The 72,089-nt window shown below is 40.5% G+C and overlaps 2 protein-coding genes across 2 annotated transcripts in view; both read right to left on the bottom strand.

The window, feature by feature from the left end:
* Positions 1-14,526: 14,526 nt before the first annotated feature.
* Positions 14,527-32,181, bottom strand: LOC145876888 (uncharacterized). Its single transcript, XM_082972227.1, has 2 exons — positions 31,651-32,181; positions 14,527-19,575 (listed from the first exon to the last, which is right to left on the bottom strand). Exons 1-2 carry the CDS (start codon positions 31,952-31,954, stop codon positions 19,547-19,549), a joined length of 333 nt encoding a protein of 110 aa, XP_082828353.1. The 5' UTR covers positions 31,955-32,181; the 3' UTR covers positions 14,527-19,546.
* Positions 32,182-70,778: 38,597 nt separating this feature from the next.
* The window catches only part of LOC123733395 (uncharacterized), a 15,325-nt gene continuing 14,014 nt past the window's right edge, over positions 70,779-72,089 (bottom strand). Inside the window, exon 2 of the mRNA XM_082972223.1 lies at positions 70,779-72,089. This exon is cut by the window's right edge and continues 696 nt beyond it. Coding sequence (XP_082828349.1) covers positions 71,890-72,089 — 200 coding nt within the window. The 3' untranslated portion in view covers positions 70,779-71,889.

The raw sequence follows: 72,089 nt of genomic DNA on the forward strand, positions 1-72,089 counted from the left end.
GGAACTAACCATTAGATAAATGTGAAAATATTCCTGCAGGTTAAAATATTGTTGAAAAACAACTAATTGATTAGGTATGTTTGGGAATAGCATTGTGTGACTGTGATATGAGAGTTGTGTGACTGTGGTATGAGCGTTGTGTGACTGTGATATGAGAGTTGTGTGACTGTGGTATGAGAGTTGTGTGACTGTGGTATGAGAGTTGTGTGACTGTGATATGAGCGTTGTGTGACTGTGATATGAGAGTTGTGTGACTGTGATATGAGAGTTGTGGAAATGAGTCTTAATCTGATGTTTGGATAGTAACATAGAAATATGCTGAATCAGATGATTGAAATGTGGATAATAAGCGGGATGATATTTTAGAAAGCAGCGGAAGGTCTATAGTTCCTGGGAGGCTTGATTTTGCCGTGGTCTCTGGGAGGTTAGAGAACCGTTGAGGATCCCATGGTCATTGTCTGGGAAACAAAAGTTTATTTTTTGTTCTGCTGGGAGGATGTTTGGAGAGATGCTTCGTTGCTATGGAGAGTCCCTGAAAAAGCAAATGGAATGGTTGTCGTGACTACCTGAGAATTTCTTACGTTTTATATGGATTCTGTGAATATATGAAAATATGATGAATTGTATGTGTGTATAATCGATTACTAGAGGTTTGATGAAGTAATACTGGGAATATAATTAGATACAATTTAAACAACCCATATGTAGACGAACGTAGGTTTTGAGTTGGTATCTTTAATCGATTATTTGATAAAGATGAGGTTTAAGCATTATTAAACAGTCTACAAAGTCTGGGCAGTTGTCTCAGAAACTGATGGGAGTGTGTCCACTTTAGGGTAAGTTGCCCTAAGGATGAAACTATAAAACGTCCGGGTACCTTAATTGAAATAAAACTGCCCTTAAGGCGTAGGGTTCTTCCCAGTATGAGAGGAGTTGCTAGATTTATTGAATAAACCTTTTTCCATAAAGTTAGAGTGAACCAAGGTGTCTGACTAGCTGTTGATGTTGAAGAAGCGTCCCGTAAAGGTTCCTGGAGTTTAGGGGTTCTTCAAATTGAACATTGAAACTGTGGGGGAACCCCTATAAGTTCCTCAAAGAACATTTTGGGGTTCATTTTTTTAACTCTCGGTCCACCCTCCCTGCATTATAAAAAACATATTTTAATAACAACAATATTGACAATATTGATTTAAATAATTCATTGTTTATTTAGTGGCACCACAAATGTGAATTAATATTTACAAAACACATAAAAAAATGCAACATTTCTGCAGACCTGTCAGACCCTAATAAATAATACATTTACTTTGTATAGTGATTTTCATGACATTTAAAATATATAAATAATAATGATGTACAATAAAAATAACATTAAAAATGAATCATAGGTAAACTAACAATATTGTAGACTTGATGCTAAAAACAGATTTTTCAGCTTTAGTGTGTATATTGTATCCACTTAGTTATGTTAGGAAGTTTTCCATCTTTATGACCGGCCCTGTTAACTTCACCCCAACTTCTCTTATCCCCAGAACACAGTAACTTAACAACATAAGTGTTCTTCTGACATTTTGGGGAAATTTAACATAAAATAAAACATCCAGCCGTAGCAGAGCTCCAAGTCCCATGGGGACGTCCTCGAGGGCCTGGATGTTCTCCCCATCAAAGGCCAGCGGGATTTCACTCTCATGGTGAAATGGATTTCCACCGATGTGCAGTAAAGGAGTGAAGAGCGGTGAAATCTGTGTCAACAAAAGTAAGAAAAGATTAATACACATACAATTAACAAAGAACAGAACAAATGTTCAGCTGTAGTTTTATATAAGCATGCACACCTATGTTTATGAAGAAACAGATGATTGGTGCATAGGCATACCTTGTCACGGACATAAAGGCCACTCGGGTCCTCATTGAAGAGGTAGGGCAAGAGCAGAATCGCTGCTGTGGTCTCCAGTCCTAGTAAAGTAAAGCAATGATCTTACTACACTTGCTAATTTTACTAGAAAATTCATTAGAGAAAGGGAAGGAATAAGAGCAAATCCCTCTTCTGTATTGTCCTTCAGGGACTGTCAAAATAGCAGGATGATGTCCTCACCCCTGCCTCGCCTCTCTACCTCTAATAGTCCTTGAATTATCTTTTTGTCTATATCCATTCCATGGACTTGATTAATTTCTGAGAAGATCTGAAAAGATCATTTGCACACATTTGTATGCTAATAGATGTCAGTTTGTATTGACTGCTATGTAGGTTAAATGTACACTTCAAATACAGCTGTCCTACAACATATCTGTACCTTCTTCTTGATCCCAATTGCATTGTGTCCATGTTCTGTCCTATAAGAGTTTCAAAGGAAGAGAAAATGTGTCAAAGAATAGTCTTACAAGCATTAATATATATATATATATATATATATATATATATATATATATATATATATACTTTGTAATTTGTAAGTCGCTCTGGATAAGATCGTCTGCTAAATTACGTAATTGTAAATGTACTACATCAATATTTAAAGATAAATGTCATCAACATACAATGTAATGTAAAATAGAAGAACATATTGGAGAAAGCACTAGCCAATACAGTACTGCCATACAGTAACAGTACTGCCATACAGCCCTAATATCACATTTCAAGATATCTTTGTACACAAATTGTTCAATATTTTATCAGGCTGACTTGAAAGATCATACGCAACATTTTGCTGCGTGGCAATACTGTGTTTGGATTCTGAAGGGCATTCATACAAAAGAGGTAGTCTAGACACTGTATTAATACCATTATGCATTTGAATCCCATCTACAGCTACCATCTAAGATATTAATTTCCCTCCACAAGGGGGCGAACATGTAACGTTTCCAAAATGGGATAGTATTGTACATGTAACGTCTCCAAAATGGGATAGTATTGTACATGTAACGTTTCCAAAATGGGATAGTATTGTACATGTAACGTTTCAAAATGGGATAGTATTGTCCATGTATCGTTTCCAAAATGGGATAGTATTGTCCATGAAACGTTTCAAAAAATGGGATAGTATTTTACATGTAACGTTTCCAAAAATGGGATTGTATTGTACATGTAACGTTTCCAAAATGGGATAGTATTGTACATGTAACGTTTCCTAAATGGGATAGCATTGTACATGTAACGTTTCCTAAATGGGATAGTATTGTACATGTAACGTTTCCTAAATGGGATAGTATTGTACATGTAACGTCTCCAAAATGGGATAGTATTGTACATGTAACGTTTCCAAAATGGGATAGTATTGTACAATAACGTTTCCAAAATGGGATAGTATTGTACATGTAACGTTTCCTAAATGGGATAGTATTGTACATGTAACATTTCCAAAATGGGATAGTATTGTACATGTAACGTCTCCAAAATGGGATAGTATTGTACATGTAACGTTTCCAAAATGGGATAGTATTGTACAATAACGTTTCCAAAATGGGATAGTATTGTCCATGTAACGTTTCCAAAATGGGATAGTATTGTACATGTAACGTTTCCAAAATGGGATAGTATTGTACATGTAACGTTTCCAAAATGGGATAGTATTGTACATGTAACGTTTCCTGAATGGGATAGTATTGTACATGTAACGTTTCCTAAATGGGATAGTATTGTACATGTAACGTTAAGCCCCCTTGTGAGTTAATAGTATTGCATGCTGTAGCAGCCTATATAAAGAGGAAGACCTCCATTGACGATTCAGTTCGTTGTAACATCTCGTCTGGACAGGTCACCGTCCTTACTTAGTTAGTTAGTTAGTTAACGAAGCTAACGTTAGCTAGTTTATTAACACAAAAGTGAGAACTGCTTTAGATTGGAAACTTACGTTAATGAGTGTAAAGCCATGTTGGCTTTATGGAAACGATATACAATATATGGGAAAGAATATAGTTGAGGAAATAATCCAAACCTAGTTGTGCCTAGTTAGGACATAACGTTAGCTAGCTAGCTAACGGTACTGTACTGTAGCTCATACAACGCCGACGGTCAAACCCGGCTTTCTAATATTTACGTTCATTAACTATAGTAACGTTATGGAAGATATTCACAGAAAACCGTCATTGTCTTCGTTATTCATTATTAGTGTGTTATATTATTATAATAAATGATTTCGAGACATATTCAGAGCCAAACATCAACCCAACTTAACCTTTTTAACTGTTGTCGCATCCAAACTTGTCACCATCGTTTTTAGTTGTAATTGCGAAGTTCCCGGAAGAAGTCCAGCAACAACGGAGGTTCCTCGATGAACCCACCTTCTAACAAGTTCTTTGAAGAACCTTTTGGGGCTGTTTTTCATTGACCAAGAACCCTACGGTTCTTAGGGGATCTGAGAACAACTCCAGTTGAACCCTTCATTTTTAGAGTGTAGTCGGCTCTATTTACTCTCAGATTCAAACATGATGATTAGCATCAACGATCAAGTCAGCTGCTGCTGCTCCAATACAGTATGAGGTGAGATGGTGAACTGATGTTGAACTGGGCAGTCAGCTGCTGCTGCTCCAATACAGTTTGAGGTGAGACGGTGAACTGATGTTGAACCGGGCAGTCAGCTGCTGCTGCTCCAATACAGTATGAGGTGAGACGGTGAACTGATGTTGAACTGGGCAGTCAGCTGCTGCTGCTCCAACACAGTATGAGGTGAGACGGTGAACTGATGTTGAACTGGGCAGTCAGCTGCTGCTGCTCCAATACAGTATGAGGTGAGACGGTGAACTGATGTTGAACCGGGCAGTCAGCTGCTGCTGCTCCAATACAGTATGAGGTGAGACGGTGAACTGATGTTGAACCGGGCAGTCAGCTGCTGCTGCTCCAATACAGTATGAGGTGAGACGGTGAACTGATGTTGAACCGGGCAGTCAGCTGCTGCTGCTCCAATACAGTATGAGGTGAGACGGTGAACTGATGTTGAACCGGGCAGTCAGCTGCTGCTGCTCCAATACAGTATGAGGTGAGACGGTGAACTGATGTTGAACCGGGCAGTCAGCTGCTGCTGCTCCAATACAGTATGAGGTGAGACGGTGAACTGATGTTGAACCGGGCAGTCAGCTGCTGCTGCTCCAATACAGTATGAGGTGAGACGGTGAACTGATGTTGAATCATAATGATTAAGTTAATTAAAATGAATTAGTGAAACTGTTAAAAAAAAATTATATGGCATATTAAATATTTTACGCTATTGTTATCATATTGGAATATTGTACATCATATTAAATATATTAGGCTATTGTTATCATATAGAAACATCATGGAATATTGTACATCATATTAGCATCAAGAAACATTATTGTTTCAATTCAATTTCACATAATAAGGATATTTAATATTTTCAAGTTCAGAAGTCAGAACCCATCACCTGCTATGTAAAAGAGACAGAAGAATGCACAATGGTCAATGCTATCTGGGATCCTTGGGACATCCCTACCCTTAACCCTAACCTTAACCTCTACCTTAACTATTATAAATGTCAACTTCAACGGGCTAGGGACGTCCCAAGGATGTATCTCTACCTGAAAATACATGATCTAAGTGATTGATAGTTGGTATTCAGCAGTCATAAAGCCTTATTTACTTTAATGAACTACTAAAATTGTGATTTTGTCAGACAGCAGCTCTACACTTTATTGACTGACTGATCCATTCATCCTTCCATCCCTCCTCAGCCTTCCTCTCCTCTGAAGACCCAGTGAGGGTGGAGCTCAGTCAGAGAGCTGTTGAGGGACTGGTTAGGAAGAACACTTCTACAGCCAGAGAGCTGAGAGGTCACACATGGTTTAGATGGTAAATATTTATGTCCCCTTAGCGGTTCATCACGTCAGCAAAAGGGAATATGTTCCATCATCCATGTTTATTTACATTAGTGCAAATTGTCCACTGATATTGGTGTAATTTCTCACCCCTTTTGGCTCTATGAAAGTTAAATTCCTCTCAGGCACAAACATTTGTTCTTTGATATTATGAAGGTAATTTGTGTCAAATGTACTTTTCCCCACTCATTCACCCCATCTCTTTACATTGCTTATGCATATTCAGTGGCCTGACTGCGTCCAGACTATGTCAAAGGCCCATCCTGGTAGATCTGAACCTAATGCAGCTTGGAGTGATCGGATGACAGAAGTCACATTTAGGTGCCAGGTGTAACTGAGGCCATAGATGCTCCATATCCATTACTTTGAGTGTTTTATATAATATGACTAAATGTGTTTCTGTGTTGCAGGGACAGTCAGAAATGGAACAGTAAGGCCACAGAACATGACATAATCAGAGCTGTGGGAGACCACCTCAAGCCCCTGGTAGAGCCGGGGGTGGTGTTTACCACTCCACCACGCCTTCAGCAGGCTGGAAAAGTGGGATTGATCCATTTGTTTGTTTCGGTTTGAAGTAGTTGAATCCTTTGACGTATTGTTGAATTAAACATTTATCTTCAACAAATGCACTGGGTTGGTTGAAAAGTGATACTAAACGTACAGACCAGCACTATTTTGACATAGTGGGAAATATACTGAATTTATACTTTTTTCATAATAAGATGGACCAAGATACGTATTGGTTTTGCAAGAGTCTGTTGATTGTCAGTCATTGGGTTAATTTCTTTTGCAATATGTTCAAATCAAGCTTTATTTATACAGCACATTTCAGACATGGATGCTTCACAGGAAAAAAAATAAAACAATGAAAATAAACAGAAATATTTACCACAACAAACATAAGATTAACAACTGAAAGACGAATTAGCATTCTAAGGAAAATCCATTGATTAAAATATTAATTGGATGCAACATCCAACCCATAATATACGCATGTTTTTAGGAGGGGCTCTGAAAGACACTATGGGGGTGTCCACTGGAAGTTGACTAGTAACAACAACTGGGACCTAAAAGACACCCACCATGAGACCCACTAAATCTGCCCAAGAAGAGGCAAACTAAAGAAAAACCCACACCAAACTTAAAGACAGGAAGTAAACCAAAAAGGTGGAGCAACTAAAGGTGTTGACTCTCCACATGTATCAAGACAACTGGAGCACTGGGCCAGACACTCTTAAATAGAACCTGGACCAGCTCAGGTGAAACACCTTCCCATATATTCCTTCCCTATATACACAATATACACAAACATCTCCCACAATAATCATATTACTTGTAATTTTTTTAACAAGCTCCTTAAACTGCACAAGCAGCAATAAATCACTGATATCGATTAGGGGGGAAATCAGGTTGTACGTGATGTTGAAACTAACACAACTTAAAAAACACATGGAAATGGGAGATATCTGTCACCTCACTGGTTAGAGGACAACCTGCAGAAGACAGTCAGCTACATTTTGGAATGATACATTTAAATTTAGGGGTCGCTAAACAAAGGAACACAACATTTATGTCATCACTCATCGATATCATGTTGAAATCAATTGTGTGAGAGGAGGGAGATGAGGTTGCACGTCCTGTTAAACTAACAGCTCAAAATCCACATGGAATCTGGGAGTAATGTGTACATCCCTGGTTAGAGGACAATTTGTAGAAAACAGCTAGCTACATTTTGAAGTGTTGCATTTTGATTCCAGTGGGTCACCAACATGGTAAGTGTAACAGCTCTTTTTGTGTTAGTCACTTTTTGTTAAATCACATAAATAGTAACTCTTCCATTTCAGAGCCTGGATTTTCCCCCTGAGGTTAATATCCATATCATGTTGAAATCAATAGAACAGGGGACAAACATTTAGGGTTCTACATTGTGACATCATTAAAATACTCCTTCTACAATGTTAAAACATTGTACATTGTGAGATTATATCATTGATATCATGAAACAACTCATTCATGAATTTTCTGATGTTTGATCAGATGTCTTTTATCAGAGTATCTCTTGTTACATTGATCACAGCTATAAGGTTTTTCTCCCGTGTGTGTTCTTTGGTGTATCTTCAGTTTGCCAGATTGAACAAAACTCTTGCCACATCGAGTACAGCTATAAGGTTTCTCTCCTGTGTGTCTTCTCTGGTGCATCTTCAGTTCTCCAGATTGAACAAAACTCTTCCCACATTGAGTACAGCTATAGGGTTTCTCTCCTGTGTGTCTTCTTTGGTGTATCGTCAGATGGTTAGATTTTTAAAAAAACTTCCCACATCGAGTACAGCTATAGGGTTTCTCTCCTGTGTGTGTTCTCTGGTGAAGAGTCAGATTGCGCAAGCAAGTAAAACTCTTCCCACATTCATCACAGCTAAAAGATTTCTCTCCTGTGTGTGTTCTCTGGTGTAATTTCAGGCTGGTTGAACGAGTAAAACTCTTCCCACATTCATCACAGCTATACGATTTCTCTCCTGTGTGTGTTCTTTGGTGTACAATAAGATGGCTAGATGTATCAAAACTCTTCCCACATTGAGTACAGCAATAAGCTTTCTCTACTGTGTGGCTTCTCCGATGAATTTTAATGCCTGATGAGGTGAATCTCTTCCCACAGTCAGAGAGGTTAATTATCTTCCCTGTGGGTCTCTGCTGGTGTTTCTTGAGGAGTTCTGATCTGGAGAGACTCTTCTCTGCCTCATCAGCATCATGAGGTTGTTGAGGCTCCCCAGCAGTTAGTAAAACAAACGAAGGGAGGAGGCTTCTGATGTTAACATGCATGAAACCAAGGCTTTTACGGTTACAGAAGTCAACAAATGAGAGCGCCTGGGGACACACAGGGCCTGGGATAACGTCTACATCACCAGAGGAGTAGGATGAGGGCACGGCTAAAGGCTTTCAGAACTGGTCGACTCCCTCCAGTCAGGTCATGTTGACGACTGGCTCCCTCCAGTCAGGTCATGTTGACGACTGGCTCCCTCCAGTCAGGTCATGTTGAAGACTGGCTCCCTCCAGTCAGGTCATGTTGAAGACTGGCTCCCTCCAGTCAGGTCATGTTGACGACTGGCTCCCTCCAGTCAGGTCATGTTGACGACTGGCTCCCTCCAGTCAGGTCATGTTGACGACTGGCTCCCTCCAGTCAGGTCATGTTGACGACTGGCTCCCTCCAGTCAGGTCATGTTGACGACTGGCTCCCTCGTCATTTGTGTGTCTTATTTATTTAATCAAACAGCGTGCTTAAAGCATCAGACAAGTTCAGTACATACAGATTTTATTAAAACACATGGGGTGATTGGTAGAAAGAACAGATGACTCTTGGTTGACCAAGATGTATTTTAGGTGGGGACAGCACTAGAACATGATTTTGGGGCTCCCGAGTGGCACAGCGGACACTGCATCTCAGTGCTTGAGGCTTCACTACGGACACCCTGGTTCAAATCCAGGCTGTATCACAACCGGCCGTGATTTGGAGTCCCATAGGGCGGCGCACAATTGGCCCAGCGTTGTCCAGGGTAGGCAGTCATTGTAAATAAGAATTTGTTCTTAACTGACTTGCCTAGTTAAATAAAGGTTACATTTAAATACATTTAAAAAATAGAGTTTCATGACAAACCATTTTTTACAAATCCGGCAAGGCACCAATTTTGAGACGGGTTTAAAACAAAGGTTTCAAACCAATTCATGAATGTAATTGAATCTAGGTATGTCTTGCCTTTAATGTAATGGCATGAAAAACAATTGGCTGAATATTATACAATGACTTATCAACAGCTCTAATAATTTGCCTCCACAGGAAATCTACACTGGCAATTCTAGAATATACTATATAGCCTAGAAACCTGGTTAAACTATCATTATGACATCATGGATGAATTCTAGAATATACTATATAGCCTAGAAACCTGGTTAAACTATCATTATGACATCATGGATGGATTCTAGAATATACTATATATCCTAGAAACCTGGTTAAACTATCATTATGACATCATGGATGAATTCTAGAATATACTATATATCCTAGAAACCTGATTAAACTATCATTATGACATCCTGGATCAATATATTTTTTCTGTGACTTTTTTTTTCGTCAACCGTTCCATCGCATCTTAAACTTCTAGTCCCTGGGCAGGTTATTAAAAACAATTACAATATAGACAATCATTGAACAGTGAGCACACGCAGAGTAACATAGGACAAGCAAGACATAGCATAAAGACAGAGCAACATAGGACAAGCAAGATGTAGCATAAAGACAGAGCAACATAGGACAAGCAAGACATAGCATAAAGACAGAGCAACATAGGACAAGCAAGACATAGCATAAAGACAGAGCAACATAGGACAAGCAAGATGTAGCATACAGACAGAGCAACATAGGACAAGCAAGATGTAGCATAAAGACAGAGCAACATAGGACAAGCAAGATGTAGCATACAGACAGAGCAACATAGGACAAGCAAGATGTAGCATACAGACAGAGCAACATAGGACAAGCAAGACACAGCATACAGACAGAGCAACATAGAACAAGCAAGATGTAGCATACAGACAGAGCAACATAAAACAAAAAGCAACAAGACAAAATCTATAAAAGCAACAAAGTGTTTCCACACCTCACAAGCTACAGACAACAGACAACATGGAAAGTGGTAATACACAGCTAGTGATTATGTTCACAAATCTGATTGACCTTTAGCCATGTCTTCATGCAATTTGTGAAAGTGTGATATGTGGTGCAGTTATGTGTGTCTGATGGCAGTGTATTCCAGACATGCGACGCTCTCACAGAGAAAGCAGATTTACTAAAGGTGCTTTTCCTTAAGGGAACTATACAGTCACCTCTCATGGCAGACCTTGTGGATCTGCTGCCATAGGTTTGGGTTTTCTGTTTTACAAAAATACTGAGTGGAGGGGGAGCCAGGCCATTTAGGATCTTGAATACAAGACATGCGTCGGTGTATTGCACAAGATCTTCCCAACTCAGGAGCTCATGCTTTCTGAGGATGTAACAGGTATGATTTCATCCATCTCAAGGCATCGGGGGAAAAGTTGAACTTGGACAATTTTGTGATGAGAATCTCATGGTTAACAGTATCGAAAGCCTTCCTTAGGTCCAGAAACACAGCCCCGACAACGCCCCCTTTGTCCATCTTGGACTTGACATTTTCCAGAAGAAAGCAGAAGAAAGCAGTTATGTTATAAATACAAGTTCAATCTGTACTTCAATGCACATCTGTTGTGCATTATAAAAACAGAGGAAGAAAGAGGAGGTGGTGAGAGAGGTGTAAAAGACAGAAAGGGAAAGAGGTAAGCACATAGGAGCAGGGAAGGCAGCACATGATTAATGAATCACAGTGCTACATAAATATTCTCTCAGTTCATCACAATTACATAATAGTGTCTCTCGTCGACCCAAAGGTTCTTAAAAGCAGGTGAGGTGGCGATGATGGGACTGGGGGTTGGCATCCTCTCACATCAAAACATACCTGCAGACGAGAGACAGATGGAGAGAGAGAGCATGTTTAAACCTTGTGTTTTTATTTTTTATTCTAACATTGTTAGTCATCAATCAGGAGGTGAAATGTAAAACTGACCTTGGATCATTAACTCTGGGACTATTGCATCTCTGTCTGTATTTCAATGTAAAGCATCTCTTTAATAATACTTCCTGTATAATATAAACTGACCTGGGATCATTAACTCTGGGACTACTGCATCTCTATCTGTATTTCAATGTAAAGCATCTCTTTAATAATACTTCCTGTTGACCTGACCAAGTGACCTCTCACCTCTGATCATGCTGTGCCCTCTATGTAGCCAGTTCAGATGCAGGAGGGGTTCCCTGACACAGCTGATATAACCTAGAGGATTTAGGGAGAAGAGGAGAGAGCGATAAAGTGAAGGAGAGAGACTGTTATTGAGAAAATAAGGTAGTTAAAGCGACAGTGTTCAACAGGAATCTGTGTGTGGCCTCACCTGGTGTCCACACCACACTAAGTGGCTGCAGAGTACTTTATGCTGAAAAACATGAACGGACCCACAAGGACAAACAATATAGCGTAGTTATAGAAATAATGAAGTGTCTCACTATTCTCCATGGTTGGCCCTCTTGCCTATTCTTTGAAGGTGGAAGGAGCCACAGTTATACACCTGAGCCTGTTTACTGCACAACACAATCCATCAATCAGATTGATACATGAGTGTGTAGGTGTGGGTTATAGGGTGTCTAATTGTTCTACATTTTTTCAATATGGGTGATTTAAAATAGCCTGTTTTGTTTTTGTACAGACATCACACCCTTACCTACACAGCACCCTCACCTGAGAAGTAGAAATCAAAGGGAGAGAAACCGTGAATTGAATAACTGCAGTTGACATAGCTCAGTAAATGGAAGAATACTCTTATTGCAATGTGAATGGCTCTTAAAAGAGCTTTTGGTTGTGCATAGTGACGTCTATGGTGTTGTCAGGGAACAGCACCCTCTTTGAAGAAGTAGGAGGTGAAGATCTCCTGCACACGGATTGCCTCTCTTGCTGCGTTGTTGGACCCCATCCTTGAAACATCCTGCAGAGCAGCAGACTCCTCCTCTGGCACACGGCGACGAGCTGCAGATCCCCTCCTGGTCCTCGTGTCCATCCTCATGAAGTCACGCAGGACAAAGGGAGCCTTCACACACCTGAATTCCTCCAGGAGGCAGTCCTAGATGACCCTGGTCACCCAACCTTGCAGTGCCCTACACGGTAACTGTAGGCAATCGTTTTGAAGGAATCTCCAGTTACAAGGTATCTGTAGGAATATGGAAGACAATGTAATTATTAGACTGTTACATCACCAGGTCATTGTGGATTACTAAAGTATAATATCCCTGATAACAAATCATGATAACATTGGATTGATAGATGCATGGGCACACATATGTACATGTGTAGCATGTGACAATAACAGAATCATATCAAGGATGGCATCACAAATGAATACATAAATACCACTTGAAGCTTGATGATGAGTTTGAATCATTTGAATCAGCTGTGCAGTGTGAAGGCAAAAACAACAATGTGCCCCTCTTTGAGTCCCCAGGACTGAGAACCACTGCTCTTCATTGGGACCTCTTCATATGTAGACTGGCTTTCATAGAGCTCTTTATCTGAGGACAGAAAACCTCACAAGAAACAGACTTCATTATAGTCAGATTACACCACACTGAATATTATGTTACTATTATCTCCGTCCTCACTTCTAGGGACAGGAACTACACAAAAGTACCTGCCCTATCCAGAATAGCCTCCTCTCTCACTGACAGTTGGGGCTGCTATCCTTTCACCCTCCTCCATGGCTGTTAGCTAGCTACCTACAAATGCATTTGGAGTTTGTTTTTTACAGTGATAAATACATCAAGATAGCTAGCTAATATGTAGTTAGGTAGATGGTGATATTTCATTCACTTAGCTATCTATCTATACAGTATGTGTAGTTGTCTAGATAGATAGCTAGCTCATTTAGCAGCTCATCTGAGTTAGCCTGCACTGTAGCTAGTTAGCTAATAATACATTGTTGTTTTTTTTACATTTTCATAATCTATTTACTTACTTACTTGAATAGGTTCTCCCAGCCATGTGGACAATTGGAAACAGGGCAGCAAAGTTTGTTTGTCATCAGATAGTTTTAGAGGATATTACTATTGAACTACAGAAAAACAACTGTCTTTTGTGGCTCTCTCCAGGTAACCAGGACAATAAATCAGAGGAGTGACTGGGGGAGAGGTCTCCACACTCACACAATCCCCCACAGGTCTACTGTGAAACCTCACACCTTCACAATAGTGTTTGAGTCTATTACTCCAGAAAGTACACATGATTGGTCGCCCCCAGGTCCAGACAGTACCACCTGGAAAACTATCCATGTCCAATTTGAATACATGTGAGGCAGCTCCCAATGGGACCAATCAGATTATACTCAGTCCTATACCGTGTATCCACCTATAACCTACACTGATAAACTACAATTACATAGCTGTTACTGTGTAACTGCAATGTTGTTTTGACAGCTAAGCTAAAGTTATGTAATAACATAGTAACAAATGTACACTAAATGTAAAATGTTAACATTATGACTTTATATTCTCAAAATAAATATATTACATTTTGTAATTGGAGGAATGTAATCGTAAAGCCACATAGCACTATTGGAGTGTACTCCACCTCCTGTTTTATAGATGTCATGCTGGCCTGACGAGGTACACATTGTGACACCTGATTGAAGGAGGAAAAATATTAGGACTGATTGAGCTATAGTTTTCAGAAGTGTTTCAATAGTTCTCAATAGCAAATTGCCAACTATTAAAACAAACACAAAAACATTTGCATATTTTTTCACAAGAAGTATCAGAATAGAATAGCCAGTTTAATTTAGATAAGAGGACGTTAGATTTATAATTACCCATTTGTCTATGTCAGCCCTGGCCAATAAAATCTTTTTGAGATTGCATCTCTAGTTTTTTGCTTGCATGGAACACAACAAAGATGTTGTTGGCCTCCTCAGCAGCACAGACGACCTTTGTCCAGAAGGCACGGGAGGTGTCTTTGTACCTGCTGTACTATAGCTGTAACGGGTCCTATGTGTAGCTGGTGTAGAGAGTCAGGCGCAGGACAGCAGATATGAGTAATCAACGTACTTTTACTCAAAATGTCAAAAATACAAAGTAAAAAATACACGCACACCATGACAGACCGAAAAAACAATAAACAATCACTCACAAAACCCCATGGGGAAACAGAGGGTTAAATAATGAACCAGTAATTGTGGGAGATGAAATCAGGTGTGTAAAACAAAGACAAAACAAATGGAAAATGAAAAGTGGATCGGCGGTGGCTAGACGGCCGGTGACGTCTGTATATATTTTGATAAAGGTTAGAATCTATGAAACTATGACATTTAGATAAATCTCTCAGCCGTTTGGATTTGATAGTCAGCTATTTAGTCATATGCACAGGTGAGCGTAAACGATGCGTTATTAATCCCAATGTTAAATTAAATGATGTTTTAGGTTGAACACTAGTAGATCTGACGTCACAAAAACGTTTTGCCAACTACAAATTAACACAACAACATTGAATTGACACGAGATTTGCTATTAAAAGGCTGATCTCTGAGGAAGATTGGGTGTAAACGACTCAACTCGGCCTTGTGTCATAACAGTTTCAAATTGCTATAAGACGATATAATAAATATTATAGTCATGGCGGTAGATAAGACAACGGGTTGATAGTTTTAGACCAATTAATAATGGAACAATCCACAGATAAAGTGTACTTGTAAATCTCGCCTTCAACAACAAAATCAATGGCCTTTTTCAGATTTTTTTTTTTTTTTCCCCCTCCTTGGTCAAGCCCACGGGACAGCCACCATTGCTTTTGTAATTGACAAAGTTACTATCGGTTGCAGGATCCATTCTTCTGAAAACATCCGTTTTCCAAATGAAATCAATCAACTGTGTTGTAATAATCTGCGACGTTGTGACATTTCTGCCAGTTGTGTAATTTGGATAACCTTGCCTAATGTCAGTCATCAATGAAGCTTCTTGTTGTTGCTTTACTGAAAGGTCAAATGAGAAGTATGGCGTAGTGTAGGTAGGCCTGACGTCTTCCATGATATGTTGTGACACTTCAAAAAATAAAAATACTCTACAGTATAAAAGCCATTAACAGTAAAACGAAGCACTCTTTCACAAAAAAGAGGCTTCAGCAACCCACAGAAAGACGCCCACGTTTATATATTGTTTTGGAAAACACATGGTGACGTGTAAATACAAACTTATCATTACAATCTTTATCATCTGTGATGCTGATAATATACAGTGTGTTTTCCGTAGCAGTGGAGCCATATCACCTTATAGTCAGAAGAACAATGAGTGTGTCTGGATGTGGAATACGTTGGATCTTGGACAAGCCACAGTGATGGAAAATAAATCACTTCATTCTGTCTTTATTGTATATCATGATATCTGTGAGGCAAGACAATACCATATGTTATGATTAAAAAGACAAACCAAAACTGTTGTGTCATTTGAGGTTAACTAAATGTAGAAATAAGGACAGGGGAGAATAAAGAGGATCAGGGGAGAATAAAGAGGATCAGGGGAGAATAAAGAGGACAGGGGAGAATAATGAGGACCAGGGGAGAATAAAGAGGATCAGGGGAGAATAAAGAGGATCAGGGGAGAATAAAGAGGATCAGGGGAGAATAAAGAGGACAGGGGAGAATAAAGAGGATCAGGGGAGAATAAAGAGGATCAGGGGAGAATAAAGAGGATCAGGGGAGAATAAAGAGGATCAGGGGAGAATAAAGAGGATCAGGGGAGAATAAAGAGGATCAGGGGAGAATAAAGAGGACAGGGGAGAATAAAGAGGATCAGGGGAGAATAAAGAGGATCAGGGGAGAATAAAGAGGATCAGGGGAGAATAAAGAGGACAGGGGAGAATAAAGAGGACAGGGGAGAATAAAGAGGATCAGGGGAGAATAAAGAGGATCAGGGGAGAATAAAGAGGACAGGGGAGAATAAAGAGGACAGGGGAGAATAAAGAGGATCAGGGGAGAATAAAGAGGACAGGGGAGAATAAAGAGGATCAGGGGAGAATAAAGAGGATCAGGGGAGAATAGAGGGACAGGGGAGAATAAAGAGGACAGGGGAGAATAAAGAGGATCAGGGGAGAATAAAGAGGATCAGGGGAGAATAAAGAGGACAGGGGAGAATAAAGAGGACCAGGGGAGAATAAAGAGGATCAGGGGAGAATAAAGAGGGTCAGGGGAGAATAAAGAGGATCAGGGGAGAATAAAGAGGACAGGGGAGAATAAAGAGGACAGGGGAGAATAAAGAGGCTCAGGGGAGAATAAAGAGGACCAGGGGAGAATAAAGAGGATCAGGGGAGAATAAAGAGGATCACGGGAGAATAAAGAGGATCAGGGGAGAATAAAGAGGATCAGGGGAGAATAAAGAGGACAGGGGAGAATAAAGAGGATCAGGGGAGAATAAAGAGGATCAGGGGAGAATAAAGAGGATCAGGGGAGAATAAAGAGGATCACGGGAGAATAAAGAGGATCAGGGGAGAATAAAGAGGATCAGGGGAGAATAAAGAGGGTCAGGGGATAATAAAGAGGATCACGGGAGAATAAAGAGGATCAGGGGAGAATAAAGAGGACAGGGGAGAATAAAGAGGATCAGGGGAGAATAAAGAGGATCAGGGGAGAATAAAGAGGATCAGGGGAGAATAAAGAGGACAGGGGAGAATAAAGAGGACAGGGGAGAATAAAGAGGTTCAGGGGAGAATAAAGAGGATCAGGGGAGAATAAAGAGGATCAGGGGAGAATAAAGAGGACAGGGGAGAATAAAGAGGATCAGGGGAGAATAAAGAGGACAGGGGAGAATAAAGAGGATCAGGGGAGAATAAAGAGGATCAGGGGAGAATAGAGGGACAGGGGAGAATAAAGAGGACAGGGGAGAATAAAGAGGATCAGGGGAGAATAAAGAGGATCAGGGGAGAATAAAGAGGATCAGGGGAGAATAAAGAGGATCAGGGGAGAATAAAGAGGATCAGGGGAGAATAAAGAGGACAGGGGAGAATAAAGAGGACCAGGGGAGAATAAAGAGGATCAGGGGAGAATAAAGAGGGTCAGGGGAGAATAAAGAGGATCAGGGGAGAATAAAGAGGACAGGGGAGAATAAAGAGGACAGGGGAGAATAAAGAGGATCAGGGGAGAATAAAGAGGACCAGGGGAGAATAAAGAGGATCAGGGGAGAATAAAGAGGATCACGGGAGAATAAAGAGGATCAGGGGAGAATAAAGAGGATCAGGGGAGAATAAAGAGGATCAGGGGAGAATAAAGAGGACAGGGGAGAATAAAGAGGATCAGGGGAGAATAAAGAGGATCAGGGGAGAATAAAGAGGATCAGGGGAGAATAAAGAGGATCAGGGGAGAATAAAGAGGATCAGGGGAGAATAAAGAGGACAGGGGAGAATAAAGAGGACAGGGGAGAATAAAGAGGATCAGGGGAGAATAAAGAGGATCAGGGGAGAATAAAGAGGATCGGGGGAGAATAAAGAGGATCGGGGGAGAATAAAGAGGATCGGGGGAGAATAAAGAGGATCGGGGGAGAATAAAGAGGATCAGGGGAGAATAAAGAGGATCAGGGGAGAATAAAGAGGATCAGGGGAGAATAAAGAGGATCAGGGGAGAATAAAGAGGGTCAGGGGAGAATAAAGAGGATCAGGGGAGAATAAAGAGGATCAGGGGAGAATAAAGAGGATCAGGGGAGAATAAAGAGGATCAGGGGAGAATAAAGAGGATCAGGGGAGAATAAAGAGGATCAGGGGAGAATAAAGAGGATCAGGGGAGAATAAAGAGGATCAGGGGAGAATAAAGAGGATCAGGGGAGAATAGAGGGACAGGGGAGAATAAAGAGGATCAGGGGAGAATAAAGAGGATCAGGGGAGAATAAAGAGGATCAGGGGAGAATAAAGAGGATCAGGGGAGAATAAAGAGGATCAGGGGAGAATAAAGAGGATCAGGGGAGAATAAAGAGGACAGGGGAGAATAAAGAGGATCAGGGGAGAATCAATGTACCTTTAGCAAATCAGATTTATTTTAAAGTTATCAATTTGTACAGTATATGCTGAAACCATAAATACATGTTATGGTAGATGTCGTATTACATGATGGAATCTTCCATATTCTAAAATGTAACATATACAGTATATTATATGCAGTATGATCAGTAGAAAACTGCTACCTAACCTGTTCACTGCGAGAGTAAAAGCACAACAACATGTTTGTATTATAAACATAGAGCAACAGGGAGAAGTGTATTCCTAGTACAAAAGTAAATCAGTATCAAAGTGCTTTTTGAATAGGTGGTTATATAATCAGCATTTACAAACAACAAGGGACTTTGCAGTTATGATGTCTGCAGCTCAACTCATTCAACCAATTAGGCAACAGCACACAGCCAAGTCTTGGTGGTTGTCCACTGAATCCTGAAAGAGAAGACGACTTCAAGAATGACTCAACTGTAGATCACAGAGAAAGAACAACAGTACAGCACTTTATCCAGGCCGAGAGGTATGAAGGGGCTGGTCATTTTCTGGCCCTGTAGGCTAGAATTAGAATCCTGAACATAATGTGAGGTGCAGTAGGGAGCCTGTCCAGGGTGCTAATCAGTGGACGGGAATCTGAGAATGCAGGGATTCCAGCAGGGTGAGAGTTGAAATAGTCAAATCTGGAGCTGACAAGGGCTGGAATGTAAATGACATGTGATCATCTGGGATGATGTAACAATGAGAATGGGCAGGTATTCCTTAGGGCTGGAATGTAAATGATGTAACAATGAGAATGAGCAGGTATTCCTTAGGGCTGGAATGTAAATGATGTAACAATGAGAATGAGCAGGTATTCTTTAGGGCTGGTATGTAAATGATGTAACAATGAGAATGAGCAGGTATTCCTTAGGGCTGGAATGTAAATGATGTAACAATGAGAATGAGCAGGTATTCCTTAGGGCTGGAATGTAAATGATGTAACAATGAGAATGAGCAGGTATTCCTTAGGGCTGGAATGTAAATGATGTAACAATGCAGGCATTCCCTCGGATGAAGAGCATCTCCGTGTTGCTGATTATGTGATGTCATCCAGGTGGAAATGTCAGCTGCATATCTGATGGAGGAAAAGAGATAAGAGATAAGTTGAGTGTCCTGTCAATATGTTGATCTATATGTAGTGTACATGTTGAGTGTCCTGTCAATATGTTGATCTATATGTACTGTACATGTGTGTATGTATATATATATATCTTGGTCTATATGTAACCAATGTGAAATGGCTAGTTAGTTAGCGGTGATGCGCGCAAATAGCGTTTCAAGCGGGTGACGTCACTCACTCTGAGACCTGAAGTGGTTGTTCCCCTTCCTCTGCAAGGGCCGTGGCTTTTGTGGTGCGATGGGTAACGATGCTTCATGGGGTGTCAGTTGTTGATGTGTGCAGAGGGTCCCTGGTTCAAGCCCAGGTTTGGGCGAGGAGAGGGACGGAAACTATACTGTTACATATATTTTTTTGTATTTTAATTTCTATTATTATTGTCATTATAGTGTTTTGTGGTTGAGGGGTGGGGGGAGGTTGATGGGGATGATGGAGGTGCTGGGGGTGTCCTATTGAGGGTTGATGGGGAGGGTGGAGGTGCTGGGGGTCTCCTATTGAGGGTTGATGGGGAGGGTGGAGGTGCTGGGGGTGTCCTATTGAGGGTTGATGGGGAGGGTGGAGGTGCTGGGGGTGTCCTATTGATGGTTGATGGGGAGGGTGGATGGTGTTTGCTACGCCAGCATGGTGTGTGCAAAGCCTGGGTTGTGGGTTTGATTCCCACGGGGGGCCAGTACGAAAAAAATAAAATTACAAAAAATGCATGAAATGAAATGTCTGCATTCACTACTGTAGGTCGCTCTGGATAAGAGTGTCTGCTAAATGACTAAGATGTAAAATAGCCTTGCTGAAATCCCCCCCCCCCCCCCCTTTTTATTTTGTGGCTAGAGTCAAATACTTTCTATAGCACAAACTTCACATCAGGATAGGCAACCGAAATGAATCATTAATAGACTAATACACTTGAAACACATAGCCAAACCGAAAACTGCAGACATTACTAGTGCCTCCCCACGATCAAACCGTCATGAAAAATAAAATGAAACGCAGCCTGACGTGATCAGAAACTTCAACTAGCAAGCAAGTCGCAGCAATGAAGAATTCGGCACAACACCGAAGCCAAAATAAAAAATACATTTTACTCAACTGCGTTACCCACTCCAGTCAGCAGATGACGGAAGAAGAATTGAGTGCGTGCGCGTTCACGCGAAAGGGGGCCAAAAAGGCTTCTCAACAGCTTTTACCCCCAAGCCATAAGACTCCCGAACAGGTAATCAAATGGCTACCCGGAGTATTTGCATTGTGCCGCCCCCCCAACCCCTATTTTACGCTGCTGCTACTCTCTGTTTATCATATATGTATGTCACTTTAACTACACATTCATGTATATACTACCTCAATTAGCCCGACTAACCGGTGCGTGTATATAGCCTCCCTACTGAAAATAAAATATACATTTTACTCAACTGCGTTACCCACTCCAGTTAGCAGATGGCGGTCTGGGAATTTAAGGTAATGCTGTTGGTGTGACGTATAATGTAGTGGACGGAACTCTTCTTTCAACAGTAGCTAAAGTTACTCAGCCACCTCGGTAGCTCGCTAGACAAAATAGCCGAACCAATAAAGCTCTTTAGACGCTTTAGTGTATATTAGCCACTGTGTTTTAAACCCTCTTCTGTCGTCTAGTTAGGTATCCGATTTAATTTCATATTTACGGTGTTGTTATAATTATTCAGCTAGCGGGCTGGTTACGTTAGCATTAGCCTAGCTAGCTAACATCTCCGACCATGCGGTCACTGAGCTACTCTCCTCCTGTTAAAGAGGAGGTCTGCTGGACGGAGAAAGAAACTCTCGTCAAAGAGGAGGGGGAAGAGAAAGATGTTACAATACAAAAACAAGTAGAGGGTGAGGCTGTTACAGTGAAAGAAGAAGAGAAAGACGTTTCAGTAAAAGAAGAGGAAGACGCGTTCAGAGTGAAAGAGGAGGAGGATGTTACAGTAAAAGAAGAGGAGGAAGATGCAGTTTTTGGAGTGGAAGAGGAGGGGGAGATGACTGTCACATCGAAAAAGGAAGAAGAGGAGGAAACTGTATATCTGGGCCCGGTTTCCCAAAGGCATGTTAAGGCATCCAATGGTTTTAACAATGAACGGGCCCTGATTAACACTAGTAAGTACTGTCTTAAATACAGAGGCACAAACTCTGCAGTTGTTGAACTGATGTGTGGTGTTAAAGCGGAAATATGCAATAGCTACATCCATATTGTGACTTTTAAATAATTTATTTATAGCCATTGATTCTTGAAGAATATAACACATGCCTCATGAGTTTAGTTCAACTGTTGTACCCCATCAGAACCCCAAATAAGATTTTTTTTACTCCAATGTTTAGAAATAATGTAAATCAACACTGTATAGCCTCAACATGGTTAAAACTATAATGTTGATATCATGGATGGTCAGTCCTTGCATCCATAGGTCTGTCTATGAATTTGAGAGTAGTTACATTTCTCCAACCCCATAATCATCTTATTACCAAAACAGTGGTGGAATTACAGCTTTGTTATTGGTTGAACTGCAGATTGGTTGATTGATTGTGTGGCTTTTTTAAAGGGACAACCTAGTTTTAAAACAGAAACAAAATGGCTGCCCAGAGACTTGGTTTGGTAAACAGCTGAGGGATGGGGGAAGGAGAAGTGTAACCACTCTCAAATTCATAGGGACCTCATCAAGAAGTTCAGATAATCATGGCGTAACAGTTATAAGGTGTTGGCTTGACAGTCACTGGACCCAGGTTTGAGTTCAGCTCAGGGCCTCCCCCTGAATGGACTACACTATAAATACAAAGACTGGCCATCCATGATGTCATAATGATAGTTTAACCAGGTTTCTAGGCTATATAGTATATTCTAGAATTCATCCATTATGTCATAATGATAGTTTAACCAGGTTTCTAGGCTATATAGTATATTCTAGAATTCATCCATGATGTTATAATGATAGTTTACCTTGTTTGGGATAGGGGGCAGTATTTTCACGTCCGGATAAAAAACGTACCCGATTTAATCTGGTTACTACTCCTGCCCAGAAACTAGAATATGCATATAATTAGTAGATTTGGATAGAAAACACTCTAAAGTTTCTAAAACTGTTTGAATGGTGTCTGTGAGTATAACAGAACTCATATGGCAGGCAAAAACCTGAGAAGATTCCATACAGGAAGGCCCTGTCTGATAATTTGTTGTCCTTCTGCATCTCTATCGACATTACAGCATCTGTGCTGTAACGTGACACTTTCTAAGGCTTCCATTTGCTCTCTAAAGCCACCAGAAAGTGGAATGGGGTGTCTGCTGTCTCTGGGCAAAGTACAGCAGCTCTGTTTGTGATCAGTCAGCCTGGGGACAGTGAGACTGAGATGCGCGTTCACGAGAATTCAATTTTTTTTTCTTTCAGCCTTTGAATGAATACAACGTTGCCCGGTTGTAATATTATCGCTATTTTACGAGAAAAGTAGCATAAAAATTGATTTTAAACAGCGTTTGATATGTCACAAAAACCAAAACCACAGCTAAATGCAGCACTAACCTTTGATAATCTTCATCAGATGACACTCCTAGGACATTATGTTATACAATACATGCATGTTTTGTTCAATCAAGTTCATATTTATATAAAAAACCAGCTTTTTACATTAGCATGTAAAAAGCCCATAGAGGTTAACCTCTATGGGCTAGGTGGGACGCTTGCGTAACAGCCACTGGCAGCCTGTGGCGCGATTTTCAAAACGTTAAAAATCCTATTAATTCAATTTCTCAAACATATGACTATTTTACAGCTATTTAAAGACAAGACTCTCGTTAATCTAACCACACTGTCCGATTTCAAAAAGGCTTTACAACGAAAGCAAAACATTAGATTATGTCAGCAGAGTACCAAGCCAGAAATAATCAGACACCCATTTTTCAAGCCAGCATATAATGTCACCAAAACCCAGAAGACAGCTAAATGCAGCACTCACCTTTGATGATCTTCATCAGATGACAACCCTAGGACAATATGTTATACAATACATGCATGTTTTGTTCAATCAAGTTCATATTTATCTCAAAAACCAGCTTTTTACATTAGCATGTGACGTTCAGAACTAGCATACCCCCCGCAAACTTCCGGGGAATTCGCTAACATTTTACTAAATTACTCACGATAAACGTTCACAAAAAGCATAACAATTATTTTAAGAATTATAGATACAGACCTCCTCTATGCACTCGATATGTCCGATTTTAAAATAGCTTTTTGGTGAAAGCACATTTTGCAATATTCTAAGTACATAGCCCAGGCATCACGGGCTCGCTATTTAGACACCCGGCAAGTTTAGCACTCACCATAATCATATTTACTATTATAAAAGTTTGATTACCTTTTGTTGTCTTCGTCAGAATGCACACCCAGGACTGCTACTTCAATAACAAATGTTGGTTTGGTCCAAAATAATCCATCGTTATATCCGAATAGCGCCGTTTTGTTCGTGCGTCCCAGACACTATCCGAAATAGTAAAGAAGTGTCGCGCGCATGGCGCAATTCGTGACAATAAAATTCTAAATATTCCATTACCGTACTTCGAAGCATGTCAACCGCTGTTTAAAATCAATTTTTACGACATTTTTCTCGTAGAAAAGCGATAATATTCCGACAGGGAATCTCCTTTTCGGCAAACAGAGGAAAAAATCCCAAAGGCGGGGGCGGTCGGGTCACGCGCCTAAGCCCAGTGTCCCTTGATCGGCCACTTGAGAAAGGCGATAATGTGTTTCAGCCTGGGGCTGGAATGACGACATTCTGTTTTTTCCCGGGCTCTGAGCGCCTATGGACGACGTGGGAAGTGTCACGTTAGAGCAGAGATCCTTAGTAAATGATAGAGATGGAAAAGAAGTTCAAGAAATGGTCAGACAGGCCACTTCCTGTAAAGGAATCTCTCAGGTTTTGACCTGCCATTTGAGTTCTGTAATACTCACAGACACCATTCAAACAGTTTTAGAAAATGTAGGGTGTTTTCTATCCATATGTAATAAGTATATGCATATTCTAGTTACTGGGTAGGAGTGGTAACCAGATTAAATCGGGTATGTTTTTTATCCAGCCGTGTCAATACTGCCCCCTAGCCCTAACAGGTTAACTTCGGCGATGTCATTTTCAAAATAGCCTCCAACACTCTACTCAGCAAACTGGATGCAGTCTATCACAGTGCCATCCGTTTTGTCACCAATGCCCCATATACCACCCACCACTGCGACCTGTACGCTCTCGTCGGCTGGCCCTCGCTACATATTCGTCGCCAAACCCACTGGCTCCAGGTCATCTATAAGTCTTTGCTATGTAAAGCTCCGCCTTAACTCAGCTCACTGGTCACCATAGCAACACCCACCCATAGCACGCGCTCCAGGAGGTATATCTCACTGGTCATCCCCAAAGCCAACACCTACTTTGGCCGCATTTCCTTCCAGTTCTCTGCTGCCAATGACTGGAACGAATTGCAAAAATCGCTGAAGTTGGAGACATATATCTCCCTCACTAACTTTAAGCATCAGCTATCTGATCAGCTAACCGATCGCTGCAGCTGTACACAGCCCATCTGTAAATAGTCCATCCAACTGCCTACCTCATCCCCATGTTTTTATTTACTTTTTTGCTCTTTTGCACACCAGTATTTCTACTTGCACATCATCATCTGCACATCTATCTCTCCAGTGTTAATTTGCTAAATTGTAATTACTTCACTACTATGGTCTATTTATTGCCTTGCCTCCGTACTCAATTTGCACACACTGTATATAGATTTTTCTATTGTGTTATTGACTGTACGTTTGTTTATCCAACGTGTAACTCTGTTGTTTTTTTGTCGCACTGCTTTGCTTTATCTTGGCCAGGTTGCAGTTGTAAATGAGAACTTGTTCTCAACTGGCCTACCTGGTTAAATAAATAAATAAAATCTTAACTTTATTGACAACACCCAAATGGATACTGTCATTAACGCGGTTCTTCAATAATTACACATAATTCTTAATGCTTTAGCAAGCATTATATTAAACAGGACATTCAAATATCCTTACAATTATAATCCAAAGTAGTGTGAAATGAACTCATAAGCAACCTGGAAATGGAGGTTACTCCCCTGAGTTTCCCCCATTCACATTCAGAATACATTGTGAAAAACTAAAATCTTTGCTCACCATTTTTGCTCCAGGCAGATATAGTACATCCATAACTATCGCTTTCCTCATTAGCAGGGAGGAGTTTCTGCAATCAAATTGCCCTCGTGCCACAATTTTAGCAAATACAGAAAGGGGCCTATATTGGAGACCAAAAGTCGTCTGGCACACTGCTTAGAGTTTCAACAACACGAATAACTTATTTCTAGCCTACAATCATCGATGTTACTACGAATGTGAAAACAAGACAAAATATGACTATTCTTGCTCATTTTAAGGCAAATATCAAATCATTTTAACATTCATTACAGACGTCAATTGTTGTCCAACATCATGGCTACGCTGTTGGCATCACCTTTTACAGTGGATTACCGCTGTTGTGGGCCTTTAACCATCTGTCTGACTTTGTTGTTCACACAGGAGAGAGACGTGACTATCGTGGATCCTCTGGGGAGCCTCAACAACCTCTTGATGCTGAAGAGGCAGAGAAGAGCCTCTCCACATTAGAACACCTCAATAAACACCTGCAGACATCCACAGGGAAGAGAACTCACTGCTGCTCTGACTGTGGGAAGAGATTCACCTCCCCATCAGGCATTAAAATTCATCAGAGAATCCACACAGGAGAGAAACCTTATAGCTGTACTCAATGTGGGAAGTGTTTTGGTCAATCTGGAGGGCTGACAGTGCACCAGAGAACACACACAGGAGAGAAACGTTATATCTGTGGTCAATGTGGGAAGAGGTTTGCGGCATCTTTCACTCTGACTCTACACCAGAGAACACACACAGGAGAGAAATCTTATAGCTGTGATCAATGTGGGAAGAGTTTTGGTCAATCTGGCCATCTGGTATCACACCAGAGAACACACACAGGAGAGAAACCTTATAGCTGTGGTCAATGTGGGAAGAGTTTTACTACATCTAGATATCTGACTCAACACCAGAGAACACACACAGGAGAGAAACTTTATAGCTGTGGTCAATGTGGGAAGAGTTTTACTACATCTAGATATCTGACTTTACACCAGAGAACACACACAGGAGAGAAATCTTATAGCTGTGGTCAATGTGGGAAGAGTTTTACTACATCTAGCACTCTGACTCAACACCAGAGAACACACACAGGAGAGAAATCTTATAGCTGTGGTCATTGTGGGAAGAGTTTTACTACATCTAGCACTCTGACTCAACACCAGAGAACACACACAGGAGAGAAACCTTATAGCTGTGATCAGTGTGACAAGAGATTCACAGATAAAAGACCTCTGATCAAACATCAGAAAATACATACATGAAGGAGTTGTTTCATGATATCAATGAAATGATGTCACAATGTAGAATGTTTTAACATTGTAGAAGGAGTATTTTAATGATGTCACAATGTAGAACCCTAAACGTTTGTCCCCTGTTCTATTGATTTCAACATGATATGGATATTAGCCTCAGGGGGAAAATCCAGGCTCTGAAATGGAAGAGTTACTATTTATGTGATTTAACAAAAAGTGACTAACACAAAAAGAGTTGTGTTACACTTACCATGTTAGTGACCCACTGGAATCAAAATGTATCTGGCTGTTTTCTACAAATTGTCCTCTAACCAGTGATGTACACATTATTCCCAGATTCTGTGTGGTTTGTGAGCTGTTAGTTTTAACAGGACATGCAACCTCATCTCCCTCCTCTCGGTTAAAACATTCTACATTGTGACATATCATTGATATCATGAAACAACTCCTTCATGTATTTTCTGATGTTTGATCAGATGTCTTATCGGAGAATCTCTTGTCACACTGATCACAGCTATGATTTCTCTCCTGTGTGTGTTCTCTGGTGTAGAGTCAGATGTAGTAAAACTCTTCCCACATTGATCACAGCTATAAGGTTTCTCTCCTGTGTGTGTTCTCTGGTGTAATATCAGGTTGTCTGACCGAGTAAAACTCTTCCCACATTGATTACAGCTATAAGGTTTCTCTCCTGTGTGTATTCGCTGGTGTCTAGTCAGATGGCAAGATGATATATAAGTCTTCCCACATTGAGTACAGCTGTACGGTTTCTCTCCTGTGTGTATTCTCTGGTGTAGAGTCAGAGAGAAAGATGTAGTAAAACTCCTCCCACATTGATCACAGCTGTAAGATTTCTCTCCAGTGTGAATTCTCAGGTGTACTTTTAGTGCTTTTAATCTTAAGTAACTCTTCCCACAATCAAAACAGTGGTGAGATTTCTCTCCTGTGTGTGTTCGCTGGTGTATTTTAAGTTCTGATGAAGATTTGCAATGTTTTCCACAGTCAGAGCAGCAGATAGATTTCTTCCCTGTGGGTCTCTGCTGGTGTTTCTTGAGGTGATAGAATCTGGACAGGCTCTTCTCTGACTCGTTAGCATCATGATGTTGAGGCTCCCCAGAGGATCCATGATAGTCACGTCTCTCTCCTGTGTGAACAAGTCAGACAGATAGTTAAAGGCTCACAACAGCAGAAATCCACTGAAAAAGGTGATGCAAACAGCGTAGCCATGATACTGTACAACAATTGATGTCTGTAATGAATGTTAAAATTACTTGACAATTGTCTTAAGACAGTCAAGTGAGCAACAATAGTCATATTTTGTCTTGTTTTCACATTAGTAGTAACCAGAAATAAGTAAAAGGTGTTGAACTCCTAAGCAGTGTGCCAGGCCACTTTTGTTCTCAAATATAGGCAACTTTCTGTGTTTGCTAAAATTGCGACAAGGGCGATGCACACACAATTTGATTGCAGAAACACCTCCCTGCTAATGAGGAAACCGCTAGTTATGGATGTAGTATATCTGCCTGGAGCAAAAATGGTGAGTAAGTGGCCTAAGCTGTGCCATTAGAGATCTGGGTTCGAGTCCAAGCTCTGTTGCAGCCGGCCGCGACCGGGAGGCCCATGGGGCGACGCACAATTGGCCCACCGTCGTCCGGGTTAGGGGAGGGTTTGGCCGGCAGGGATATCCTTGTCTCATCGCGCACTAGCGACTCATGTGGCGGGCCGGGCGCAGTGCACACTGACCAGGTCGCCAGGTGTACGGTGTTTCCTCCGACACATTGGTGCTGCTGGCTTCCGGGTTGGATGGGCATTGTGTCAAGAAGCAGCGCGGCTAGGTTGGGTTGTGTTTCGGAGGACGCATGGCTCTCGACCTTCACCTCTCCAGAGTCCGTATGGGAGTTGCAGCGATGAGACAAGACTGTAAGTACCAATTGGGGAGAAAAAAGGGGTGAAAAAAATATATATATTTAAAAAATGGTGAGCAAAGATTATTTTTCACAATGTATTCTGAATATTACAGCACTAGATCAGGAGTGCTACTCAAGGAAACTCACATTAAGCTCTGTGTCTATTCACTACTTCACCACCGTGGGGGAAACTCAGGGGAGTTCTCATAGGCTGACAGCAAATAAAGCCTCCGTTTCCAGGTTGATTATGATTATTATCATCATTTGACACTACTTTGGATTATAATTGTAAGGCTCGTTTGAATGTCCTGATTTAATATAATGTTTGTGTTATTGTCGAAAATGTACTACTTTATATTTAAAAACGACTTCAACCAGTAAAATGATCATTGGCCAGTTTTCCATCGGCCAGTTTTCCATCAGCCTGACAATGAGATTTTGTCCACTAAGTGTATGCCAAAATGGTCTATAATCTCACCTAACAATAACATAGACCTACTGTAGGACCCATAACTTCACCTAACAACAACATAGACCTAGGACTATAAATCATTTAATATTTTAGGTGAAACAAGGAGACTAAAATGTCTTTGTCATGACAATTCATAACCTGATCACCAGATAATTTTGTGAATAATCCCACTAGGCTATTCTGTAATGTGTTGTCATTCTAAATGTCCTGAATAAAGGAAAATAGCTCTGTGTGTTGTACAATAGCCTATCCATCAAGGAACAGTTCTCTACACATTATGAGCTAAGTATCTCCGTTTCCAAACGAGACCCTACTGTAAATCAAGTAGACAATAACACATTATAAATATCGATTTGTTTGGGATGTTGGATCCAACGTGGAGCACGGCATAACTGTCTTTACCGGTGTAATGAATGAAGAACTACATTTGACTGGCATGCAGAAAATTATTTCCTGGATCAGCTGATGATAGTTGAACATGTGACTGTAACTAAACAGCTACAGTATTAAGTATTATGCGTAATTATTTAAGAACCGCATTAATGACAGTATCCATTTGGGTGTTGTCAATAAAGTTAAGGTGACTCTCTGTTAGAACCATTGGATTTAGTAAACTGAAATGATTTAGGATTTCTGTGCCCATGAAAACTGTTTTCCCAGCGTAACATAAGGAGACAATAAATGTTACGTAGTTAGAGAGCATTTCAGAGATCTGAATACAAAAAAACTGTCCCACAGCAAGATCCAGTATTTAAGTTAAAGTTCATCATATGACAAGCTTAACGTTATGACTATAACTACTGTTCCCTGAAGGAGGGAAACTAGGTACAACATACTATTAAATCCACACGTTATGACTATAACTACTGTTCCCTGAAGGAGGGGAACTAGGTACAACATACTATTAAATCCATGCCTCGCTGGGAGCCCCGCCTTCCACAGGTGATGAGCGTGAGACTCGGATATATTCCTTAAATGATTTAATCCTTAAATTTAATACCTCACTTCACCGACCCAGGAAGTGGCGGAGCCAAACAGGTGTTGTAACTCGTTCATAACTGGCACGCAGATCGGTAGAAATGGTAAGATAAATTGGCACTTCAAACGGAAATGGAAAAAGTTTGCCTATTTTACCAAAAACTTCAGGAGCATAACGTCAGAATTAACGAAGGCCAGCAGCAGGTGGGGAATTGGTTATTTTCTTCTGGTTATATTGACCTCTGGCTTCCTCAAGTCATTTGTGTGTGTTAATTATTTAATCAAACGCTTAAAGCATCAGTTCAATTTAAGTTCTGCACATACAGTTGATTTTATTAAACACATGGGGTGTGTCTATATGAACAAATACACGTCATAAAATTTCAACCAATCTATTGGTAGAAAGAATACAGTAGGTTGTATCTCTCTAGGTCATGCCAGTAGGTTACAGCAGGTTGTAACTCTCTAGGTCATGCCAGTAGGTTACAGTAGGTTGTATCTCTCTAGGTCATGCCAGTAGGTTACAGTTGGTTGTATCCAAGTGGAAACAATTATCAACCCAATGTGGATAGTGTTGAATTTGGTCAACAACAAAATGAATGGCTTATTTCCTACATGAGGTTTACTTGATCTAACAGAAGTTTTGTAATGATTAAGTTGTTATGTGGACACGTGACATACCGACAACTTTGATAAAAACACTATTGGAGTTGTCTCCAGATCGCTATGCATATTCATGCTAGTAGCTTAGCATCTCTCTCCATTGAATACAGGCGGTTGACGACAACAACCCTCATAGAATATAAACAATAGATTACAATATTAAGATGTATCCACCAATCCAAAGACAGGATAGGCGGGAGCGAGACAACCCACAATGCTGCTTTGTGGACAACGACTCCCCTTGTCAGGGCGGAGAGACATCTTGTCAGTATATCCATAATCTTTGGTGTAGCCAACCCAACTCTCACATGGCTCTATTGGGGGGCACGGTGTGTAGTAAAACATCACTACATTAAAATCACTACATGCCGTGGCCCCCCAGTCTGCGGTCAGCAGATAGACCCTCCTCAAATATATATGTTAAGTCACTTTTTGGAAACGGAACGGAGAAAACAAGGGGTAGCTTGCTCTCTACGTCGTCTGATTCTAGACATATCAGTCATCATCCCAGGGCCCTCCGTTGAAGAGGTATTGACGAGCCAACTCCGAATATCCAAAGTTAAAAACTAATTGAAGGCGGTACTTACTGGTGTTAATCAGATCTCCTATCTCCTCCTCTTCATCTTTCAATGTGACAGTAATCTCTCCTTCCTTCTTCACTCCAAAAACGGCATCCTCCTCTTTCACTCTGAACGCGTCTTCCTCTTCTTTCTCTGTAACGTCTTTCTCTTCTTCTTTCACTGTAACAGCCTCACCCTCTACTTCTTGTTGTATTGTGACATCCTCCTCTTCCTTCTCCTCTTCCACGACAATGTTCAGCCCCAGAGCTTCTTTCTCCGTCCAGCAGACCTCCTCTTCTTTAACAGGAGGGGAGTAGTTTAGGGAGCTCATGTTCGGGGATGTTAGCTAGCTAGCTATCATTAGCGACTAGGCTAATGCTAACTTAACCAGCCAGCTACTATAGCTGACTAATAAAAAATTACGTAATATTAAATTAAATAGGTTAACAAGTAGATACGACAGAAGTTTGTCTAAAACACAGTAGCTAATATAGACCGAAAGCGTATAAACAGCTTGAATCTTTCGGCTATGTTGGCTAGCAAGCTACCGAGGTGGTTGACGAGCTGTTTATGAAGAACCGTCCACTAGATTATACGTCACGCTGCAGCATCGCCTGAAAGACGCACATCGCCGTCTGCTGACTGGAGGGAAACGCAGTTGAGGATCACATTTTATATTCAGTCAAAGATTATTTTACATGGATTTAATTAAATAATACTATTGAGACATACAAAGACAGGAATGTGGTGATTGATTAGTGAGAATAAAAAATGTTTACTACAGCACATTTAAGGCAGTTTCATTCAGGCAAACAACATATAAATAAGTAGCCAGCTGCTGTAGGTCTATACTGCTCCTACATGGTGTAACAATACATCATGTAGATGTATATAATGAACAGACTAGGTCTATACTGCTCCTACATGGTGTAACAATACATCATGTAGATGTATATAATGAACAGACTAGGTCTATACTGCTCCTACATGGTGTAACAATTGTTAGGGTTGAACTGGCTATTTGTATGCATAACCTTTATAATATACTGGGGAAGCTATGCTACAATATTAAGTATATGAACTGCGAGTAAATCAACTGAAGACAAGAAGAACTACAACCGGCAACAGGAAGTGCGTCACGACGCTGGTTATCAGCCTACACGCCGACGACAGGAGGAGCAAGTTTAAACCACGCTCCTCCTCCCTCTGACAGGCCAGCATTGAGCAGGAACTATCTCTGTCAGTGTAAAAGACAGAACAATAGGATGTGTCGTCCTCTTCTCTGTTTTGCCCTGCGAGGTAAAACAGCGAGACCGTATATATACACGAACCACACATATACCACGCACGTGTTTGCATTAATTAAAGTACAGCTAAATCAGAAGTTACTATGTGCTGACTATTTTGTTCTGTTACCAGAAACGAACTGTCGCAACATTAACATGGTGAACCCCGACGGTCTGGTATATAGGACGTTTACGCTGAGCATTTAATCAGCCAATTGGACTTCGCTTTCGGGGAAACGGTGTACTTTACAAATTGTCCGGGCTACTAAAAACAGGTAAGCAGACACCTATTGTTATAATAACTAAAGATCTGCATATTGGCTTTAACCAAATTAATTTTGTGAAGCACCTGTTCGATGTAAGTGAACAAAATTATGAATTATTATGAGTAGATAAGAAATTTGATAGTCACCATTGTGAAATGCAAACCTGTGGTAGATGTGTTGTTATTAATGGTACCTTTGAGTATTTTGCACCTGGCGAGATCCGTAAAATATAAAAGGTGCGGTTAGGTTCAGGGAGAATACTGAAATCTATCGGCGAGATTCGTAAGGAAGGATACGATTAGGTTCGATGATATAGGGAATAATTGGGTTTGTAATTGGTATCGGCAATGATTCGTACATATAGAAATGCGGTTAGGTTCGATCGGGAAATTTTAGATAGAGAATAATTGGGTTTGTAATTGGTATCGGTAATGATTCGTACATATAAAAGTGCGGTTAGGTTCGAGGAATTACCCCGACAATGATCGTGAAATTTTAGATTTGAATACTGGATGACAGGCAAGATTCGTTCATATAAAGGTGCGGTTGGGTTCGGTAGAGTAATTCTTGGGAAAGGAGGTGAGGTTATAAGGCGAAATAAAAGAGGAATACTGAATTGAGGATTTAAAGATAAGAGAATAATGGTATAATAAAAGGATTGGAAATAAAATAATATGATACATTTAGGCGTGGAATAATAGGGAATAGTTTACTGTTTGAAATTATTAACGAAAAAGCAATAAAAGACGGGAGGAATATTTTAGATAGGACGATAATTGTGGCTATTGGCAAGGCCCATACTGCGGGAGTGGTTGGGTCTGAAGAATATATGGTTTAAATGAGAGATATTGTTGACTCGACTGGAGAGTTATCAAATTAGTTGATGTTTGAAGCTTGACACTGTAAAACACGGGTTTAAATAATTGGTTTGAAATGTTATGGAGTGATATTTGAATTGTATTGAATAACTCCGGTTCCATATAATTAGGTTAAAATAAGAACCGAGTTTAACTAAATAGGTTGAAATAAGTGGATTTAAATAAATAGTTAACGTGCTTTAAATAAGGGACTAATTATCGAATTGGTCAGAAATAAAAATGAAAATAATGCAGTAAAACTAAAATATGACTATCAGTGAAGAAGCGGAGAGAGTATTACAGGCTCTAAAATCCACGCTGGAAATCAACGGAGGGAAAGAATAGAAGAGACGAGGAGAGAAACTCTATATGGATTGGATAGAGGATGGTTGGGTATTGTCTCCTGATGGAGTTCCCACAGAAGGTGAGCCAGGTAGAATACTGGGAGCATTGAAGCGGAAAATTCAGAAAGCAGAGGGGAAATGGAAGAAAGCGGGATAACCCGGAGAAGGTAAATTTATGGAAGCAATGGAGAAAGCCAGACAGAAGGAGAGAATAGGACTGATAATGATAGAGAAGCTTAAGTAAATGGGGAAAGAAAAACAAAGTAACGAGGAGGAACAGGAAAAGACAGAGAGGACTCCCACGGCTCACACAGAGACAACATCTAAAACCATATTATACCCCTCCCTGGCTGACCAGGGGTGGCGGGAGAAACCAGATAGCGAGGTGGTGGTAGTGGGACGGAGGCAACTATATCAAGTGCCGCCCGTAACTTTACCCCCTCCCCCATATGCTAGTCCTCAGGGAGCCGAGGGAGGTAAAGAGGAAGAGACACAGGGAGGAGGACAGGATGTAGCCACTTTATTAAAAAAGTGGATAGAAACAAAGGGAGATATAATGATAAGAACGTGGGGTCGAGAGCGTGTAAGTGGTGCTGCACCACCCAGAGCCCCCAGTAGACCCGTTTACCATAACCAAAGTCCGGATGGGAATAGACAAAAGAAAGGGGGAGATGGATGCTTTAACTGTCACAAACCGGGTCATTTTGCTAGAGAATGTGAGGTTCTGTGTAAACACTGCAATAAAATAGGTCGAAACTGCAAAAAGAGTGAATCGGTTGAGATAGAGCAACTAACAGTAACTGTCGGGGTAACAGAGTACCTGATAACAAACCTAGGAGAAATAGCGGGGAGGAGCAGAGACTCCGTAGACAGAAGGGGAAAAACAGGGAGATACGCTGACAAAGACGGAGTGAAGCGGTGTTTTAACTGCGATAGGACGGGACATCTCGCAAGAAACTGTTATACACCCTGTAAACATTGTGACGGAGTTGGACATAACCACCGAAATTGCACCTCCAAGCAATAGCATTGGTGGTTCAGTGGTAGAATTTTCGCCTGCCACGCGGGAGGCCTGGGTTCGGATCCCAGCCCATGCACTATGGGACTAAAATTTTATTGTTATGTTTTGAATGGAACCATAAGGTTGATGGTGGTTGTTTAAGATATAAACCGAACGTTTTGATGGCTTGTTTAGTTTAAAATGAAGAGAAGGTTACCGAAATCTAATGAATTATAATGAGCGGATAGGGAGTAGTAATAAATTGTATTAAGTATTATATAAATTTGGCGATTTACATGGTACATATAAAGTCATAGACATTTCAAAAATGTGAAGCCGAAAGAGATACAGTTGGAACATTGGTTTTAATCTTACTATAGAGGTAAGGCAGAACGTTGGTTGAGTAGTGGGTTATATTTTTGCTTACGGGTAAAACAAAAGATGAGAAGAGAATTGGTTATGTGCGCTGAGCTATGCTTGGGCTATGTTTGGCTGGAAGGAAGCATTTTGTGATGTGAAGCTGGTTATTGATTCTTGGTTTGAATGTTTAGGTAACACCAGTGAATTACAAAAGGAAGTTTATGTATTTAAACATTATACTCTGTTTCCATTACGTGGAACAATGTCAGGACAGTACAGTGAATTACAGGTGGAGTTAATTTTATATTTACAGGGACAGGGCAAATTCATCACAGTTGTGCGTGTGCTTGGCCGGTATGCGCGTTCCTGTAAGACGTAAGATAGCGCGAGGACGAGCTTTGTGAGGGGGTGAGTGTAACCGATGTGAAATGGCTAGTTAGTTAGCGGTGGTGCGCGCGAATAGCGTTACTCGCTCTGAGACCTTGAAGCATAGTTTAGTTACTTCTGTAGTAAAACAATTTCATATGTTTTGGAAATTAGCTAGGTTGCATATGGTTATTTGAAGACATTTTTTTCATTTGCTTTTAAAAGAGAGGTTGGAATCAAGTATGATGCCGTGGAACTTAAAATCAGATACCACCTGGAACTTTTCCCCTGATACAATAGACATCTGTCTCAGGGGCATCAGTTGTTTTCCTTGTAAGGAACATGCAGACTGTGTTTGGTGTTTTTTAATTTTATTGAGATGCAAACATGAGTCTCTTAGCAACTTTGTCATCTGAACCGTTACAGTAGTGAGTTTTTGTGTAGGTTGTTTGTTAATTGCATGCATTTATCACTGTATCATCTGCATACATTGGAACTTCAGACCCTGTACAGACAGAAGGAAGATAATTCATGTATGAGCTGAACAGTATTGACCTTTGGGGAATTAAAAGATTGTATATTATGAATGGAAAAAAGTTTGTTTTGATTCTTACGCTGATGAGACAGCACACATTTTTTGAAAGGTTTTAGATTTGTTAAACAAGGATTGTTGTACTAAATTTATGCTACAGGTTGAAATGATTTGATTGCTGGAAAGAGGTTATGGGTTTGTTTACTGTTTATTTTTGGTGTTGTTTTCACTTAATTAAACATTGTATTATCTGATGTGTTTGAGTAGGATTCTTTCCTCCAGGACGGATGAAAGTCAACTGAAGTATGTATGTTAAAGGCGACATGAGAGAACACGTCTCAAACTACATTTTATTAAATGCCTGGGATTAAATATTGCTGAACAATCCAAAGGTGAAAAAGCTATCACATATTTGTTGGACATTGGTCTAGTAATGATACCAGGATAATTGTGTCTAAGGGTCAATTAAGCATGCATATACAATTGATGCAGATTAAAACTAATAATTAATGATGAGGGAGTACAGTGGAATTATCATTAGGTTTTGTTTGTAGTTAACTTTTGGGTTTCTGAATCAGTTGTATAATGAATGCTAACGAAGTGTTTTGTGTTTGTCTTTGGGAAAATGGGGATTTCATTGTCTCTCTTTGGAATGTTTCCTGGGACTATAATCTTGGGTGAGTGAGATTGAGGCTGTAAACTACCTAAATGGAAAAGGCCTGGACATATTTTGTTTGTTTTTACTTTAGGGTTTGATAATACCCACACACAACACTGTCATGACGTTGGCCTGTGGGTAAGGTTTATGACCCCCCCCCCCCATAAATACCTTTCTCTCTTCCCCTCTCTGAATCTACTGAAGGACCTGAATAGACTGTGTTAAATATAGAGGTTTATGACCCCCCCCCCCCTATAAACATATTTCTAAATATATATTTTTCTACAACCTTATTTTTTGAAAAACTCACTAGCTTCTAGAACTCTCATCACCCCAATCAGGAACCAAGTCGTCCAAAAGAGGAAAACACAAATCTTTTTGACTGCCCACCCTTGAGACAATCAGAAACCAAGTTGTCCTCACCACAGACATGTCTGATTTCAAGAGGAAACTCCTGCAATATCCGTAGTAACTTTCCACCTCACTGCGGAGCTTCTCTCTCTATTCAGGGTTCACTAGATAGGCATGTTGTTGGATCGGGCCCAGTCCCCAATGTCATGCTCTAGTACATTTGGGTTGGCACATCTGAGAATGAACCCTGATATTCTAAAAGCAGGGCAACAATGTCAATATAATTCTACCAAAAACCCCAAAATTGTCAGTTGGTTGCATAAATAATTATCAGTACTAAATGTTACATGTAAATATGAAATATTTGATTGTCTTATTTTCAATGACATGTTGCTAGGTGGGATATCCCCAATGTCAAAACACAGTTTAAACGTGTCCAAATCATTAACCAATATGCGGAAACAGTTTGTGATAAATTGAAAACATAAAATGTGCTACATACACAAACATCTGCCTACAATAATCATATTACTTGTATTTTTTAAAACAAGCACCTTATAAAATGCACAAGCACCAAAAACGCTGTTGTTTTGACAAGTAGCAATAAATCACTGATATCGATTAGGGGGGAAATCAGGTTGTACATGATGTTGAAACTAACACAACTAAAAAATAAACATATGGAAATGGGAGATATATTTTACCTCACTGGTTAGAGGACAACCTGCAGAAGACAGTCAGCTACATTTTGGAGTGATACATTTAAATTTAGGGGTCGCTAAACAAAGGAACACAACACTTATTTGTCATAACTCATCGCTAAAATCAATTGTGCGAGAGGAGGGAGATGAAGTTGCACGTCCTGTTAAAACTAACAGCTCAAAAACCACACGGAATCTGGGAATAATGTGTACATCCCCGGTTAGAGGACAACTTGTAGAAAACAGCTAGCTACATTTTGAAGTGTTGCATTTTGATTCAAGTGGGTCACCAACGTGGTAAGTGTAACAGAGCTCTTTTTGTGTTAGTCACTTTTTGTTAAATCACATAAATAGTAACTCTTCCAATTCAGAGCCTGGATTTTCCCCCTGAGGCTAATATCCATATCATGTTGAAATCAATAGAACAGGGGACAAACGTTTAGGGTTCTACATTGTGACATCATTAAAATACTCCTACTACAATGTTAAAAACATTCTACATTGTGACATCATTTCATTGATATCATGAAACAACTCCATGTATTTTCTGATGTTTAATCAGAGATCTTTTATCAGAGTATCTCTGGTCACATTGACCACAGCCAAAAGATTTCTCTCCTGTGTGTGTTCTCTGGTGTACAGTCAGATGTCCATATCGACCAAAACTCTTCCCACATTGATCACAGCTATAAGGTTTCTCTCCTGTATGTATTCTCTGGTGTACAGTCAGATGTCCAGATCGACCAAATCTCTTCCCACATTGATCACAGCTATAAGATTTCTCTCCTGTGTGTGTTCTCTGGTGTACAGTCAGAATGCTTGATGTAGTGAAACTCTTCCCACATTGATCACAGCTAAAAGGTTTCTCTCCAGTGTGTGTTCTCTGGTGAATCATCAGCTCTCCAGTTTGATCAAAACTCTTCCCACATTGACCACAGCTATAAGATTTCTCTCCTGTGTGTGTTCTCTGATGAATTTTAATGCCTGATGAGGTGAATCTCTTCCCACAGTCAGAGCAGCAGTGAGTTCTCTTCCCTGTGGATGTCTGCAGGTGTTTATTGAGGTGTTCTGATGTGGAGAGACTCTTCTCTGCCTCGTCAGCATCATGATGTTGTTGAGGCTCCTCAGAGGATCCACGACTGTCCCGCCTCTCTCCTGTGTGAATAACAAAGTCAGACAGATGATTAAAGTCCCACAACAGCAGTAATCCACTGTTTATTTGAGGTAAAAGGTGATGCCCAGAGCATACCCATGAAGTTGTACAACAATTGATGTCTGTTAAATTATTTGACCATTAAGATAGTCAAGTTAGCAACAATCATATTTTGTCTTGTTTTCACAATAGTGGTAACTAGAAATAAGTTATTAAAGTTGTTGAAACTCTAAGCAGTGTGCCAGACAACTATTGGTCTCCAATATAGGCCCCTTTCTGTGTTTAATAAAATTGCAGCACGAGGGTGATGCACACATAAATTGATTGCAGAAACTCCTCCCTGCTAACGAGGAAACCACTAGTTATGGATGTAGTATATCTGGTAACGAGGAAACCACTAGTTATGGATGTAGTATATCTGGTAACGAGGAAACCACTAGTTATGGATGTAGTATATCTGGTAATGAGGAAACCACTAGTTATGGATGTAGTATATCTGGTAATGAGGAAACCACTAGTTATGGATGTAGTATATCTGGTAATGAGGAAACCACTAGTTATGGATGTAGTATATCTGGTAATGAGGAAACCACTAGTTATGGATGTAGTATATCTGGTAACGAGGAAACCACTAGTTATGGATGTAGTATATCTGGTAACGAGGAAACCACTAGTTATGGATGTAGTATATCTGGTAACGAGGAAACCACTAGTTATGGATGTAGTATATCTGGTAACGAGGAAACCACTAGTTATGGATGTAGTATATCTGGTAATGAGGAAACCACTAGTTATGGATGTAGTATATCTGCTAATGAGGAAACCACTAGTTATGGATGTAGTATATCTGGTAATGAGGAAACCACTAGTTATGGATGTAGTATATCTGGTAATGAGGAAACCACTAGTTATGGATGTAGTATATCTGGTAATGAGGAAACCACTAGTTATGGATGTAGTATATCTGGTAATGAGGAAACCACTAGTTATGGATATAGTATATATGCCTGGAGCAAAAAATAGTGAGCAAAGATTTTAGTTTTCACAATGTATTCTGAATATTACAGCACAAGATCAGGAGTGCTACTCAAGGAAACTCACATTAAGCTCTGTGTCTATTCACTAATTCACCACCTTGGGGGAAAACTCAGGGGAGTTCTCATAGACTGACAGCAAAAATAGCCTCCATTTACAGGTTGCTTATGAGTGCATTTCACATTAAATATGGATTATAATTGTAAGACTCGCTTGAATCACCTGCTTAATATGTTTGTGTTATTGTCGCATATCAACTGCTTTATACTTAAAAAACACTTCAACCAGTAAAATGCTCTTTGGCTTTGCCATCAGCCTGACAATGAGGGTTTGTACACTGTTTGCCAAATTGGCCCATAACTTCACCTAACAATAACATAGACCTACTGTAGGACCCATAACTTCACCTAACAATAACATAGACCTACTGTAGGACCCATAACTTCACCTAACAACAACACAGACCTACTGTAGGACCCATAACTTCACCTAACAACAACATAGACCTACTGTAGGACCCATAACTTCACCTAACAATAACATAGACCTACTGTAGGACCCATAACTTCACCTAACAATAACATAGACCTACTGTAGGACCCATAACTTCACCTAACAATAACGTAGACCTACTGTAAGACCCATAACTTCACCTAACAATAACATAGACCTAGGACTATAAATCATTTAATATTTCAGGTGAAACATGGAAACTAAAATGTTTTTGTCATAACAATTCATAACCTGATCACCAGATAATTTTGTGAATAATCCCACTAGGCTACTCTGTGATGTGTTGTCATTCTAAATGTCCTGAATAAAGGAAAATAGCTCTGTGTGTTGTACAATAGCCTATCCATCAAGGAACAGTTCTCTACACATGATGAGCTAAGTATCTCTGTGTCCAAACAGACTAACAAGACCCTACTGTAAATCAAGCAGACAATAACACATTATAAACATCAATTTGTTAGGGATGTTGGATCCAACATGGAGAACGGCATAACTGTCTTTACCAGAGTAATGAATGAAGAAGCACTTTGGTTGTTGTTGCATGTCCTGATGTTTGTCATGTGACTGCCATTCAGAAAATGATTTCCTGGATCAGCTGATGATAGTTGAACATGTGACTGTAACTAAACAGCTACAGTATTAAGTATTATGTGTAATTATTGAAGAACGATGTTAATGACAGTATCTATTTGGGTGTTGTCAATAAAGTTAAGGTGACTCTCGGTTAGAACCATTGGATTTAGCAAACTCTGAAATTATTTAGGATTTCTGTGCCCATAAAAACTGTTTTGCCAGCGTAACATAAGGAGACACTAAATGTTATGTAGGTAGAGTGCATTTCAGAGATCTGAATACAGAAAACCGTCCTAACAGGACAATAACCTAAACCACAAGGCCAAATCTACACTGGAGGAGCTTACCAAGATGACATTGAATGTTCCTGAGTGGCCTAGTTACAGTTTGGACTTAAATCGTCTTGAAAGTCTATGGCAAGACTTGAAAATGGCTTTCTAGCAATGATCAACAACCAACTTGACAGAACAGGAAGGATTTTAAAAAGAATAATGAATATTCACATGAAGATCAGTCTCCTATTGGATGACATCACGACTTCCCATCAAGCCAACTCCTTGGAGGCCTTACTATGACATCACTCACTCCTTCTAGTTTGCAGTTGTCTAAAAAAACACTATTTTGCTCAAAACATTTATTTGTTTCCTTTTAGTGTGTTTATACTTTACGATATTTATATATCACTTTTCAACAGGAAAAGTTTAAAAATCCCTGGAGGACGTCATGGACAATTCATACAGTACAAAAACATATTCAAGTGTAGAATGCCCTTTTAAAAATCACACATTAGTTCAACAACTGCAGAGTTTGTGTCCCTGTTTTATTAGATATTACTCACTGTGTTTACTGGTGTTAATCAGATCAATGTCCCTGTTTTATTAGATAGTACTCACTGTATTTACTGGTGTTAATCAGATCAATGTCCCTGTTTTATAAGATAGTACTCACTGTATTTACTGGTGTTAGTCAGATCAATGTCCCTGTTTTATTAGATAGTACTCACTGTATTTACTGGTGTTAATCAGATCAATGTCCCTGTTTTATTAGATAGTACTCACTGTATTTACTGGTGTTAACCAGATCAATGTCCCTGTTTTATTAGATAGTACTCACTGTATTTACTGGTGTTAATCAGATCAATGTCCCTGTTTTATTAGATAGTACTCACTGTATTTACTGGTGTTAATCAGATCAATGTCCCTGTTTTATAAGATAGTACTCACTGTATTTACTGGTGTTAATCAGATCAATGTCCCTGTTTTATTAGATAGTACTCACTGTATTTACTGGTGTTAATCAGATCAATGTCCCTGTTTTATATGATAGTACTCACTGTATTTACTGGTGTTAATCAGATCAATGTCCCTGTTTTATTAGATAGTACTCACTGTATTTACTGGTGTTAATCAGATCAATGTCCCTGTTTTATTAGATAGTACTCACTGTATTTACTGGTGTTAATCAGATCAATGTCCCTGTTTTATTAGATAGTACTGACTGTATTTACTGGTGTTAATCAGATCAATGTCCCTGTTTTATATGATAGTACTCACTGTATTTACTGGTGTTAATCAGATCAATGTCCCTGTTTTATTAGATAGTACTCACTGTATTTACTGGTGTTAATCAGTTCTCCAGTCTTCTCTTCTTCGTCCTCCTCTAATGTGACAGTAATCTCCCCCTCTTCATCCTTAATTCCAAAAACGTCTTCATCTTCTTTCACTTCATCCTCCACTCCAAAAACTGCATCCTCCTCCTCTTTCACTCTGAACGTGTCTTCCTCTTCTTTCACTGTAACGTCTTTCTCTTCTTCTTTCACGGTAACAGCTTCACCCTCTACTTGTTTTTGTATTGTAACATCCTCCTCTTCCTCTTTCACGACAACGTTCAGCCACAGTCCCTCTTTCTCCGTCCAGCAGACCTCTTCTTTAGCAGGAGGAGAGCAGCTTAGTGAGCGCATGGTCGGGGATGTTAGCTAGCTAGGCTAATGCTAACTTAACCAGCCAGATAGTTGACTTACAACGTAAATATTAAATTAAATGGGGTAGCTAGTTGTTTACACATAAGTATGTTTAAATCACAGTTACAGTTAAACCAGGAAAGTGTCTAAAGAACTTGAATGTTCAGACTTTGTCGGCTAGCGAGCTACCGAGGTGGCTGCAGTTGTTGAAGAAGAGTTCCGTCCACTAGATTATACGTCACACTAGAAACATCGCCTGAAAGACACATTTCGCCATCTGCTGTCTGGAGGGAGGAAACGCAGTTGAGGAGGGAAAACTATTTTTATTCTTCATTGAATTATAATATTATAAAGCAGTTTAGGGAAACGTTTTTTTCCTCTCTATTAAATATGAATATTATATCAACACGTCCAAAGAGCAACAAGTGTTTGATTAGTTCAGATTTTTATGAGAATTTAAAACAAACTACATCTACTCCACATCTGTATTTCTGATTCAGTCAAATAACTAGATATCAAAATAAGCACCTAGTTATTGATACCCTTGATAAAGATGAGCTAAAATTACTGTATGAAATAAATAAATAAACTTTACCCACTACCAGGATATTTTAGCCCAAAACCTGGTTACCTCTCTGCTAGGAGGCTGAAACTTGGCCATAAGAGGATCTTCCAGCAAGACACATCAACATCCACGAAGAAATTGTTAATTGGGCACAAAAATCAACATTTTCAATGGCCATCTCAGTCTTCAGACTCATAAAACATTTCAGTGTCATTATCCTCCCAATGGGAGGGTGCTGGAGTATTGAAAACATGGGTGGCAATAATTCAGACCCCTACCTTTTGAGAATTACATGTTAAATTAAATATATTTTTCTGAACAATTGTATTAGTTTAAAATAATATAGGACTAGCTATAGGACTAGGTCTATACTGCTCCTACATGGTGTAACAATACATCATGTAGATGTATATAATGAACAGACTAGGTCTATACTGCTGCTACATGGTGTAACAATACATCATGTAGATGTATATAATGAACAGACTAGGTCTATACTGCTCCTACATGGTGTAACAATACATCATGTAGATGTATATAATGAACAGACTAGGTCTATACTGCTGCTACATGGTGTAACAATACATCATGTAGATGTATATAATGAACAGACTAGGTCTATACTGCTCCTACATGGTGTAACAATACATCATGTAGATGTATATAATGAACAGACTAGGTCTATACTGCTCCTACATGGTGTAACAATACATCATGTAGATGTATATAATGAACAGACTAGGTCTATACTGCTCCTACATGGTGTAACAATACATCATGTAGATGTATATAATGAACAGACTAGGTCTATACTGCTCCTATATGGTGTAACAATACATCATGTAGATGTATATAATGAACAGACTAGGTCTATACTGCTCCTACATGGTGTAACAATACATCATGTAGATGTATATAATGAACAGACTAGGTCTATACTGCTCCTACATGGACTAACAATACATCATGTAGATGTATATAATGAACAGACTAGGTCTATACTGCTCCTACATGGTGTAACAATACATCATGTAGATGTATATAATGAACAGACTAGGTCTATACTGCTCCTACATGGTGTAACAATACATCATGTAGATGTATATAATGAACAGACTAGGTCTATACTGCTCCTACATGGTGTAACAATACATCATGTAGATGTATATAATGAACAGACTAGGTCTATACTGCTCCTACATGGACTAACAATACATCATGTAGATGTATATAATGAACAGACTAGGTCTATACTGCTCCTACATGGTTTAACAATACATCATGTAGATGTATATAATGAACAGACTAGGTCTATACTGCTCCTACATGGTGTAACAATACATCATGTAGATGTATATAATGAACAGACTAGGTCTATACTGCTCCTACATGGTGTAACAATACATCATGTAGATGTATATAATGAACAGACTAGGTCTATACTGCTCCTACATGGTGTGACAATACATCATGTAGATGTATATAATGAACAGACTAGGTCTATACTGCTCCTACATGGTGTAACAATACATCATGTAGATGTATATAATGAACAGACTAGGTCTATACTGCTCCTACATGGTGTAACAATACATCATGTAGATGTATATAATGAACAGACTAGGTCTATACTGCTCCTACATGGTGTAACAATACATCATGTAGATGTATATAATGAACAGACTAGGTCTATAATGCTCCTACATGGTGTAACAATACATCATGTAGATGTATATAATGAACAGACTAGGTCTATACTGCTCCTACATGGTGTAACAATACTTCATGTAGATGTATATAATGAACAGACTAGGTCTATACTGCTCCTACATGGTGTAACAATACATCATGTAGATATATACTACCGTTCAAAAGTTTGGGTCACTTAGAAATGTCCTTGTTTTTTAAAGAAAGCACATTTTTCATCCATTAAAATAATAATAAAATTAATCAGAAATACAGTGTAGACATTGTTAATGTTGTAAAAAAATTAAGAAACAAAAAAATTCAACAAATTCACCTTTATTTAACCGACACAAACAACAAGTTGTTCTTTAACAAAGCTTTTGTAAACAGTGTTGTTGCATAACAATCAGGCAGTAGAACAACAATAATCATCACCCTCTTGACCAATCTTCCCTCCCCTTAACATTGGGTTGATTCAGACCCTGTCAGTGTACCAGGTGGACATTGGGTTGATTCAGACCCTGCCAGTGTACCAGGTGGACATTGGGTTGATTCAGACCCTGCCAGTGTACCAGGTGGACATTGGGTTGATTCAGACCCTGCCAGTGTACCAGGTGGACATTGGGTTGATTCAGACCCTGTCAGTGTACCAGGTGGACATTGGGTTGATTCAGACCCTGCCAGTGTACCAGGTGGACATTGGGTTGATTCAGACCCTGCCAGTGTACCAGGTGGACATTGGGTTGATTCAGACCCTTTCAGTGTACCAGGTGGACATTGGGTTTGATTCAGACCCTGTCAGTGTACCAGGTGGACATTGGGTTGATTCAGACCCTGTCAGTGTACCAGGTGGACATTGGGTTGATTCAGACCCTGTCAGTGTACCAGGTGGACATTGGGTTGATTCAGACCCTGTCAGTGTACCAGGTGGACATTGGGTTTGATTCAGACCCTGTCAGTGTACCAGGTGGACATTGGGTTGATTCAGACCCTGCCAGTGTACCAGGTGGACATTGGATTTGATTCAGGCCCTGCCAGTGTACCAGGTGGACATTGGGTTTGATTCAGACCCTGTCAGTGTACCAGGTGGACATTGGGTTTGATTCAGACCCTGTCAGTGTACCAGGTGGACATTGGGTTGATTCAGACCCTGCCAGTGTACCAGGTGGACATTGGGTTTGATTCAGACCCTGCCAGCATGGCCAGAAATGTATTCCAAGGTCAGTAACTTATAACCACAGAACCACCCCAGACCTTTCATGACTAAAAACACCTAAGTATTAGATTTACTGCCATGGTCTAGTATGTCACTGCCTCAGACACCATTCACAATGCTGGCTGAGGTACTAGTAAAACATGACATATTATTTCCTAACCATTCACAATGCTGGCTGAGGTACGAGTAAAACATGACATATTATTTCCTAACCATTCACAATGCTGGCTGAGGTACGAGTAAAACATGACATATTATTTCCTAACCATTCACAATGCTGGCTGAGGTACGAGTAAAACATGACATATTATTTCCTAACCATTCACAATGCTGGCTGAGGTACTAGTAAAACATGACATATTATTTCCTAACCATTCACAATGCTGGCTGAGGTACTAGTAAAACATGACATATTATTTCCTAACCATTCACAATGCTGGCTGAGGTACGAGTAAAACATGACATATTATTTCCTAACCATTCACAATGCTGGCTGAGGTACGAGTAAAACATGACATATTATTTCCTAACCATTCACAATGCTGGCTGAGGTACTAGTAAAACATGACATATTATTTCAAAATTGTAAAAAATTCCCCAATCTTTTAAAAAAGATCTGAAATGGCAAGGCTTTAGTTCAAGACTTATTTCCCTCATTAAAATGCAAATCAATTTATAACATTTTTGACATGCGTTTTTCTGGATTTTTTTGTTATTATTCTGTCTCTCACTGTTCAAATAAACCTACCGTTAAAATTATAGACTGATCATTTCTTTGTCAGTGGGCAAACATACAAAATCAGCAGGGGATCAAATACTTTTTTCCCTCACTGTATATGCTCTCTAAAAATCTATCACTATTCCAACTCAAATTCTCCCCCAAATCTAATTTTTAACACAGTCAGTTGTTCCTGCTGTAAATGTTATGCCTTTGTACAGATCTAGGATCAGTTCTCCTCCACAATGCATATTCAGTACCGGTCAATTGTTTGGACACACCTACAAATTCTTTTTTTTCTTTATTTTAACTATTGTCTACATTGTAGAATAATAGTGAAGACAACACAACTATGAAATAACTCATATGGAATCATGTAGTAACCAAAAAAGTGTTAAACAAATCCAAATATATTTTATATTTGAAATCCTTCAAAGTAGCCACCTTGATGACAGCTTTTCACATTCTTTGCAGTCCCTCAACCAGCTTCACCTGGAATGCTTTTCCAACAGTCTTGAAGGAGTTCCCACATATGCTGAGCACTTGTTGGCTGCATTTCTTTCACTCTGCGGTCCGATTCATCTCAAACCATCTCATAGGCATAGTTGTGTTGTCTTCACAGTTAACTCTAATGAACTTATCTTCTGCAGCAGAGGTAACTCTGGGTCTTCCTTTCCTGTGGCAATCCTCATGAGAGCCAGCTTCATCATAGTGATAGATGGTTTTTGCGACTGCGCTTGAAGAATCTTTCAAAGTTCCTGAAAGTTTCCGCATTGACTGACCTTCATGTGTTAAAGTAATGATGGACTGTCATTTCTTTATGTGCATCAGCAGTTTTTCTCTTGAAAAAAATAAAGAGGTGGGGACAAGTACATTCTACACAAATTACCTTCATTATATCAAAGAACAAATGTGTGTGTCTGAGGGGAAATTAACTTTCATACAGCCAAAAGGGGTGAGAAGTTATACAAATATCAGTGGACAATTTGCACTGCTGCTGAAAAACATCCCCACAGCATGATGCTGCCACCACCATGCTTCATGGTGCCAATTTTCCTCCAGACGTGACACTTGGCATTCAAGCCAAAGAGTTCAATCTTGGTTTCATCAGACCAGAGAATCTTGTTTCTCATGGTCTGAGAGTCCTTTAGGTGCCTTTTGGCAAACTCCAAGTGGGCTGTCATGTGCCTTTTACTGAGGAGTGGCTTCCATCTGGCCTCTCTACCATAAAGGCCTGATTGGTGGAGTGCTGCAGAGATGATGGTCCTTCTGGAAGGTTCTCCCATCTCCACAGAGGAACTCTGGAGCTCTGTCAGAGTGAACATCGGGTTCTTGGTCACCTCCCAGACCAAGGCCCTTCTCCCCTGATTTCTTAGTTTGTCCAGGCGGCCAGCTCTGGGAAGAGTCTTGGTGGTTCCAAACTTCTTCCATTTCAGAATGATGGAGGCCACTGTGTTCTTGCAGACATTTTTTGGTACCTTTCCCCAGATCTGTGCCTTGACACAATAATGTCTCAGAGCTCTATGGACAATTCCTTTGACCTCATGGCTTGGTTTTTGCTCTGACATGCACTGTGAACCTTATATAGAGAGGTGTGTGCCTTTCTAAATCATGTCCAACCAATTTAATTTACCACAGGTGGACTCCAATCAAGTTGTAGAAACATCTCAAGGATGATTAATGGAATCAGGATGCATCTGAACTCAATTTCGAGTCTCATAGCAAAGGGTCTGAATACTTAAGTACATTTGTAAAAATGTCTAAAAACCTGCTTTGGGATTGTGTAGAGTTTTCAACAACAAAAAATGTTAACCTTTATTTAACTAGGCAAGTCAGTTAAGAACAAATTCTTATTTTCAATGACAGCCTATGAACAGTGGGTTAACTTGTTCAGGGGCAGAACAACAGATTTGTCATATCTACAGAGAAACCTAGATTCAAATACTTAGATTTGTGTATTGGGTATATGTTGTCAAATTGTTAGATATTATTTGTTAGATATTACTGCACTGTCGGAGCTAGAAACACAAGCATTTTGCTACACCCGCAATAACATCTGCTCAACATGTGATGTGACCAATAAAATGTGATTTTGATTTGAAATAAACGTCCTATTTATCAAAGGTGCTTTTGGCTGGGGTCAAAATGACTCCAAAGCATTTGAATTTGTTAAAAGTCCATATTGATACAGAAACACTAAACCATTATTTAGATGTATTAACAACCAGTTGATTGACAAAGTCATGAAAAAGTGGAAGAATTGAATGAAATACATTTTGGCTATGATAAAAGATATGCCTCTGGGGTCAAAATGATCCATGTCAGAAGTATGGTTCAATGCAAATATGTAGTGGGTGTAAAGTTTGTTTTAAATTCTCACTCATTAAACACGAATCAATCAACACATGCTTCTCTTTGAACGACTTAATATAATATTAAACTTATATGAAATAAATGAAAAATAAAAGTTTGGTTCCTCAACTGCGTTGCCCAGTCCAGTCAGCAGATGGCGATGTGCGTCTTTTAGGTTCAGGCGATGCTGCCAGTGTGACGTATAATCTAGTGGACGGGACGCTCCTTCAACAACAACAGCTAGTCAGACACCTCGGTAGCTTTCTAGCAAACATAGCTACAACATTCACGCTCTTTACACTGTTTTGGTGTATATTAGTCGCTGTGTATTAAACACACTTCTGTCGTATGTACTTGTTGGCCCATGTAATTATATATTTACGTTGTTTGTCAGCTAGCTGGTTTGCTAAGTTAGCTTAGAACTAGGCTAGTCGCTAATGCTAGCTAGCTAACATCCCCGACCATGAGTTCACTAAGCTACTCTCCTCCTGCTAAAGAAGAGGATGTCTGTTGGACGGAGAAAGAAGCTCTAGTGAAAGAGGAGGAGGAAGAGGAGGCTGTTACAATACAAAAACAAGTAGAGGGTGAGGCTGTTACAGTGAAAGAAGAAGAGAAAGACGTTTCAGTGAAAGAAGAGAAAGACGCATTCAGAGTGAAAGAGGAGTAGGATGTTACAGTAAAAGAGGAGGAAGAGAAAGAGGAGGATGCAGTTTATGGAGTGAAAGAGGAGGAGGGGGAAATGACTGTCACATTGAAAGAGGAGAAGGAGGTAGAAGAGGAGGTTGGAGATCTGTTTAACACCAGTAAGTACCGTCTCTGCAGTCGTTGAACCAATATGCAGTAAAGGGGTTCTACACTTTAATGTTGTTCTGTAGGAATGGCTGAAGCTTCACTGTAACGTGTAGAACATCAAGAGTGGACCATCAACAAAACGTTAACAATTGATCAAATGCATCCAATGACAATGCCTGAAATACTGTAGTCCTCAATATCTCCTATTAGATTAGCCCAAGATGTTCTCTTAAAGGGGCAATCAGCAGTTGTTACATCCATTTAGGGACTTATACATTAATGATATGTACCCATCTGTTTCTTGAATAAATCACTTATAAATGCCTCATGAGATTAGTTCAACTGTCGTACCCCATCAGAACCCAAAATATAAGCTTTTTTTACTCCAATGTTTGTCAGTAAATATAAACAAACACTGTATAGCCTCAAAACATGGTTAAAACTAGAATGTTGATATCATGGATGGTTACATTTCTCCAGCCCCATCCCTCAGCTTTTTACTGAAACGGGCAGGGAGTACGCTTTGTTATTGTTTCTACTGCTGATTGCTGCCCCCGTTACTCCTCAAGGTCCAAGGACTGTATGTTATTTTCAGAGGTAGACTGGCTCTGGCAGCTAAAATAGTCAATTATTCCATCTAAATGTGAATCGATTCTCAATTGCGACACATTCAAGGAAAATAGGAATGTTTCTCGACTCGTACCCTGACTTTAAAAAGGGATTTTGTGAGAATTAGTTTAGGAACTGCGTGTCACAGCATGACAATGTGAACTCGATTGGTCGACAGTCTCTTGGATGGGAGTTATATACACCCTGACATTTTCTGGAATAGTTTTTATTTGAAAACGTTTTTGTTTACTTGCCTGCCTATTGAATTTGGAATGCACTGTACTGTTCATCTCTGAAACTCACTGAGATAATTCCTTTGATACAGCAGTAGCAATACAGGGACATAGACCTACTGTAGGACCCTGTAGATGTTATGTTATTGTTAGGTGTAGTTATGGGTCCTACAGTAGGTCTATGTTATTGTTAGGTGAAGTTATGGGTCCTACAGTAGGTCTATGTTGTTATTAGGTGAAGTTATGGGTCCTACAGTAGGTCTATGTTGTTATTAGGTTAAGTTATGGGTCCTACAGTAGGTCTATGTTATTGTTAGGTGAAGTTATGGGTCCTACAGTAGGTCTATATTATTGTTAGGTGAAGTTATGGGTCCTACAGTAGGTCTATGTTATTGTTAGTTGAAGTTATGGGTCCTACAGTAAGTCTATGTTATTGTTAGGTGAAGTTATGGGACAATTTGGCAAACACTTAGTTTAACCCGATGTTAATCTCAATGTGACACAGATCCGCTATTTTTCTTTTAAATATAGCCAAAACATTCATTAGAGGCTAACCAGCTAATTAGCTACTAGCTATTTAGTCATTGTTAGCCACTGCTAGCGGCCTTTACCCTCTGCTCAGGCACCAGCCGCTTTTAGCCTGGATAATACCTGCTAGCCTCGGACTGTTTTTCTCCACTACAACGCCGGATTCCTGCCGTAAACCCTGGACCATTACCCCTGATCATCACAGCTAGCTAGCTGCCACTGAGTGACCCAGCCCCAAAAGCTAGCCCTCTGCCAGGCGCATCTCCCGGCTTGCAAACAAATTTACCACAACTACAATACCTCTTTCGCCATCTGGCCCGGTCCCTTCGTCGATACGGCGCCCCGCCGTACCACCGCGACTGGTCCGCAGACGTAATTCCATCCGCTGTGCCTTCAACCGGCCTTTGACGGACGTCGGAGCAGATGCTTCTACTTACCCTTACCCCTAACTTTAAACGCTGTGTCTCCCGCTTGCTAGCATAGCAACGACTACCCCGCGGCTTCCCTGTTCCATCTATTGCTGTACACTGGACCCTATGATCACTTAGCTACATAGCTGATGCCTGCTGGACTGTTCATTTATCTCCACTTGGTTTACCTTTGTTTATCTGTTGGCCCTATTCCGAACTCAGGCCCTGTGTGTAGTTAACTGACCCTCTCTGCTCATTCATCGCCATTTTACCTCTTGTTGTTGTCTTAGCTGATTAACTGTTGTTGTCTTACCCGTTGTTGTCTTAGCTAGCTCTCCCAATCAACACGGGTGATTGCTTTATGCCTCGCTTTATGTCTCTCTCAAATGTCAATATGCCATGTATACTGTTGTTTAGGATAGTTATCATTGTTTTAGTTTACTGCGGAGCCCCTAGTCCCACTGTACATGCCTTAGATACCTCCTTTGTCCCACCTCCCACACATGCGGTGACCTCACCCAGTATAACCAGCATGTTCAGAGATGCAACCTCTCTTATCATCACTCAGTGCCTGGGCTCACCTCCAGTGCCTGGGCTCACCTCCACTGTACCCGCACCCCACCATACCCCTGTCTGTACATTATGCCCTGAATCAATTCTACCACACCCAGAAATCTGCTCCTTTTATTCTCTGTTCCCAACGCACCAGACGACCAGTTTTGATAGCCTTTAGCCGTACCCTCATCCTACTCCTCTGTTCCTCGGGTGATGTGGAGGCTAACCCAGGCCCTGTGTGTCCCCAGGCACTCTCATTTGTTGACTTCTGTAATCGAAAAAGCCTTGGTTTCATGCATGTTAACATCAGAAGCCTCCTCCCTAAGTTTGTTTTATTCACTGCTTTAGCATACTCCGCCAACCCTGATGTCCTTGCCGTGTCTGAATCCTGGCTTTGGAAGGCCATCAAAAATTCTGAAATTTCCATACCCAACTACAATATTTTCCGTCAAGATAGAACTGCCAAAGGGGGAGGAGTTGCAATCTACTGCAGAGATAGCTTGCAAAGTTCTATCATACTTTCCAGGTCTATGCCCAAACAGTTTGAGCTTGTAATTAAAAAAATTAATCTCCAGAAATAAGTCTCTCACTGTTGCCAACTGTTATAGACCCCCCTCAGCTCCCAGCTGTGCCCTGGACACCATATGTGAATTGATTGCCCCCCATCTATCTTCAAAGTTCGTTCTGTTAGGTGACCTAAACTGGGATATGCTTAACACCCCGGTCGTCCTGCAATCTAAGCTAAATGCCCTCAATCTCACACAAATTATCAAGGAAACCACCAGGTACAACCCTAAATCCGTAAACATGGGCACCCTCATAGAAGTTATCCTGACCAACTTACCCTCCAAATACACCTCTGCTGTTTTCAATCAGGATCTCAGCGATCACTGCCTCATTGCCTGCATCCGCTATGGCTCCGCGATCAAACGACCAATCCTCATCACTGTCAAACGCTCCCTAAAACACTTCTGCGAGCAGGCCTTTCTAATTGACCTGGCCCGGGTATCCTGGAAGGATATTGACCGCATCCCGTCAGTCGAGGATGCCTGGTCGTTCTTTAAAAGTAATTTCCTCACCATCTTAAATAAGCTTGCCCCTTTCAAAAAATGTAGAACTAAGAACAGATATAACCCTTGGTTCACTCTAGACCTGACTGCCCTTGACCAGCACAAAAACATCTTGTGGTGGACTGCAATAGCATCGAATAGTCCCCGCGATATGCAACTGTTCAGGGAAGTCAGGAACCAATACACACAATCAGTCAGGAAAGCAAAGGCTAGCTTTTTCAAACAGAAATTTGCATCCTGTAGCTCTAACTCCAAAAAGTTTTGGGACACTGTAAAGTCCATGGAGAACAAGAGCACCTCCTCCCAGCTGCCCACTGCACTGAGGCTAGGAAACACTGTCACCACCGATAACTCCACGATAATCGAGAATTTCAATAAGCATTTCTCTACGGCTGGCCATGCTTTCCTCCTGGCTACCCCAACCCCGGCCTACAGCTCCGCACCCCCCACAGCTACTTGCCCGAGCCTCCCCAGCTTCTCCTTCACCCAAATCCAGATAGCAGATATTCTGAAAGAGCTGCAAAACCTGGACCCGTACAAATCAGCTGGGCTAGACAATCTGGACCCTCTCTTTCTAAAACTATCCGCTGCCATTGTTGCAACCCCTATTACCAGTCTGTTCAACCTCTTTCGTATCGTCCGAGATCCCTAAAGATCGGAAAGCTGCCGCGGTCGTCCCCCTCGTCAAAGGGGGTGACACTCTAGAGCCAAACTGTTACAGACCTATTTCCATCCTGTCCTACCTTTTCTAAAGTCTTCAAAAGCCAAGTTAATAAACAGATCACTGACCATTTATTATCCCACCGTACCTTCTCCGCTGTGCAATCCGGTTTCCGAGCTGATCACGGGTGCACCTCAGCCACGATCAAGGTACTAAAAGATATCATAACCGCCATCGATAAATGACAGTACTGTGTAGCCGTCTTCATTGACCTGGCCAAGGCTTTTGACTCTGTCAATCACCGTATTCTTATTGGCAGACTCAATAGCCTTGGTTTCTCAAATGACTGACTCGCCTGGTTCACCAACTACTTCGCAGACAGAGTTCAGTGTTTCAAATCGGAGGGCCTGTTGTCCGGACCTCTGGCAGTCTCTATGGGGGTACCACAGGGTTCAATTCTCGGGCCGACTCTTTTCTCTGTATATATCAACGATGTCGCTCTTGCTGTGGGTGATTCCCTAATCCACCTCTACGCAGACGACACCGTTCTGTATACATCTGGCCCTTCTTTGGACACAGTGTTAACTAACCTCCAAACGAGCTTCAATGCCATACAACACTCCTTCTGTGGCCTCCAACTGCTCTTAAACGCTAGTAAAACCAAATGCATGCTTTCAACCGTTTGCTGCCAGCAACCGCCCGCCCGACTAGCATCACTACTCTGGACGGTTCTGACCTAGAATACGTGGACAACTACAAATTCCTAGGTGTCTGGCTAGACTGTAAACTCTCCTTCCAGACTCATAGCAAACATCTCCAAAATCAAATCATGAATCGGCTTTCTATTTCGCAACAAAGCCTCCTTCAGTCACTCCGCCAAACTTACCCTAGTAAAACTGACTATCCTACCGATCCTCGACTTCGGCGATGTCATCTACAAAATAGCTTCCAATACTCTACTTAGACTACATACAATTTGCTATCACAGTGCCATCTGTTTTGTTACCAAAGCCCCTTATACCACCCACCATTGTGACCTGTATGCTCTAGTCGGCTGGCCCTAGCCACATATTCGTCGCCAGTCCCACTGGCTCCAGGTCATCTATAAGCCTATGCTTCGTAAAGCTCCGCCTTATCTCAGCTCACTGGTCACGATAACAACACCACCCGTAGCACGCGCTCCAGCAGGTATATCTCACTGGTCATCCCCAAAGCCAACACCTCCTTTGGCCGCCTTTCCTTCCAGTTCTCTGCTGCCAATGACTGGAACAAATTGCAAAACTTGGTGAAGTTGGAGACTTACATTTCCCTCACTAACTTTAAACATCAGCTATCTGAGCAGCTAACCGATCGCTGCAGTTGTACATAGTCCATCTGTAAATAGCCCATCCAATCTACCTACCTCATCCCCATATTGTTTTATTTACTTTGCTGCTTTTTTGCGCACCAGTATCTCTACTTGCACATCGTCATCTGCTCATCTATCACTCCAGTGTTAATCTGCTAAATTGTAATTACTTCGCTACTATGGCCTATTTTATTGCCTTACCTCCTTACTCCATTTGCACACACTGTATATAGATTTTTCTATTGTGTTATTGACTGTACTTTTGTTTATCCCACGTGTAACTGTTGTTTTTTTTGTCGCACTGCTTTGCTTTATCTTGGCCAGGTCACAGTTGTAAATGAGAACTTGTTCTCGACTGGCCACCTGGGTAAATAAAGGTGAAAATAATATATATATATTTTTTACTTTATTGACAACACCCAAATGGATACTGTCATTAACACAGTTCTTCAATAATTACACATAACTCATAACTCTGTAGCAAACATTATATTAACCTGTTGGGGATAGGGGGCAGTATTTGCACGGCCGGATAAAAAACGTACCCGATTTAATCTGATTATTACTCCTGCCCAGAAACTAGAATATGCATATAATTATTAGCTTTGGATAGAAAACACTCCAAAGTTTCTAAAACTGTTTGAATGGTGTCTGTGAGTATAACAAAACTCATTTGGCAGGTCAAAACCTGAGAAGATTCCAAACAGGAAGCGCTCTCTCTGACCATTTCATGGCCTTCTTGATCATCTCTAACCAAAACAGGGGATCTCTGGCATGACGTGACATTTTCTAACGCTCCCATAGGCTCTCAGAAGGCGCCAGAAATTTGAATGGTTGCTTTGGAGCCCCAGGCTGAAACACATTAGCGCCTTTTGTAAGTGGTCTATCAGAGGACAATGAGAATGGCGTGCGCGTGCACGAGACGACTCCATGTTTACTTTCTCTCTCTTTGAACGTATACAGGGTTTCCCGGTCGAAATATTATCGCTTTTTTACGAGAAAAATAGCATTAAAATTGATTTTAAACAGCGGTTGACATGCTTCGAAGTACGGTAATGGAATATTTAGAATTTTTTTGTCACGAAATGCGCCGTGCGCGTGACCCTTATTTACCTTTCGGATAGTGTCTTGAACGCAAGAACAAAACGCCGCTATTTGGATATAACTATGGATTATTTTGAACCAAACCAACATTTGTTATTGAAGTAGAAGTCCTGGGAGTGCATTCTGACGAAGACAGCAAAGGTAATCAAACTTTTCTAATAGTAAATCGGAGTTTGGTGAGTACCACACTTGGTGGGTGTCAAAATAGCTAGCCTGTGATGGCCGGGCTATGTACTCAGAATATTGCAAAATGTGCTTTCACCGAAAAGCTATTTTAAAATCGGACATAGCGAGTGCATAAAGGAGTTCTGTATCTATAATTCTTAAAATAATTGTTATGTTTTTTGTGAATGTTTATCGTGAGTAATTTAGTAAATTCACCGGAAGTTTGCGGGGGGTATGCTAGTTCTGAACGTCACATGCAAATGTAAAAAGCTGGTTTTTGATATAAATATGAACTTGATTGAACAAAACATGCATGTATTGTATAACATAATGTCCTAGGATTGTCATCTGATGAAGATCATCAAAGGTTAGTGCTGCATTTAGCTGTCGTTTTGGTTTTTGTGACATTATATGCTAGCTTGAAAAATGGGTGTCTGATTATTTCTGGCTGGGTACTCTGCTGACATAATCTAATGTTTTGTTTTCGTTGTACAGCCTTTTTGAAATCGGACAGTGTGGTTAGATAAAGGAGAGTCTTGTCTTTAAAATGGTGTAAAATAGTCATATGTTTGAGAAATTGAAGTAATAGCATTTCTAAGGTATTTGAATATCGCGCCACGGGATTCAACTGGCTGAGCATCCCACCTAGCCCATAGAGGTTAAACAGGACATTCAAACGAGCCTTACAATTATAATCCAAAGTAGTGTGAAATGAACTCATAAGCAACCTGGAAATTGAGGTTACTCCCCTGAGTTTCCCCCATTCACATTCAGAATACATTGTGAAAAACTAAAATCTTTTCTCACCATTTTTGCTCCAGGCAGATATACTACATCCATAACTAGTGGTTTCCTCATTACCAGATATACTACATCCATAACTAGTGGTTTCCTCATTAGCAGGGAGGAGTTTCTGCAATCAAATTGCCCTCGTGCCACAATTTTAGCAAACACAGAAAGGGGCCTATATTGGAGACTAAAAGTCGTCTGGCACACTGCTTAGAGTTTCAACAACATGAATAACTTATTTCTAGCCTACAATCATCTATGTCACTACTAATGTGAAAACAAGACAAAATATGACTATTCTTGCTCATTTTAAGGCAAATGTCAAGTAATCATTACATTCATTACAGACGTCAATTGTTGTCCAACATCATGGCTCCGCTGTTGGCATCACCTTTTACAGTGGATTACTGCTATTGTGGGCCTTTAACCATCTGTCTGACTTTGTTGTTCACACAGGAGAGAAAGTTTACTATTGTGGATCCTCTGGGGAGCCTCAACAATATCATGATGCTGATGAGGCAGAGAAGAGTCTCTCCACATCAGAACACCTCAAGAAACACCTGCAGAGATCCACAGGGAAGAGAACTCACTGCTGCTCTGACTGTGGGAAGAGATTTACTTCCTCATCAGGCATTAAAATTCATCAGAGAACACACACAGGAGAGAAATCTTATAGCTGTGATCAATGTGGGAAGAGTTTTAGTCAATCTAGCGGTCTGACAGTACACAAGAGAACACACACAGGAGAGAAATCTTATAGCTGTGACCAGAGATAATCTGATAAAAGACTTCTGATCAAATATCAGAAAATACATACATGAAGGAGTTGTTTCATGATATCAATGAATTAATGTCACAATGTAGAATGTTTAAACATTGTAGTAGGTGTATATTAATGATGTCACAATGTAGAACCCTAAACGTTTGTCCCCTGTTCTATTGATTTCAGCATGATATGGATATTAGCCTCAGGGGGAAAATCCAGGCTCTGAAATGGAAGAGTACTATTTATGTGATTTAACAAAAAGTGACTAACAAAAAAAGAGTTGTGTTACACTTACCATGTTGGTGACCCACTGGAATCAAAATGCAACACTTCAAAATATATCTGGCTGTTTTCTACATGTTGTCCACTAACAAGTGATGTACACATTATTCCCAGATTCCGTGTGGTTTTTGAGCTGTTAGTTTTAACAGGACGTGCAACCTCATCTCCCTCCTCTCGCACAATTGATTTCAACATGATATCGATGAGTGATGACAAATAAGTGTTGCGTTCCTTTGTTTAGTGACCCCTACATTTAAATGCATCACTACAAAATGTAGTTGACTGTCTTCTGCAGGTTGTCCTCTAATCAGTGAGGTAAAATATATCTCCCATTTCCATGTGTTTTTTAGTTGTGTTAGTTTCAACAGCACGTACAACCTGATTTCCCCCCTAATGGATATCAGTGATTTATTGCTACTTGTCAAAACAACAGTGTTTCTGGTGCTTGTACAGTTTTATAAAGGTGCTTGTTTAAAAAAAAATCCAAGTAATATGATTATTGTGGCAGATGTTTGTGTATATAGCACATTTTATGTTTACGTTTTCAATATATCACAAACAGTTTTTGCATATTGGTTATTGATTTGGACACGTTAAAACTGTGTTTTGACATTGGGGATATCCCAGCCAGCAAAATGTAATTGAAAAGACTTTGAAAATAAGACTATGCAACCAAATATTTAATATTTACATTTCATGTGACATTTAGTAATCATAATTATTTATGTAACCAACTGACAATTTTTGGTACAATTATATTGACATTGTTGCCCTGCTTTTATAATATCAGGGTTAATTCTCAGATGTGCCAACCCAAATGTACTAGAGCATGACATTGGGGACTGGGCCCCGATCCAACAACATGCCTATCTAGTGAACCCTGAGAAGAGAGAGAAGCTCTGCAGTGAGGTGGAAAGTTACTATGGATATTGCAGGAGTTTCCTCTTGAAATCAGACATGTCTGTGGTAAGGACAACTTGGTTGCTGATTGGCTCAAGGTGGGCAGTCAAAAAGATTTGTGTTTTGCGTTTAGCCAGTCCGTTGCCATGGATCACAATTTATTATGACTGCATGTTTTTCTGTATTGGTGATGAGTTTTGTTTGGGCTCGTTCCAAGGGGATGAGAGTTCTAGAAGCTAGTGAGTTTTAGGAAGAAGAGAGTTCTAGAAGCTAGTGAGTTTTAGGAAGACTAGAGTTCTAGAAGCTAGTGGTATTTAGAAAGACGAGAGTTCTAGAAGCTAGTGAGTTTTAGGAAGACGAGAGTTCTAGAAGCTAGTGAGTTTTAGGAAGACGAGAGTTCTAGAAGCTAGTGGTATTTAGAAAGACGAGAGTTCTAGAAGCTAGTGAGTTTTAGGAAGACTAGAGTTCTAGAAGCTAGTGGTATTTAGAAAGACGAGAGTTCTAGAAGCTAGTGAGTTTTAGGAAGACGAGAGTTCTAGAAGCTAGTGAGTTTTAGGATTCTATAGTAAGTGAACCAAGGTGGGGGATTCTATAGAAAGAAAAAGGTGAAAAAATACTATTGTATATTATTATTATTTAAAAGTAAGTGTTTTTTCTTGTTTTTAATTGTTGACAGCCAGTAGACATCATGTTTATATTGGTGAAGGTGAAGCATTGTAGTTGATTATAATGTGAAATGGAAGTTGTTTTCTGTTGGTGGTGAGCAAACTTGTCCAACGAAAATATAGGATATATTTGTTGTCTTAAGGGGGAAGGTGTTACAGGCTTTGGTTTTTCCATTTATGGTTTGAGGTTGGACTTTAGCTCGTTAGCACTGATTGGTGTCACCTCGTTAGTCAGAATGTGTTACACCTGTGCTGGCTTGTCCATCTCGTTATGGTTGAATATTGCATCCAATTGTTAATATTTTAATCAATGGATTTTCCTTGGAATGTTCCGTAGTCTTTCAGTTGTGTAGTAAATATCCGTTTATTTTCATAGTTTTTTCCTGTGAAGCCATTGCGTTGCATCCATGTCTGAAAAGTGCTGTATAAATAAAGCTTGATTTGATTTGAGCATATTGCAAAACAAAGGAACCCAATGATTGACAATCAACAGACTTCATTATTTTTAAATTTTATTTAACCTTTATTTAATTAGGCAAGTCGGTTAACCTCTAGAGGACCCCTTCCCGCTCTGATCCCACTAACGGGATTTATTGATAAGATACCATGGCGGGAAATTCAAAACTGCAAGAATCTAATAATTTCAATTTCTCAAACAATCAACTATTTTTCACCATTTGAAAGATAAACATCTCCTAAATCCAACCACATTGTCCGATTTCAAAGAGGCTTTACGGCGAAGCATAAAGTTAGGTTATGTTAGGAGAGTACATTGAAAATAGCTGCGTGTAATGTTTTGTCAATTCAAAGACGGGCGTCACCAAAAGCAGAAAACCAGCTAAAATTATGCACTAACCTTTGACAATCTTCATCAGATGACACTCCTAGGACATTATGTTATACAATACATGCATTTTTTTGTTCCATCAAGTTCATATTTATATCCAAAAACAGCATTTTACAGTGGCGGTGAAATTCAGAATTTTTTTTCCCTCAAATGCTTCCGGTGAAGCAGCGTTACAATTTACAAAATTACTATTCGAAAACATTGGTAAATTATAATATTGTCATTCAAAGAATTATAGATTAACATCTCATAAATGCTACCGCATTGCCAGATTTCAAAATAACTTTACTGGGAAATCACACTTTGCAATAAACGGGGTGCTATGCTAAGAACAATAGGCTAGGATATACAGGTTAGCACCATCTTGGAACCATCTAATATCAATAATACTATTGTAAATAATCCCTTACCTTTGATTATCTTCATCAGAAGGAACTTCCAGGAATCCCAGATCCACAACAAATGTGGTTTCTTTCGACAAAGTTCATAATTTGTGTCCAAATAACTCCAAGTTGTTCCATGTTGTTAGCGCGTTCAGTAGGCTCCTCAAAATGTAGGGGGGGGGGGGGGGGGGAGTCACGACGAAAAGTTTAAAAAAAAATCTATTTACGTTCGTTCAAACATGTCAAACGTTGTTTAGCATCAATCTTTAGGGCCATTTTTTACGTGAAACATCAGTAATATTTCAACCCGACCTCTCCTGTGTCTTGAAAAACGTTTTTGAAAAATGTCTCGCCTCACATGCACGCGCAGGTGCGCACAATAATGAAGTGACGACATCCCAGGGACGTCAACTTCCCTGCATTCTAATTCGGTCTCTGTTCATCATAGACGCTTCAAACAACTTTATAAAGATCGTTGACATCTAGTGGAAGCCGTAGGAAGTGCAAAATGAATCCTTTGTCACTGTGTGATTTATTAGCAATGACTCGAAAATAGTACAGCCACAAAATTCTCATTTCCTGGTTGTATTTTTCTCAGGTTTTTGCCTGCCATATGAGTTTTGTTATACTGACAGACACTATTCAAACAGTTTTAGAAAATTCAGAGTGTTTTCTATCCAAATATGTTAATAATATGCATATCCTAGCTTCTGAGTTGGTGTAGGAGGCAGTTAAAAATGGGCGCATATTTTTTTCAAAATTCTCAATACTGCCCCCTAGCCCCAACAGAACAAATTCTTATTTACAATGATTGCCTACCAGGGAACAGTGGGTTAACTGCCTTGTTCAGGGGCAGAACAACATATACTGCTCAAAAAAATAAAGGGAACACTAAAATAACACGTCCTAGATCTGAATGAATGAAATAATCTTATCAAATACTTTTTTCTTTACATAGTTGAATGTGCTGACAACAAAATCACACACAAATAATCAATGGAAATCCAATTTATCAACCCATGGAGGTCTGGATTTGGAGTCACACTCAAAATTAAAGTGGAAAACCACACTACAGGCTGATCCAACTTTTATGTAATGTCCTTAAAACAAGTCAAAATGAGGCTCAGTAGTGTGTGTGGCCTCCACGTGCCTGTATGACCTCCCTACAATGCCTGGGCATGCTCCTGATGAGGTGGCGGATGGTCTCCTGAGGGATCTCCTTCCAGATCTGGACTAAAGCATCCGCCAACTCCTGGACAGTCTGTGGTGCAACGTGGCGTTGGTGGATGGAGCGAGACATGATGTCCCAGATGTGCTCAATTGGATTCAGGTCTGGGGAACGGGCGGGCCAGTCCATAGCATCAATGCTTTCCTCTTGCAGGAACTGCTGACACACTCCAGCCACATGAGGTCTAGCATTGTCTTGCATTAGGAGGAACCCAGGGCCAACCGCACTAGCATATGGTCTCACAAGGGGTCTGAGGATCTCATCTCGGTACCTAATGGCAGTCAGGCTACCTCTGGCGAGCACATGGAGTGCTGTGCGGCCCCCCAAAGAAATGCCACCCCACACCATGACTGACCCACCGCCAAACCGGTCATGCTGGAGGATGTTGCAGGCAGCAGAACGTTCTCCACGGCGTCTCCAGACTCTGTCACGTCTGTCACGTGCTCAGTGTGAACCTGCTTTCATCTGGGAAGAGCACAGGGCGCCAGTGGCGAATTTGCCAATCTTGGTGTTCTCTGGCAAATGCCAAATGTCCTGCACGGTGTTGGGCTGTAAGCACAACCCCCACCTGTGGACGTCGGGCCCTCATACCACCCTCATGGAGTCTGTTTCTGACCGTTTGAACAGACACATGCACATGTGGCCTGCTGGAGGTCCTTTTGCAGGGCTCTGGCAGTGCTCCTCCTGCTCCTCCTTGCACAAAGGCGGAGGTAGCGGTCTTGCTGCTGGGTTGTTGCCCTCCTACGGCCTCCTCCACGTCTCCTGATGTACTGGCCTGTCTCCTGGTAGCGCCTCCATGCTCTGGACACTACGCTGACAGACACAGCAAACCTTCTTGCCACAGCTCGCATTGATGTGCCATCCTGGATGAGCTGCACTACCTGAGCCACTTGTGTGGGTTGTAGACTCCGTCTCATGCTACCACTAGAGTGAAAGCACCGCCAGCATTCAAAAGTGACCAAAACATCAGCCAGGAAGCATAGGAACTGAGAAGTGGTCTGTGGTCTCCACCTGCAGAACCACTCCTTTATTGGGGGTGTCTTGCTAATTGCCTATAATTTCCACCTGTTGTCTATTCCATTTGCACAACAGCATGTGAAATTTATTGTCAATCAGTGTTGCTTCCTAAGTGGACCGTTTGATTTCACAGAAGTGTGATTGACTTGGAGTTACATTGTGTTGTTTAAGTGTTCCCTTTATTTATTTTGAGCAGTGTATTTTTACCTTGTCAGCTCTAACCACTAGGCTACCTGCCGCCCTCTTGCATAACCAATGAGCACATATCTTAGTATGAAAAACAGTATCAATTCAGTATATCTTCCACTATGTCAAAACAGTATCACTTTTCAACCAACCCAGTGCATTTGTTGAAACTGAAAAGTTTTGAAGTCAACAATACGTCAAGGATTCAACAACTGAAAACTGAAACAAACAATTGGATCAAACAGATCAATCCCACTGGACATTAGGTTTCATTCAGACCCTGCAGGGTTTAGATTCAGCCAGAACTAGTTAAACTAGGATATTTAAGTAGCTTTCGTGATCGTGTCTTAAATTTGGCTTAGTTAGTCGGAGACTGGAGTCAGGTAAGTAAGCCTGAATGAGAACACCTGGGTTAAGCCTGATTAGGTTCAGTATGAACACCTGGGTTAATCCTGATTAGGTTCAGTATGAACACCTGGGTTAATCCTGATTAGGTTCAGTATGAACACCTGGGTTAATCCTGATTAGGTCCAGTATGAACACCTGGGTTAATCCTGATTAGGTTCAGTATGAACACCTGGGTTAATCCTGATTAGGTTCAGTATGAACACCTGGGTTAATCCTGATTAGGTTCAGCATGAACACCTGGGTTAAGCCTGATTAGGTGCAGTATGAACACCTGGATTAATCCTGATTAGGTTCAGTATGAACACCTGGGTTAATCCTGATTAGGTTCAGTATGAACACCTGGGTTAATCCTGATTAGGTTCAGTATGAACACCTGGGTTAATCCTGATTAGGTTCAGTATGAACACCTGGGTTAATCCTGATTAGGTTCAGTATGAACACCTGGGTTAATCCTGATTAGGTTCAGTATGAACACCTGGGTTAATCCTGATTAGGTTCAGTATGAACACCTGGGTTAATCCTGATTAGGTTCAGTATGAACACATGCTGTTGGTCTAGTGGTGCTCATTAAAACCCGGAATAGAAAACACCAATACTGGTGTGAATCTGGAGACGAAACAACGGCAGAGGCAAAAATAATTTGTTAAAAAAAACGCTCCAAAACAAATGTTGTCAAACCATCCAGTTATTGAAGGTACATTTAGTCTGCTAAATTTAGTCATTTAGCAGGTGCTCTTATCCAGAGCGACTTACAGTAGTGAATGCATACATTTAATTTCATTTTCATGCATTTTTTGTACTGGCCCCCCGTGGGAATCAAACCCACAACGGTGGCGTTGCAAACACCATGCTCTACCAACTGAGCCACGGGGAAGGCCAGTATGTATAACACACCATGCTGGCGTTGTAAACACCATGCTCTACCAACTGAGCCACACTGCTGCTACTGAGCAGTAGAACAAGCGGGTTGGGCTGCAATTTGCTGTGAATTCAATGGAAATGTAACCACAAGAAGAGTACAACAACTTCAGGTGAGATATCTGCATTATTATCAGGATTACAGGAAGAAACAACAACTAGAGGTGAGATATCTGCATTATTATCAGGATTACAGGAAGAAACAACAACTAGAGGTGAGATATCTGCATTATTATCAGGATTACAGGAAGAAACAACAACTAGAGGTGAGATATCTGCATTATTATCAGGATTACAAGAAGAAACAACAACTAGAGGTGAGATATCTGCATTATTATCAGGATTACAGGAAGAAACAACAACTAGAGGTGAGATATCTGCATTATTATCAGGATTACAGGAAGAAACAACAACTAGAGGTGAGATATCTGCATTATTATCAGGATTACAGGAAGAAACAACAACTAGAGGTGAGATATCTGCATTATTATCAGGATTACAGGAAGAAACAACAACTAGAGGTGAGATATCTGCATTATTATCAGGATTACAGGAAGAAACAACAACTAGAGGTGAGATATCTGCATTATTATCAGGATTACAGGAAGAAACAACAACTAGAGGTGAGATATCTGCATTATTATCAGGATTACAAGAAGAAACAAGAACTACAGGTGAGATATCTGCATTATTATCAGGATTACAGGAAGAAACAACAACTAGAGGTGAGATATCTGCATTATTATCAGGATTACAGGAAGAAACAACAACTAGAGGTGAGATATCTGCATTATTATCAGGATTACTGCAGACTTTATAGTTGGCTTGGCCAGCAGCATCAGGAAACTAGATGTAAAGACTCCTCCTGCAGACTTTATAGTTGGCTTGACCAGCAGCATCAGGAAACTAGATGTAAAGACTCCTCCTGCAGACTTTTTAGTTGGCTTGGCCAGCAGCATCAGGAAACTAGATGTAAAGACTCCTCCTGCAGACTTTATAGTTGGCTTGACCAGCAGCATCAGGAAACTAGATGTAAAGACTCCTCCTGCAGACTTTATAGTTGGCTTGGCCAGCAGCATCAGGAAACTAGATGTAAAGACTCCTCCTGCAGACTTTATAGTTGGCTTGGCCAGCAGCATCAGGAAACTAGATGTAAAGACTCCTCCTGCAGACTTTATAGTTGGCTTGGCCAGCAGCATCAGGAAACTAGATGTAAAGACTCCTCCTGCAGACTTTATAGTTGGCTTGACCAGCAGCATCAGGAAACTAGATGTAAAGACTCCTCCTGCAGACTTTATAGTTGGCTTGGCCAGCAGCATCAGGAAACTAGATGTAAAGACTCCTCCTGCAGACTTTATAGTTGGCTTGACCAGCAGCATCAGGAAACTAGATGTAAAGACTCCTCCTGCAGACTTTATAGTTGGCTTGGCCAGCAGCATCAGGAAACTAGATGTAAAGACTCCTCCTGCAGACTTTATAGTTGGCTTGGCCAGCAGCATCAGGAAACTAGATGTAAAGACTCCTCCTGCAGACTTTATAGTTGGCTTGGCCAGCAGCATCAGGAAACTAGATGTAAAGACTCCTCCTGCAGACTTTATAGTTGGCTTGACCAGCAGCATCAGGAAACTAGATGTAAAGACTCCTCCTGCAGACTTTATAGTTGGCTTGGCCAGCAGCATCAGGAAACTAGATGTAAAGACTCCTCCTGCAGACTTTATAGTTGGCTTGGCCAGCAGCATCAGGAAACTAGATGTAAAGACTCCTCCTGCAGACTTTATAGTTGGCTTGACCAGCAGCATCAGGAAACTAGATGCAAAGACTCCTCCTGCAGACTTTATAGTTGGCTTGGCCAGCAGCATCAGGAAACTAGATGTAAAGACTCCTCCTGCAGACTTTATAGTTGGCTTGACCAGCAGCATCAGGAAACTAGATGTAAAGACTCCTCCTGCAGACTTTATAGTTGGCTTGACCAGCAGCATCAGGAAACTAGATGTAAAGACTCCTCCTGCAGACTTTATAGTTGGCTTGGCCAGCAGCATCAGGAAACTAGATGTAAAGACTCCTCCTGCAGACTTTATAGTTGGCTTGACCAGCAGCATCAGGAAACTAGATGTAAAGACTCCTCCTGCAGACTTTGTGAACTATTAAACACACAGTTGCTTCACTGGCACCGACACAAATCACCAGTTTCACAATGAAAGTGCCAAAAACCTCACAGTGATCAGAACTTGGAGAGAATTGGGTGAAGGCCTTCCTCTTTGAGACAGAGAGGAAAGTCTAGGCTCAAGCAGAGATATGTGGGAAGGTGTTTCACCTGAGCTGGTCCAGGTTCTATTTAAGAGTTTCTGGCCCAGTGCTCCAATGCATTTTCTTTGTACATACGAAAGCGGCCTCAAAGTAATGTAATGGATTACTCCTATCCACAGGTACTGGTGTGGCTGGCCTCTGTAGTGCATGTTGGTCTTCATTTAGACATTCCACATCGTCCAGGCTCCCTCACAAACAGCACTAAGCAGAAGTTAAACCTGCCTCTGAAAGATTCATGTAATCTTCCATTTAGTCCTGGAGTAGCTCTAATCCTCCCTCTTGCAATCGCCTTTGATTTGTCCAGAACAGGCTAAATCTACGACTATTTTAAGATAAGTCTGTGCAAGTCGCTTTGAGTTAAGACAGCTCAAACAAGCATTTTAGTCTGGGACTAAGCTTAAGCCTTCTATGTGAAACCGGCTCTGTGTTTTATATAATATGACTAAATGTGTTTCTGTGTTGCAGGGGCAGTCAAGAAATGGAACAGCAAGGCCACAGAACATGACATAATCAGAGCTGTGGGAGACCACCTCAAGCCCCTGGTAGAGCCGGGGGTGGTGTTTACCACTCCACCACGCCTTCAGCAGGCTGGAAAAGTGGGATTGATACTGTTTTTCATACTAAGGTGGACCAATAGTTTGTTGATTGGTCAGTCATTGGGTTAATTTGTTTTACAATTTGTTGACATCAAATCAAGCTTTATTTATAAAGCACATTTCAGACATGGATGCAACACAATGGCTTCACAGGAAAAAACTATGAAAATAATCAGAAATATTTAGTACACAAATATGAGGATAAAAAACAATAATAACAACTGAAAGACTAATGAGCATTGTAAGGAAATGCCATTGCTTAAAATATCAACAACATGATGCAACATCCAACCCAAAATATAACTTGTTTTTTAGGAGGGGCTCTGAAAGACACTATGGGGGTGTCCACTGAAAGTTGACTAGTAACAACAACTGGGACCTAAAAGACACCCACCATGAGACCCACTAAATCTGCCCAAGAAGAGGAAAACAAAAGAAAAACCCACACCAAACTTAAAGACAGGAAGCAAACCAAAAAGGTGGAGCAACTAAAGGTGTTGACTCTCCACATGTATCAAGACAACTGGAGCACTGGGCCAGACACTCTTAAATAGAACCTGGACCAGCTCAGGTGAAACACCTTCCCACTAACGAGATGGACAAGCCAGCACAGGTGTAACACATACTGACTAACGAGGTGACACCAATCAGTGCGTCCTACGTGCTAACGAGCTAGACGTGCTAACGAGCTAGACCTGCTAACGAGCTAGACGTGCTAACGAGGTAGACGTGCTAACGAGCTAGACGTGCTAACGAGCTAGACGGGCTAACGAGCTAGACCTGCTAACGAGCTAGACGTGCTAACGAGGTAGACGTGCTAACGAGCTAGACGTGCTAACGAGCTAGACGTGCTAACGAGCTAGACCTGCTAACGAGCTAGACGTGCTAACGAGGTAGACGGGCTAACGGGCTAGACGGGCTAACGGGCTAGACGAGCTAACGAGCTAAACGGGCTAACGAGCTAGACGAGCTGACGGAGCTAGACGTGCTAACGAGCTAGACGAGCTGACGGAGCTAGACGTGCTAACGAGCTAGACGTGCTGACGGAGCTAGACGTGCTAACGAGCCATACGTGCTAACGAGCCATACGTGCTAACGAGCTATACGTGCTAACGAGCTAGACGTGCTAACGAGCTAGACGTACTAAAGTCCAACCTCAAAACATAAATGGGAAAACCAAAGCCTGTAACACCTTAAGACAACAAATATATCCTATATTTTTGTTGGACAAGTTTGCTCACCACCAACAGAAAACAACTTCCATTTCATATTAAAATCAACTAAAATGCTTCACCTCCTGTCAACAATTAAAAACAAGAAAAACACACTTATTTCTAAATAATAATATACAATTGAAATATTTTTTTCTCCTTTTTCTCTTCTTTCTATAGAATCCTAAAACTCACTAGCTTCTAGAACTCTCGTCTTCCTAAAACTCACTAGCTTCTAGAACTCTCGTCTTCCTAAAACTCACTAGCTTCTAGAACTATCATCTTCCTAAAACTCACTAGCTTCTAGAACTCTAGTCTTCCTAAAACTCACTAGCTTCTAGAACTCTCGTCTTCCTAAAACTCACTAGCTTCTAGAACTCTGGTCCACTTGGAACGAGCCCAAACAAAACTCATCTCCAATACGGAAAAAGTCAAAATAAATTGTGATCAAATGTACACCCCTTGGTTAATATGTATTGGCAATAATTAACTTAATGGTGAGGCATGGAATAATAAAACGTATATTTTGTCAGGCTGAATGTTTGAAATATGAGGTGATGTGAGACATGCTTCTTCAGTAGTGGAATAAAGACAATTAACGCTTGAATGTTGTGAAGAAATACTGGAGTGATGTAGGATTGTTAATAAAATTGATTACAGACCAAATGATTATACTGCGTCCATGTGTATTTATTTCTTTATTTTAACCTTCATTTAACAGTAACCGAAAGGTTGCTGGATTGAATCGCGAGCTGACAAGGTAAATCTGTCGTTCTGCACCTGAACATGGCAGTTAACCCTCTGTTCCCCGGTAGGCAATAATTGTCAATAAGTCAGTTATGAACAAATTCTGATTTACAATGACGGCCCAACGCTCTAACCACTAGGCTACCTGCAACTAAAGTTGAAATGAAGTTTTTTTCAAGTCACTGAAAAAACGGGGCATAGTCTTCTTTTCAATTACATGTTGCTAGGTGGGATAGCCCGATGTCAAAACACAGTTTAAACGTGTCCAAATCAATAACCAATATGCAGAAACAGTTTGTGATATATTGAAAACCTAAACATAACATGTGCTATATACACAAACATCTGCCACAATAATCATATTACTTGTAATTTTTAAAACAAGCACCTTATAAACTGCACCAGAAACGCTGTTGTTTTGACAAGTAGCAATAAATCACTGATATCGATTAGGGGGGAAATCAGGTTGTACGTGCTGTTGAAACTAACACAACTAAAAAAACACATGGAAATGGGAGATATATTTTACCTCACTGGTTAGAGGACAACCTGCAGAAGAAAGTCAGCTACATTTTGGAGTGATGCATTTAAATGTAGGGATCGCTAAACAAAGGAACTTATTTGTCATCACTCATCGATATCATGTTGAAATCAATTATGCAAGAGGAGGGACATGAGGTTGCACATCCTGTTAAAACGAACAGCTGAAAAACCACATGGAATCTGGGAGTAATGTGTACATCCCTGGTCAGAGGACAACTTGTAGAAAGCTGCTAGCTACATTTTGAAGTGTTGCATTTTGATTCAAGTGGGTCACCAACATGGTAAGTGTAACACAGCTCTTTTTTTGTTAGTCACTTTTTGTTAAATCTCATAAATAGTAACTCTTCCATTTCAGAGCCTGGATTTTCCCCCTGAGGCTAATATCCATATCATGCTGAAATCAATAGAACAGGGGACAAACGATTAGGGTTCTACATTGTGACATCATTAAAATACTCCTACTACAATGTTAAAACATTCTACATTGTGACATTAATTCATTGATATCATGAAACATCTCCATCAATTCCTTCATGTATTTTCTGATGTTTAATCAGAGAACGTTTTTGAGAGTATCTCTTCCCACATTGATTGCAGCTATAAGGTTTCTCTCCTGTGTGTGTTCTTTGGTGTCTGGTCCACATGCTAAAGTAAGTAAAACTCTTCCCACATTGAGCACAGCTATAAGGTTTCTCTACCGTGTGTG

The sequence above is a fragment of the Salmo salar genome, unplaced genomic scaffold (assembly GCF_965601325.2).
Source record: "Salmo salar unplaced genomic scaffold, fSalSal1 ptg000615l, whole genome shotgun sequence".
NCBI classification, from domain to species: domain Eukaryota; kingdom Metazoa; phylum Chordata; class Actinopteri; order Salmoniformes; family Salmonidae; genus Salmo; species Salmo salar.

Coding starts and splice junctions, on each gene's coding strand:
- LOC145876888 (XM_082972227.1), bottom strand. CDS start 31,954: ATGAGCTCCCTAAACTACTCCCCTCCTGTTAAAGAAGAGGAGGTCTGC. Junction 19,576..31,650: donor AGGAGATCTGATTAACACCA/GTAAGTACCGCC, acceptor TTCCTCCATCAG/ATATGCAGCTGACATTTCCA.